Source organism: Akebia trifoliata, chromosome 8 (genome assembly GCF_017979445.1).
Source record: "Akebia trifoliata isolate Shusen 1 chromosome 8, ASM1797944v1, whole genome shotgun sequence".
Classification (NCBI taxonomy): Eukaryota; Viridiplantae; Streptophyta; class Magnoliopsida; order Ranunculales; family Lardizabalaceae; genus Akebia; species Akebia trifoliata.
Window position 1 is genome coordinate 4,176,890 of NC_141382.1, and position 60,543 is coordinate 4,237,432.

Here is a 60,543-nt window from a genome sequence, read left to right on the forward strand (position 1 = left end):
TTTATGGCAATGGTGGAAATTTTCATTAAAATGATAGAAAATGATAAAACAAACATGAAAACGCATTTCTAAATCATGAAATTACAATGAACAACCCCATGGCCAATTGAGTGTGAAAATGAAGATTTATAGCATTTCTCTACATACCCGTGCCAAAAATGAAATATTTGGATTATTGCGGCAGTTTTATTCAATTTTCATGAAAATGATGAAATATTGAGGGAATTTTCAATGAAATGGTAGGAAATGAGAAAGTAAGTATGAGAACACATTGCCTGTCTCGTAAAGGAATGTAGGGTTTAGACCCATAGCCCAGTTCTTGACACATTGCAAAGGAACTTTGAGGTTGTGGGTTCAAGTCCAGCTTACCCATGAGAAAAAAAGAAGTATGAGAACACATTTGTAAGTCTTGAAACTACAATAAATAATCATATGAAGTGTGAAAATATGATCAATATCATTCTGTTACATCCTAGTGCATGTGTACAAGAGCTTGTCAACAACAATCGTTTCGTATTAACTATAGACACCTTAATATGTAAAATACATAGTTAAATGAATGAAATAATTTATTACATATTTTTAATTTTTTAAATGTATTCAAATAACTTACCATTACATCCACAGCTAAATAGAACTTGAACGGTTATGTGCCTGCTTATATATCTGTGTTAGTGTGCCTAGAATGCCACAAAACAAAATGATGTATAGGAACTTAACCAATCATAATGTGAGCATGGAGCCCGAGACTAGTGATGTATGCATTGAAATAAATAAGAAACAATCAAGAAAGCAGGGAACCACAAAATTTATATGGTTTATCTTTGCCTACGTCCACGGCAGTTGGTGGACAGTCCCTTTTGCCACCAAGGACACAGTTTTCCCCTAGGGACGATAATTACAAAATTGGATAAAAAAGTTGACCCTAAAATTCAGGTCGGAGGCTACGCTCAGGTGGGTGGATGTACAGTCCTTTTGCCAGCAAAATACAAGTTATAAACATAACACATAATTCATTCCTATTAATGAATGTTTTATTTTAAAAAAACTAAATAATTTTTTAAAGACAATATTTCGGTTAGAATATTTTGTCACCGAAATATTTTTATCTGAATCTTGCATTTCATACCTGAAAATTTATTAATTTGTTTGGAAGGTATTTGTTCTTTCAAATGTTTCACAAAATGAACAGTGATTTCCAATGTAATATGTACAAAAGTAACTATTGGTTAAATTTCTAGTCAAGTCACATGGAATTGAGGATTTTCAACATATTTCAATATGTACCTTACATCTCCATATTTTGTAAATAACTTGATAGATTCTTAAGTGAACATGACTCAGGTGCTTTGCCTAGATCACTTGGGAAGAAAGCACCCTTCATTCTTTAACTGACAGACTTTGATTTAGGTGGGCTATCTGAATGACCACCAAAGACTAGTTCTACCTGAATGAGTCCTGAACCAAACATGTGCCGAAGCTGGAAATCTAATATCTAAATTTAAAAGGACCTTAAGCCTGTTAAAGAATGAACTTATAATGTTCAGGAGGCTAAATGTATGTTTCCCACTTTTCATTGTAGGTAAGATTTTCGAGATTGGCTCAACTGGAATCAGTAGCTTAGGAGGTCACAGTGATCGAAGATCACAATGTGTTAACAAGTTTGTTGCAGAGTTCAAGCGCATGCCTCTGGTATCAACTTCTGTGAAGGCTGTTGATAGCCGCAACATCTGGTTTTGGTGATGTTGGATTTTCTACACTTATTTATATGGTTTCTTTCACTCCCTTTCTATGATTTAACCGAGCTATTCCATTCTTATCTATCGCCAACTTGTATCATACCCGGAGTTCTATTCAATCTTTCATATTATTTGTGTTGCTTAGTTTTAGCTAGTCTAGCATTGTTGAGATCAATAACTTTATTGTACTTCAACATTGTAATCCCCACTACACCCTCAATTATAATAGGAGATGTATGGGTAGTGTGCATTTTCATCTTAGATATCTTTTAATAAGAATGCTCATTGTTTCAGAATTATACCTTACTTATTTTAGCAGATTTTTTTTTAGCACCCAGCTTCACTATCATGAGTTCTAAGTGTATGATAGAATAGTTTATTGATGATTCTTTGATTGATTGTCACATGAACCCTAATAGAGTATTTATAGATATTACATCAATCAAGATATAGAAAGTAGAATAATATGGAGATGCTAATTATCAAAGTGTAACTGTATAGAAATACTAAGTGTAACTGTAATTGTGTCGGTCTCATTTCTAGGTCTTAGAGTTCTAAATTTGGTCTCTGACAAGCATTATCAGGTTGTTCAGCTTCAGCCAAGCACGAGTAGGGGAAAGGCGAATCAATTGCCTGGCCAAAAAAATGTTATAGTCCTCGATCCAATGGGTATTGGCATTCATTGCTTATAATTAATAGAATTATTAGTTGTTTTACGAAGGCAATTGGCATTTTTACAAATGAGAGTAGACAAATATTTGGAATTAGTTGTCTTTCTCCCTGATGTCATTGTGCCTGTATCTAATGGTTTCATGTCGATTGAGATGGTTGTGCCCTTACTTATTGGGCGGCCCCCAAACATAGAGATAAGATCCAACTGGCTCAAGTTCTGTTGCCCTGAACTCATCCCAAGGATGTTCAGTGATGTTAATCCAATGGTGGGAAGTTTCTACATAGAGTACCACTCCTGTTTTGAAATACCGCTCTTGAAAAATCATAAAATTATTCAATTTCTAATTTTTGAAGAGGTTCACGATTTCTAAATTTTGGAATGAAGGTAAAACCAACACAAAGGTTCGGCTCAATAGTAAAACTAGAGACGGGTTTGCTTGCTATAGAGAAATTTGTTTGAAACTGGGTGGTATCTTGACTTGCTTAATTGTACATTAGGAAACTTTGGTGAAGTCGGGATGGACTAGTCCCATTCCCAAGATTTGTCAGGGTACACTGTGTTATATCAGGGCTGTGCAATCATAAATTGTCCATCTAATTGTTTTTCCTCTTGAAATACCCACATTAAAAAATGACCTTATTCGTGTCACGTAGCATAACATGTGGCAAGTTTTTAGATAAAATTTCCATTCTTATTCTGTGTGCGCGCTAAATGATTGGGTGTGGTATCAGAATGTTCAACATTCTGTGGTAGCTACCTATAGCAATGGTCATTTTTTTAAATCTAATTTTCTGACGTTCCCATTGTCAGCTTAATCCTAAACCCGGCTCAATGACTATACCTTGAATAATTGAGGGAATATATCAAATATGCTGCGTCGTCCAAAGTATTTCCTTATCATATTTTATCTTACAATAATATTTTCAAAATCATCTCAAATGTATAAATGGATGTGCAATCGAAAGCAAGAAACCCAGACTTGGGTCTTTTTTTTTTTTTTTTCTTCCTTTCTTTTGAGGACACTCCCTACAAATATAAATTTAAAAATCTAAACGATTGCTCATTTGATCTTCAAAAAAAAAAAAAAAGTTATACGATGGGACAGCTGTGATAGATTATAAAAATGATTAATATATCTCTTCCAAATAAACAATTCTTCTTTCCTACATGTTGCTCTCACGGTCTTGCTATGAAATTGTCTTCAAGTCCACTGGTTGACCACAACCTTGTGGGCTGTTATATTGGGCCGTGATCTCCTGTTGTAACCCATTTAATGGACAGAACACTTACGGGCTTAGCCCACAAAATGATGAAAATGTGTACTTCATAATGTTTAATGAACTTGTTTTGGTCCATTCCATCATAGTATTCTTGGATTTTGCCGCATGCATTACATTGAATACTCATGAATATTTCGCCCAACCCTCACAAATGCCAATACATAGATCTTGTTGTGCCACCAAAACAAAAAATAAAAATAAAAAAATGCTCAAATGTGTGGAAATAAATCATGAATCTAGTTATTCCTTCACATGTTGTGTTCTCATAAAACGTTTTGAATATAAACGGTTTAAAGAAAGTTTTTTTCCTTCCTTGCCGAAACCTACTCTACTGGAGCTTTTCAATAAGGTATGGTTTGTTGCATTTCAATAAAAAATGAATCGGTTGCAAATTTTGAAAGTTGACGGTCAATCTAATCTGATACCAAATCTGGTTATGTGTGGTAACTATCTTTCATGTTTTTCACCAAGAAAGAAAGCATCATACTTCTTGCAAATAGATATCTTTCTTAAGTGAGTCTTAAGGTCTGTTCTTTACAGAAGTCAGCTCCAGTTCTAGAAGTTGGCTATTGGAAGAAGTAGAAGCCCAGAGTTTGAAAAGCCACATCCAACATAAGCTTGTTCGTTACAGACGCACATAAGTCAGAAATTGATATTCGTTTGATAACTTTTTATTATTGGATTCTGGTAAAATTACCAAAATACCTTTAATGTTGATAATGCACTCATAATGCACAAAAAATGAGCAGAATACTATAATAAAATATATAATTACACTAAATATAAATACAATAAATTTATATTAAAAAATTCTAAAAATAATTATTTTTAATTTAATAAATTTATAAATTTTATAATTCTATTGAAATTTTGATAGCATATCCTCTTAAAAATGAACATATGATAAATAAAATAACTACATAATACACAATCCAACATCTACATAAATATGAAGATTGTTTTGGTAATAAAGTAGTGATGATGAATTGCTTTTGATCTTGGTAGTAAAGATGAAGGGTATTTTGGTAATTCCATTTTATATTTTAAGATTATGCTTAATTGGAAATTTGATTAAAGATGAAGGGTATTTTGTTAATTCTTTTTTATTTTTAAGGTTAAGTTTAGTTGAAAATTTGATTAAGATGAAAGGTATTTTGGTAATTCCTTTTTTTTTTAAAGGTTAAGTCTAGTTAAAATTTTGATTAAAGATGAATGATATTTTAACAAAAATGAAGGGTATTTTAGTAGTTGGCAAAGATGACGGATATTTTGGAAGATGAAATATATTTTGGTAAAGATGAAGGGTATTTTGGTAATTCCCATTTATTTTTTAAGGTTAAGATTGATTGAAAATTTGATTAAAGATGAAGGGTATTTTGGTAAAAATGAAAGGTATTTTGATAAAGATGAAGGGTATTTTAGTAATCTCATTTCATTTTTTAAAGTTAAGTTTGGTTGAAAATTTGATTAAAGATGAAATGTATTTTGGTAACTACATTTGAACCGTTTTACGTTTTTAGCTTCCTACAAAAATCATTTGAAGAAGTCCTTCTTGAGCGACTTCTTGTAGGAGCTACTTTTGGACTCAATTGAAATTCACTAGAATAAAAAAAAGCCCAAATGAACATTATTTATTTGATTTTTTTGGCTTAAAAGCAAAAAAAATCGACTCCTAAAACTAAAAAAAACAGGGCCCTAATGTCTTCATTCCGATTTAAGGTAATTTGTTAAAAGTAGATTTGAATTGTATGAGATATGAATTTTAAACCGAGATAATTTTAATTTGTCCCTTCTATTGAGCTTAAATGATTATAATATTTTTTGCCATACCTTGGGTAATCATTGATTTTCAAAAGGTATTATTTAAAGGGTCGCGTTCCTAAGACTCACATTGCGACTCACATCGCGACTCACCATTTCAGCCGTTCGATATTCGTTAAATCTACGGTCTAGATCGCGACCCATTTTTAAAACGATAAAATTTCGTTATTTACAACTACCTCCCCGATTACAAAATAAAAAATAAAAACTAAAAACGAAATTTCAGCCTCAACTGAAACTTCGTCTTCTTCGCAAATTTCAAACGAAATTTCAGCCAAAATCTGAGAGAAATCTTCTTGTGTTCATCGCGATTGAACGAAATTTCAGATCGACCGACTTGCTTGCTAAAAAAAATCGAAAGAAACGAAGACAAAAGAAAATCAAAACGAACGAAAACTCGTCTTCTTCGTTTCTGCCCTCTCTTCTCTTTCTCTTTACAGCGCTTCTTCCTCATCTCTATTCCCTCTCTCTCTCTCTCTCTCTCTCTCTCTCTCTCTAGAACAGACGATGACTCACACAAACGAAGAGCTCGACAGAAACCCTAAGGTAACAAATCACAAACCCTTGTTTTTTAATTTTTTTTGCACTTTTATTTGTTTAATATTTTTTTTTTGCTGAGTATCTCCATCTCCATCTTCGTCTTCTTCTTCTTCTTCGGTTTTTAGTGTGTTGTTGGGTGGTGACTTACATTTAAGATTTCTTGAAAAGCCCACAGATGTTAACAGTGTGTCAATTTGAAGTAGTGGTACCTAGTTTATAGTCTAGGTTAATGTTTATACTCGTTTTTCGATCTTTATTGTTTATGATTCAAGATCTAGTTCTTAAACAGAAATGGAATTTGCAAATCTAGTTTTGGATCGGTAATCCTGTGTAGTTCTGATCTAAATCAGTATTGAAACGTTTGTGCTACAACAATAATTAAGAGATTTTTAATTAGCTACAATGGCTTTTTTTTTTTTTTTAATAAGTAAAATATCATTTCAATAAGGTCGTCAAGAAGACTGGCAAAAGAAACAATACAGAGAAAATGAAATAAGGGGATTCAAGACAACAAATTTGCTCCCACCTAACTAGGAACTCCTAAAAAATTATACACCAAAAAAATAGTATACCTAACATAGTTAGAAGAATGTCTTCTTTTGCTCCTAAGCTTATTAATGATTTAATGATCAATTAATTTTTTGGTCACATTCCTTTTTTGTTTCAAATTGTAATTGGGCTTTAATCTTGTCTCAGTGAGCTTGGAAATGTTGTTTTATCTGGTCAACTGTTTCCACAACTTATTCATCTTAGAAATTTGCAGTACTTGTAAGTCCTTTTTCTGCAATGAATTTTTTTGATCTATTGGTTGTCTTTGTAGAACTGTGATTGTTATTTTGCACATGCTTTGGCCAAAATGCAGTTCTAACATCTTTACTCATGTCACAATCAAGCACCCATACCTATATCCATGCAACTTAGCACAACATGTTGTCATCCATTCTCTTTATTCTTATAGATAATATTTAATAAGAAGTTTTATGGAAAAACAGAAATAGTAGTTTTTCTGGTTTCTTAAATGAGTGGTTCTTGAGACCATGAGATTGAGGCACGTGTCAATCTCCTTCCTCCTCCATTCCGTTGTCATGGGAGTTATACACCAGTTTTGTTATCATGGGTGTGATATCCATCATATTGTTTGATGCGCCACCATATTTTTGCCGCAATGGACACCTGATTCACCTTGCCTAGAATGCCCCCCTTCCAAATCAGCTCAGAATTACAAAGGTTGGTCAGTCTGGCAGCCTTGTGAGTTCAGCAACCTATCTAACTTGCAATGGCTTTGGGTCAAAGTACCCAATCCAACTTGAAACACCTCTCCGTTTGTGTCTTGTCCATCCTATATCTTGTTGAGAGGTGTAGTCTAGCTTGGTTCATTACTTTGTCAAGTTTCAAGGCTCATCTAGCTAACCTTTTCATTGTTGTGGGATATGGAAATAGTAGCTAGTTAGAGTTATTGTGGCCGTAGAGGTGTAGTGAGGGGTAATTTTGGTTGAGTTACCAAATCATGGAGTTGACCTATATTGTGGAGCAATGCTAATAGAATCTCAATTACATTTTAAATCAGTTTATCTACCAATAATTGAACTTAATATCGAAATCGAGCAAACGACCTAAAGATGGACAAATACTTATATAATTCTATAAAGAAATGTGTGCCCACCACACCACACAAACGACTTAGAGATAATTCTATTTTATTATCTGCTTTGAGTTTTGTGGGGTCTCAATATGATAATTGAGAGAAGCTCTTTGTGCATTGTTCTTAAAATCATGTTTCCTTAATGGTTATTATCAAGGGAAACAGCCCATTCGAGGAGTTCCGACTATTATTTTGTTTGGTTCGCTTGGTTCGGGTTCTCTGAAGTTGTTTGGTTCGGGTTACTGATGTTCGTGGGGAATGGTAAGAAGCTGCATATCCATATAGTTAACCATGTTATGGAACTATGCTTTACTAAGACCTACCAGCAACGGGAAATAATTTTATGTCTCTTGAGCCCATTTGAAACATCCTTTTGCTCTGCCTGAAGGTTGATATTCTTTGTTTCGCTTTAAATAAATGTATTAAGGTTGCTTCTTTTTTTTTACCGCTAAACACTACTGAAGAGCTTCTTTGAAGAGAAATTGATTCTCTACTTTCCCTAGTTGAGTTCAGTTTTCAGGTATTATTATTGCATTCTTCTTTCTCTTTACTGCCTTTTCATTTCTGTTTAACACCATTAAGTTGATTTGTAGAGATGTGAGTCGATATGATTGTTGTCCGAACGATAGTAAACTGATTCTCTGGTTCTGTAAACTGGTAGTCACCTTATTATCTATAGTAACATGTTGAAAGAGGAAAAAAAATATTTTGTATTTAAATCCTTTCTTCACTTCAAGGATGTAGATAGTGCAGTATAATAAAGTGGCCTAGTGTTTTCATCTGTTATGTTATGGCCTTCTATATAGGTCAATAAACTCAATTTGAAACAGACATAAATCAGTGTCGTGGCTTGGCTTATATTGCACACAAGAAGAGTCAATGAAGATCTGACAAAGAGATCAGGCTAATAAACCTTCGGTGCATGAATTGCAAGTTCTTCCAACAATTTCATCAATTGTTTATCTTCATTGCCTTTCAGAATTGGCATTGTTGAAGGCCTCATGACCACTGTCCACGCCATCAATGGTTGGTTTCTTAGATTATAGCTTTATATTTCTTGAAAGTTTGTATTGGTTGTTGATGTTGGAAAATATGAATTAGTTTTGTGTTCTTCCACTATGGGTTATTATTTGGTAAGGAGGGAATGTGATTGGTTTGAAGATTGAAGATCTGATGAGGTTTTGATGAATGGATATGTAGATAGTGAGGGTTGGTTTGTTGTATTAATTACTGATTTCACTGTCAATCAGAATAGGTTTTAATATTTCCAACGTCACTTACTAGAAATAGGCCAAATCTGGGCTTGATTGGAAGTTCTTATATCGGTATGTGCAGACATTGTCCTTTTTGTTTTAGATAACACATACTTTTTACTTCTGTTTACTTTACTATTGGAGGAAGTTTTTTTTGCTTTAACTCTAAATCTGTAGCGTTTACAGCTTTTGTCTTCATCGAGTTTCTATATTTGAATTCCTGTGGGATGCTCATCCTGCAATTGAATGGCACTAATATTGAATTTCATTTCTGCAGAAAGGAGGTCCGTACTTAGCCATATATCTCTGGGCATTTATGTTTGTTCTGTCCATTGTGATGATGACACTATATCTGATTCTAATAGCTCCTCTTTTCAACAAGTTCACCACAGTGAAGAGGCATTAGCTAAGGCTGAGGAGTCCATTTCTATTCAAAGGTCATTCGAAGCTTTTTTCCTCAATCCATTAAACTCATCTTAAACACAATTAAAGGTCTATCTCACTATGTCTCTTTTTAAGTGGTGAATTTGAGATCTGTTATATTGTTTGATGGGAAATATAGGGATTGAATTCTTGGAATTTAGGCCTTCTGAGGTTTCTGCATCAGTGGCAATGTAGCTATCCATGAGCTTTGCTGCTAAGATTGCAACCAAGTTTGAGTTCGCAAGAAAGGAGAATTTTGATCTACCCATGAGCTTTGCTGCTAAGATTGCAACCAAGTCAAAGCAGAACTTGAGGAAAGCAATCATGGCACTTGAAGCATGCAAATCACACAAGTAAGAACTGCAAGAGAAGATATGTGAATTTCCAATTTTGTTTTTCCCCTTACTTGAGTTGAAATAACCAATGTAGCTATCCTTCTGTTGATGAGCAACCAATTCCGCTAGGCTGGGAAGAGGTGCTGACGGAACTTGCTGCTGAGATTCTAGCTGATCCATCACCCAAAAGGTTAGCTTCTGACTCAACGTAAAAAAATTATTATGGAGGAAAAGTTAGACACAGGTTGCATCTTGTTTCATCAAACATGTAGAAAAGGTAATAAACTTGATGAATCCAAAATAATCATCTTTTTCTCTTTAATGTCAGGTGAGGATAGGTTCTCAACTTTCCAAAGAAGGGATATAAGGAGTTCCATGGATTGGGTGGGGAACGAGTGGGTCGATATCAAAGCTTACTGTCGCCAAGGGGACTAAGTCTGGTGGCTCTGCAATATCAGACCGTGAAGTTCTCAGCAATAAAAAAATTGATGAAGTTGTAGGGGTTTTAAACTTTTGTAAATATGATAGAGAGATGATAGGCTTTTTAGGGGGTTGATGCATGTTTATTCTGACATGAGATACTTGGCATCTGTGTTGCAATTACAGATGTGTGGTAGTTCAAGCTTTTCCTATATCAGCTTAGAACCATAGTTGGAGCGTTTTCCATTAAGTCCAAACTTCCATTTGTGTTGTACTTATATTCTTTAGGCCGTGAAGTCATTGTCTAAAATGTTTCTCATTTGTGATTTATGTATCGTCATGGTTAAACTAATCAGCTTGTTTGTATTTTGTACTTTGGAATTCAGTTGATATTAATGGTCATGTTGAGTGGATCATAAATCTGAAGCAAGTCAGGTGCAAGGGTAACTAAAGGTGAACATTGGATCAAGTTCAATGTGGTCTGAGTTGTAATTCTCTCATCTTTTTTGTTTGTTGAGAAAGTGACCCATTCAATAACATACAAAACCCATGTCCTTCAATAGAAATGCCATCATTTTCTTCCCTTTTATTTTCTATATGTTCATCACCATCATCTCTTACTTCAAAGAGAAGCACAGTTAATAACGTGAACTAAGCAAGAAATTGAACATTCTCATACCAGCACATAATTAGTATTCCGAGGATTGGGATTGTTAGTTTTTGACGATTTTGTAGTTAATTTTGCTGAGGATTGGGATTGTTAGTTTTGTCTCTTTTTTTTAAATAAAATTTTGCTTATATTAAAAAATTGTTACTCCTAAAAGAAGATAAAAGTATGAAAATTCAAAGAAGAGAAGAGTATGAAAGAAGGAAAGAGAGGAACTGGGTTGAATCTAATTTGAGTTCATTAGAGCAACTCCAACTAAACTTGAAAACTCTAAATTTAGAGATGGAATTTTATTTTGAAGACTGGGGCTTTATATCACTGAGCACAACTTCATATATAGAGTCCAGAGATATTTTTAAAACCCTTGGCTCCATAAACTTATCAGATTTCTTATTGTATCTTTTTTTCCCTTTAGAGACGTGAATGGTTTGGAGTTCAAAAGTGGTTTTGAAGGCTTCAAAATGAAGATGCACCAATTTCAAGAGTTGCTCTTAGATCAATTATGTCAGACACTACATATGCGAAGTTGCATTTACTAATCATATTAAGGGCAAGTTTATTAGACAATAATAGGACCAAGCATGATTAATTAATTTGAATTTTTGACAATCAAGAAAAAAATGAATTTGACGATCCCTTAGATAAGTTAAAAAAGAGTATGGTTCATGAATTTTGCAATAGTACCAATTAGAAGATAAAACAAAAAAAGATAAATAATATCAGTGAAAAGTGCTTTAACCCATAAACATATTGAGGAACTTCAATTTTTCTTTTCTACAATAACCACCCTCCTTGAATCTCAAGTAGTGCTTGAATCTCCTATGGAGTCGGTCTTGCTCTTCTTCTTCCTCGAGGCAAAGCTGCTAGGTCCAATTTCTATGGACATGCGCTTTGTTCTGCAGATCAAAACATTCGTGAGGGGAGAACATGGGCATATGACGTAAAAAATTGGGAAAGCAAGACAGAATGGAAACACATACCGCATACTAAGCTCTGCAGACTCCTCACCATTCTCTTCATCTGCTCCATCTGATCATTAAAAACAAATCAAAGATTAAATCACTTTATCTATAACATGACCATAAAATATGACTTGCTTTCCATCTCAAAATAAAAAATATCTTGAGAACTCGGTATTCTAAAAATGGACTTGTGCACATGCGTAATGAGTCATGCTTAAGGCAAGTGAGTTGGCCCCAACAACTGCATATATCAAGTCAATAGTTCTTGTTTTGCGAGCCACCTTGGCCTCCTTTATCCTTCCTTTATCAATAAAATTTTTATATTTGTAAAAAGAAAAAAATTCAAGTTGATGGTCGTTCATTCGCCATTACATCGTAGGGAATGAGAGAAGCAAGAACCATCAAGGGGTTGGTGAGATGGCGAGGACCATGCCTCAAGAACCAAATCTCCTGAGTTCGATTACCCCACCAGTCATCATGTCCAAGACTCCTTATTTATCAATATGCATTGTGCAAAAAGACAAATATGCCCTTTAATCAAAAACTGTTGAGAGCCAGGGTATACACAAAATGAACATACAAAAATGTTGCCATCCTAATTAAATTAGGTCATGGTGACACCTGATAGGCACCCTGTATCCATGGGTTTAGCTAACAGTTAGTTTCTAAGGAAAGCCTAAATAGGCACCCCATATCCATGGAAAATTATTACATCACAACAGTTTGTAGGAAGGCTTACAGCGAGAGAGAGAGAGAGAGAGTGCCAAGAGATAGGATAAGATACCTAGTTGGGCATATTTGTGGTACCCATATGTCAAGCCATATTGTACCATCTACACAAATATGATCTCCAAAACATACAAATTTTGACATGTTATTGTAGTTTATTCAATAAAAGGTTGTTTTGTCCATTTTGTCCTTTTGATAAAAAATTTGAAGCTGGGAAAATAAAAATGGAGGAATTGGGGAATTCAAACGAAGAAAAATGTATTTAGAAAAGTCGATGTACATTACAATCATATAAACAATATTTAAGTAATAGTTATTTATCAAAATAAGCAATAGCACCAAACATTAAAGCAAACCGTGCAACCATCTTGACTTGCCTTCTCCTACAATAGGCAAGCAGACATGAAGCTAGTTTCTTTTGAAAGAAGGAGCATACACAAACAAGAAAGCAAGCAAGAAGGCGATAGGAATTCAAATCTCCTCTTCAGTCATCATACACTAGAGCGAAGACTCTCTCTTGCTCTAGAAAATAGTTGAAACAATTTTTTTTAGAAATCAAATATTCTTTTCATTAAGTGTGTTGGCATGTGTCAATATCCAACATGGAAAATTATTGTAAATGGAGTCCCCTTCTTACATAGGATATAAGCATTTTATATAATTCGTAATCGCTAATTGTATAACAATAGATAGTATATGTTATTGAGAAGCAAAAGTCTATTGTCAAAAATAAAAATGAAATAGTGATTTCTCTCCCTAATCATGTTAAGGACCAAGTTTTAAAAACTCAGAAAATTTTCATAAACAAAAAGCATTAACACCCTTACCTATTTTGTCGTCATCATCAGATTCCTGCCCTGAATCCGTACCAGAACCCCATCGATCTTGCCCATCATCGAAGTCCCAACGGCTCCCCATAGGAGGAATCCAGAAGTCAAGTTCTTCTAAATCACCACTATTATCCAGGGGCTTAGTTTTTTTCGAATCATCTTTCTCAACATGATTCTTTCGATCCTTTTTCTTACCATTACCACTCATCTTTGACAACTTGCGTGGTTTATCTTCCTCCTTTTCTAGTACAGTTCCATTTGACGTTAACTTTTCAGCTTCCTTTTGTTCTGTTAAACAAATTTCAAATTTGAATGACAAACTAACATTGATATATGTAAATGTAATGGGTATTCTCCAAATTTAAAGAAGAAAAAAATATACTTTTTTTTTACAAACCACTTCATGTATTATTGAGGATTTAGGTGCACTGTGAAGCAATGAAATTCACAATGCAGGATAAAATCATTATGAGAATAATAAAGGGCATTTCAAAATTATTGAATTTCGTCGTCGATACAAATTAAAATATGGGTAAGAATCAGATTAACAGAGTGGGTGATACTAACCTAATTTATTGAGAAATCTTTTCCCATTTATGTGCTTCCATATATGTTCCTCAGATTTGTTGACTGTATCTCCTGTTAGCATACATACTAACTTCGACCCAACAACACACTAAAAACCGAAGAAGAAGAAGAAGACGAAGATGGAGATACTCAGCAAAAAAAAAATAATTATTAAACAAATAAAAGTGCAAAAAAAATTAAAAAACAAGGGTTTGTGATTTGTTACCTTAGGGTTTCTGTCGAGCTCTTCGTTTGTGTGAGTCGTTGTCTGTTCTAGAGAGAGAGAGAGAGAGAGAGAGAGAGAGAGAGAGAGAAAGGGAATAGAGATGAGGAAGAAGCGCTGTAAAGAGAAAGAGAAGAGAGGGCAGAAACGAAGAAGACGAGTTTTCGTTCGTTTTGATTTTCTTTCGTCTTCGTTTCTTTCGATTTTGTTTAGCAAGCAAGTCGGTCGATCTGAAATTTCGTTCAATCGCGATGAACACAAGAAGATTTCTCTCAGATTTTGGCTGAAATTTCGTTTGAAATTTGCGAAGAAGACGAAGTTTCAGCTGAGGCTGAAATTTCGTTTTTAGTTTTTATTTTTTATTTTGTAATCGGGGAGGTAGTTGTAAATAACGAAATTTCATCGTTTTAAAAATGGGTCGCGATCTGGACCGTAGATTTAACGAATATCGAACGGCTGAAATGGTGAGTCGCTATGTGAGTCGCAATATGAGTCTTAGGAACGCGACCCTTATTTAAATTAATTAGTTTTCAAAGATTATCCTTCATCATTGAGACCCAGATGAGGACCCAAATCATGAATCAAATGCTGGGTCATGGGCTCCATATCAAAAAATTAAACACATATAATGGTCCAAAATTAAGCACAATTGGACCGGTCATGGCCCAATCCCAACCATCAGCCCCTTCTTAGGTCTTTGGGTCTTCTATAACTTCAATTTTTGAGCCGTGAGAATCTGACTTAGGCAAGTGGCATACTCAATCGACACCCTAATGTGATAGGTTCGGATATCGTAAATCTGCTATCTTAGGGATACAAAATTGTACTTTTTATGGGGAACCATAGTTCTGTATCCCAAGGAGAGCAGATCTACTGTTGCCGAGCTTGTCATGCCAAGTGGGTAAGTCAGATTATCACCATTCTTAATTTTTCTCTTTTTCTTTTCCTTCTTTAGTTTCATTATGATGTAGAGAACTTTCTAGAATTTTGATACCTAAAGCAAAATAGAGAAAATGTAAAAGAGAAGTTAGTGCTAACGTGAAACACAAGAAGGGTAGTTTCTTGAGTTGCTGTGATCCCACGCATGTAATCTTTTTAATACCTCTCTTCAAAATAAAATATATCTTGCTGCTTTATTCGATAATGTCCATTTTCTACCAATATTATAAGGCTCGTCTATCCTCATATGCAAGTGGGGATACTTGTGCAGCTCATTACGGGTAATCTCGTAGCTACTGTAGTCCTTGATTTTATTTTTTTCAAAAGAATTGTCCATGCATTTTAATAATAAATATTACAATAACGTGCATGAACAAGTTGATTGACTGATTGATTGATGAGGATTTTATTCTTTACTGTTCTATACTCTTTTTGTTTTTTAATTAATACTTTATTTCTCTTTTTCATTCAAGGAGATTGATCTCAATGTGGTGCTGTTTTGCTTCCATCCTCACTTTAGTTTGATAATTGTTAATTATTAATTTTTAAAATATTTATAGAATAGTGATCAACTTTTGACGAATTTATGATTCCGGCTTACTGTTCATTTTAATTATCAAAATAGGAACGATAACAAATTCTAAGTCCCATTCTTGAGGTGACTTGTGATGGTACTTTCTTCAATTCATTCTTGATGTACCCGACATTGATGATAGTTTATTCCTATGGGTCTACCCTGATGTTGATCTTGATCATTCTTATTTTTGTTCATTACACACACACGCACACACAAAAGCAATGTGTCACTCCTTAGGGGTTGCCTAAGTCAAGAAGATCATTGTTTGAGTAAAATGAAAAATCACTACTCATCTTTAGAACAGTTAAGATGACCACTGGTCAAACGTTTTGACCAAGAGTTGGTTGTTGGATCATTAGTCAAATAGGTTTGATAACAGAGAGTTAGTACATAATTTCCATAAGCATTCCAACCACTAGTTTGATGGAGAAGGCCTCAACTGTGGGTTGAGGCTAGAAAAGTCCTTTGACCAACTATGAGTTTACTATCATTTTCTCAATAAAATTTTTGAGGTCTGATTTTGTAATTCAACCTGACAGGGTAACTCAAAAACTCACTGACGTGGTAGGTGCAAGAACCATTGATTTTTTTCCATTAAAATACACAACTGCACATGTTTTATGGGATATGCAATTATGTATCTTGAGGGAAAAATCTATGGTTCTTGCAGAGTACACATCAGGGATTAGTGGTTAATAGAGATGAAGATAGGTTCAACAGGATTTGAACCTAGGTCATTGGATCAACTCTTCTCAAGCCTTTGGCACTTGGCTAAGTGGCAGCTTCATCATTTCCTCAATTTACTATCCCTAATAGTATCAAATAAGAATAGTACCAAAGGCAACCTCTGGTTTTGGATTCCAAACTAAAAAGAAAAAATAGCTTTGGAGATTTCGCATGATCAGAGATTCATATGGACCATGAGGGGATTTAAAAAAAAAAAAAAAAAAATTACTTAAAGGACCTTGGCGAAGGGATTTCTTTCTAAATTGTCCTTAAGTTTTGATTTGTAGCTTGATAGTCCATTTTGTTAACCTTGTCTTAATGGTCCTCCCTGATCTCATCTCACTTTTTAAAGTTTTTGAGACACCCAAACTATCATTTTTTCTCATCGTCTTCACATACTTAGGTCTCCAATGACGATTGCAATAATTTCAGATGATTTGTGTAGACACCCCATTTTTACATCTGCCTAATTCGACAATTCGTCACCCGGTTACCGTGAATTCCTAATGATGATCGTAAAGAACTCGAAGACTTGTGAGTACTATCTCCGATTCCCTCTATTTTCAATCTTTTCATCTCCCCTACTCGTTACGACTCGACATAGAAATTTACGCACACATAGGATCGCTACACCTTACATTCGATTTAGCAAGCACGTACGCATAGGTTCGCTACACAGTTCGATAACCTAGAGACCTCGCTACGCTAGGAAAACATAACTTTGAAACTTAGAAATAATCACGTCGAAATTGAAGAAACCTCACGCTAAAATTCGTAAAAATCCGTAAAAATCAATAAAATGACGAAAATACCCATCATAAATTTCGGACCTCCGAAAGACCTCAAAAATACCTCCATTGCACTCAGAACATGATTGCGAGTCTAACGGGACCCAAACCGACGAAAACAGAGAAATTTAAGAAAAATCATAAAAATGACCAGAATGCTCCTTAACTTTCAAATTCAACATAAAGATCCCATCATTAGGAAAATGTAATAAAAACCAAAACCCAATTAAAAATTAACAATTCAAATTAAAATCAAATGGGAATCAAACTGAAAATTTAATAAAAAGCAAGTCCAAGATTAAAAAATTAAACTCAAGTTAAAAATCAAAATTCAATGAAAATCAAAAATTAAAAATGACTCAACTGACTAAAATTTCATCGAAATTAAATTAAAAATCGAAGTCAAAATTAACCGATCAAAATCAAATTAAAAATTGAAAACCAACTAACTAATAAATCGAAACCTAATTAACAAATTCCAAATCCAACTCAATCGAGCGACGAAACGAAATCAAAAATCAAATGGCCAATTAATAATTAAAACTCAAATTAAAAATTAAAATCAAATTAAATTTTTAGCCAAACTCAAAATAAAAACTAACTAATTAATAAAACTTAAAATTAAAAAATTAATCAACAAATAAAAAATCAAAACAAAAATTAATCAAATCGATAAAATAAAAATTAAACCGACCAACCGTAACTCGACAACTCGAGACTATAATGATACGAGTAGCGGGGGATCAGCCCACTCCCATTCTCTTAAAAGAAGGAAAATACGTGTTAATGGAAAAAAAGGAGAAAGAAAATAAAAAAAAAAAATAGAAAGAAAAACGAAAATAGAAATTCGATTTCTATTAAAGGGGTTCTTCTTTCCTTCAATGGGGGGCTCCAACATCTCTTCTTCTCTTTGCATTCTCTGCTATTTCTCTCTCTTAGACGTTCGGCTGCTACTCTATAGCTTCGACTCATCGATTCAACAGCCCACTTCTCTCTCTCTCTTTTCAGCCAAGCTCTCCCTTGAGGCGTCCTACTGCTGTCCATTGTCTTCTCCCCTATTAAAACCTGCAACTCATCTCTCCTTCACCCCTTCCCCACGTCCTCTTGCTACTCTTTCCCTTTCCCTCACGTTCTCTAATTTAGAACGACTCCTTGCTGCCCCTTTTGCTCCCCCATTAAACCTGCAAAACCCCACTTCAAAACGCCCTCCTTGCTGCCCTCTTCATAATCCCTATTGCAGAACCTGCAACTTTCATCTCCCTATCATCTCTCTCACCATTCTCTCACGTTTTCCCCAGCAGCAGCGGCCCTCTCCCCATGTTTCTCTCTGTTTTGGATAGGAACCATGTCTCTAGAGAGATCACCCACGTTTGAGAGTCTCTCTCTAGCATTGGACACCAACTACAAGATGTTGAATAGTTGAAGCGGTAGATACCCGAGAATGAACAAAAAGAAAGTTTGACCGAGGCTTGTGTTGAACACAATGTCCTTAAGACAATTTTGTTCCCGCAACTTGGTGCACACGGATCAATGAACAATTGTCTCCCAGGATACAACGATCACACGTGTAGAGGCAGCACTACAATCTACACGTCTAGCGAACCGAACGCTACTGTTTATACTCTCAAATAATGCAGAAGGAAAATAGAATGCTTGCATGTTTAAACAGCAAAGAAGAAGAAGAGAAAATTTTTGAATGAATAAAACTGAGGTCGAGATGACCTATTTATAAAAATTTAAGAGACAAGGTGTCTCTTAGGAAAAGGAATGTGCAAGTGTCTCTTAGAAAAGGACAGGTGCATGGTGCATGTGTGTCTCTTAAATACGAAATTAGCAAAAGGGCCCGTCGCGCGCACCCACGTGAAGCCAAATTGACGGGATTTGCACCCCCCCTGCGCGCGCATCGTGTGCCCGCATACACATTAAGGATATTTTGGACCAATGGATTAAATCCTTCTTGAGCCCATGGGCCCCTTGTGCGCGTGCGTGGGCTTATCCAAGTCTCTCTCTCATATACACTTAAGTGATATAAGAAGTTCTATATAAGAACTAGACAATTTTCTTATTCCTATCCGATGTGGGATTAAAGAGTTTCTCTTATAAACTCAATAATCTTATAAACCACATACAACAAACCATGGCTAATAGGGGTTCTTTGGAGCTGATTTGTCATTCACCCATAATGAATTTTTGACAACTTAAAACATGAAACTATTCTCTTCAATGAGATGAATAAGTTTCCAAGTGGTCCAACTAAAAAAAAATAATGGGACCCACTTGAATCGTAGCTCAAATATCCCTACTCGATCACAAAAATCTGGATAGAAATGCAGATTTTTTCCAACACAAGATCCTCTCTCCACTTCTTCTTCTCCACAGAACTCGCAATACAGCACGCTCAGCCAGCCTTATCACATTTTTCTCTGCCCACATTCACTTGTTCTCTCTACAAAGACGTCCTTCAGCCCCTTCTAGAAATCTTCTCCTCTAACAGCCCTTTGCTGCCCAGCACGACAGCCATTTCTCTCAACCCGAATTTTTATGATTCGCTATTACCACGCCTTCGTTTCGGCTCCTTGCTACAGTATCGATAAGAGTACCTCTTTCTCTCTCTGCCCTAGTCTCTCGAGCATCCATAGCAACGATACTCGTAGGTCTTCGAGTCCGACCTGAAGGAATCAATCCATTATTCGCGATTCAATAGGTAAATTTAGTTTTATTTTATTTTTTATTTATTCTTGCATATCGCATAGGATCCGATAGTTTTTTATGTATTCTTATATTTTTATAGAGGTAGGACTAGGAAGGCATTTATTTATTTATTTTTATTTTATTTTATTTTATGTAGTTTTTTTTTATATTTTTCATATTGATAAGGTTAGGATAGTTTTTTTATATTATATATTCTTCTCTATGTTTTATTCATTTTATTTTATTAGGAGAATTTGCTTTTTTGTATTATTTTTCACTATTCATTCGTCTTTGTATATCAATAGGGTTCGCCAAATATTTATCGTGTATATTTTCTTAGTTTTTATTTTATTTTATTTGTATTGTTTTTGTATAATAATAGGTTAGGAGAACATTTTTAGGCCTCATCTTGCTCATTTTTGTCAATGTTAATCTTTATTTTTTTATTTGATTTTCGCATGTTGGTAGGATTAGAGGATTTTTTTTTTTTTTTTATCATGATTATTCAGCTCAAGGTGAATTTATATGGTTTGTGATGATATTCAAATTCCTTGTGTAATTTTGAGATTTTTTCCATGTGATTAACGTACCCCTTGACTTGATAAACATGCATGTCACTGAATAATAGTTGCTTTGGAAAGATCAAAAATCATGAATGCATGTCCGTTTGATTATTTTGAGAATTGGTTGAATGTGGGATTCTTTATTATTATTTTGTTAATTTCCAATTTGAGGATTCATCATAACTTCATAATTCCCTGATTTGGAAACTCCTATTTGTAATCCCATTGGAAAATTCATATTCGAAATTTTTCTGATATGGAAATTGCATAATTGTCTATTTAAGAAAGGAATATATTTATAAATTCCTATTTTAGGAATTTCACATCTTATCAATTTCTAATTTAGATGATTTTGCAATTTCGTATTTAGAAAGTTCATGGATTTAGAAGTTTCTAACTCAAAATTGTGATCTTTGGAAAATTTCTTAAAAAATGGAACATATATTTCTGAATTCTAATTTGGGAAACTTCAGATTCCAATTTGGAGATCCTAAGTTCTAATTTGATAGTTTCTATTTTAGACAGTTTGAAAAATATTGCAGGTAGAATTTTTTTAATTGATTTTAGATCATGGAGCTAATCAGGGATTTTTCAAACATTTCCATATTTTATGAAATTCAAAGAATGATCATGTAATAATTGGGACAATTTTAGCCATAGGATTTGTTTGGCGAAACCAACATAAGTTGATGATGATGATCGGACTGTGACCTTGACCGTAGTCTCTGTGTGTTGACCATAGGATGATCTTGGATTGTAGTAGAGACCGATCATTTTGATCGGACGGGTTCGGTGCCTAACACCTTTCGAAACCCGTAATCTGACTCCTTACATATTTCTTTGATCCGTGGATCGACCCATATCCATTTGGAGTTATTTATGGTTCCTAGACCTAAACTAGGTGGCGACTCCCATTTTTCAAAAGTCCCCCATTTAATAAATCGGACTCCTATCCACTATTTAGTGAAGAATGGTCGAGGCGATTTCAATTTGTTATCGTGAATGACGAATTAAAATGATTTACTTCTAATTTTGAACGTTTAGAAGTATTTTTGATTTATTTTGAGGATTTATTTAAAAAAAAAAAGAATAAAGTAGAGATTCCAAAATTTTTATATAGTGTCCAACTCACCACTTTTTCTTTATTGTAGAGTTCAACATTTTTATGGTCATGCTTACCACTTTTTATTTATTGTCGAGCTCACTATTTTTTATTATTGAGTTTGACATTTTTTATTGTTGAGTTCAACAATAAAAAGTGGTGAGCTCGACACTCTAAGTGCGATCTAGATTTTTTAATTTTTCATTTTTTCTACTATGATTCTCATGGTTTTTAATCTCATCCGAAACTAAAATGACTCACCTGAGTCATCTCAGTCTCATTAAGCAATGATATGGATATACTTGGTGTCTCAACCTTCACATCGTCACGCAAGATAGATGAGATATCTCAAACGATATTTTGAAAATCTTGGCCAAGTCAGTAAAACTCGGCCGAGTCAACCGGGATTTTGTAGATTTTAATTAAAATAAATAATTTTCTTAGAATTTAAATATTTATTATTTGAATAAAACATAATTCTATCCCTAAACACATTCTATTTTATCCTATTTTATAAAAAAAATCATAATTAGATTTAATTTAAATATATGTAAATCAATCAATATAAACCGAGTAAATGGATTGTCTCGTCCAAGACGAGTTGACTAGCTCGAGACGATTCGGTCTCGTTCATGGGATGGGACGTCAAACCGAGTTTTGAAACCATGATAATATTGAATAGATCTTCTCGAAATACACAAAATGCATATATTATAGTTGTGAAATGAACAATTGACTAAAAAATTATGATGAAATCTTCAAAAAATTTAGAATCTTAACATCATTATTTATTTTTATTATAAATTGTTGAAATAAATAAAAAAATACATTTAAATGTTAAAATAGAACTATATCATTCTCCATTTGTCATTCATGGCCAAAAATCGTCGGAATTGATCTCAATGTCCATTGAAAAATCTAAGTATGTGAAGAAGATGAGGAAATTGTGATTTGGATATATCAAAAACATTATAAGGTGAGATGAGGTTGAGGGACCATTAAAAAAAGAGAGAAAAGTTTACTAAATGAACTATTAGTTACTGTCCAAAACTTAGGGGCTATTTGGAGTTTGATTTCTCATTCAAGTGTCCCCATTATCAAGTAGTCATTTTGAACTTCTCTTCTGAGACCATAAGGGTTATGGAGCTTCTTCCTTTCTATTTTGAAAATTACAGGTTTTATACGTCCAATGACAACCACAAGGAAAATGTTGCAGATTTGAAGCAGCAGCTCATTTCACAAAGATAGTTTGTCACTTGAGAAGAATGGCCATGATCAATTGGGTCGTTAAGAATCTCCCCTGCCTCTTGGGGATCCCTCTACAACCCTGCAAGCCTGCTCTTTTCATAATAGGTAATCTGATTGAAGACTCGCATTTTTTATCTACTATTTTTTTTGTTGCTAAATGGTATGAATATATTAGAATGAAAGTTTAAACCCCTTGATCCCCTTAGCTAAGTGGTAAGACCTTGTGGAGGTTGTTCCCAAGGTCTGAGGTTCAAACCCCTTCTTATAATAATCTTAACGTAAACAACTAACCCCACCAAGCAAAAATATATATTAGAATGAAAGTACTGTACCAGAGAGTGAGAGAAGCCACTCATTTTACTATGGTAAATCACTTTTGATGGGGCTTAGAAGTCTTAGAATGAGCTAATTTTGTGTGAGGATGATCTATACTTGGTAGAGATCACTCAGAAGAAAAATCAGCCTATTCCGTATAAGGAAGGTATAGTTGGATGCCTTGTGTTAGATCCTCCCTCCATTCCACAAAACTTTTGAAATTCAAAAATATTCTTTATATATTCTATTAATGTGTTGGAGGATTTAGGAGTTATCTTGTGGAATAAACTATGTAAGTAATGTCATCAAAGAAAAAGAGATTTTCAGAGAATAAAAATTTGGAATTTTTTTATTAAAAGTCTCTATACTTTTATGTTAAGAAGAAGAGAAGATAGAGAGAGATGGAAGACATTGAGAGCTTTGAAAACTTCATTAGTGCTAGGTTTTCCTCTTATTCATCTTTTTATTTTATTTTAATTATTTTCTTATTTTTTTATTTACAACCTAATATTTTCTTCTTCTTTGGGATTAAAGGGGAGGTAAGAGAAGGATTAGATTGAAGAGGAAATTCACGTGAAAATCCAAAAAATTTCCTTTATAATGTAGGTGTTCTTTAGTATTAAATTTCTTTTCAAAGAACACATGTTTGCATATGAGAAAAATGTTAGTGGAATATTGGTATGCTTTCTTTTCATGTGAGGATATGATCTAGAACTAAATTATTATATGAATACTTTGAGTGGTATGAACTTGAATACATGAAACTTGAAATATTGAGAATTTGTATCTAGCATAGTACATAATGCATATGTTGTATAATGAAGGACCATGAACTTTTGGCATGAGCCTATTGATAAGCAAGTTAGGACCATGGGTCTTTGGGTAGGAAGGTCCTTTGTGTGGGACGTGGTTGGTGTGCCTGAGTTGGCATGAGACATGATTAGAGTTTCCCACGAGTTGGCATGAGACATAGTGGGTGTTACCCAAGTTGGCATGAGATGTTTTGGTTTGCATGATGCATGACAAAGTGATTACATGAATGATATTTTAATGATTAATACATCTGAAGAAATGCGTGATAGTCTATGAATATTTTTATATACTTTATATGTTTTCCTTGAAAAATAGTATAGTGCTTGAGAACAAACCTATGAAGCTCGAGTAGCTTGCCCTATCTTTTTTTTTTAGGTTGACTAGTTGACGATGGTAAAGATGAAAAACTTGATGGAGCTATTGATGTTTTTTTTGTATTGAAATGTTCATATTTATTTTGTATTGATTTTGTGAGTGTAAAGGGTATTGGGTGCTATTTTATATCTCTGAAAACGTCAAATATTAGTTTAATTTCAATACTTTGGATGTTATTGATTCCTACGTTTATGATATTTTTCTAGGTAGTTTATGATTAAAAATTCATAACAGAAGCACTCTTTATCAAAAGGCTATAAGACCAATGGGGTTGACTCATTAACTAATGTATTGAACACGCAAAATTCGGAGAGAGTCAGAGTCTTACATTTTGTTGGTTAATATGATATTTCTTTGTCATTTTATTTGAGTATTGTACGTTCTATCTGATTTTTATTTGGTTTGTATTTAAACATTACACATTTCTAAACCACTTTGTCCGAAGAGTGTATGTAGGTTCATCTTAAATCATCCCTAAGTCATGGATCTTGGGTTGGAAGTCGAGTCATGGATCCTGAAAATTGGGGCGTGACACTAAAACTTCTAACCCATATAATACATGTTGCCTACATTATTGGGTCGTGTTCGGCAGCCAATGCCTTTATCCTATATGGGTTAGAAGTTTTGAATTGGGCTAATTTTTTGTGAGGATGATCTCTATGATGATGAAATCATTCTCACAAAAAGTCAGCTCAATTTGAAATTTCTAACCCCATCAAAAGTGGTTTGGAAATGTGTATTGTTGACTTCTAATGTTTAACTTCATATACCACTTTTGAGGGGTTTAGAAGTTTTAGATTGGACTGATTTTTTATGAGGATGATCTCCTCACCATAGAGATCATCCTCAAAAATAAAAAATAAAAATTAAAAAATAAAAAAAATAATAAAATAAAATAAATCCCAATTCAAAACTTTTAGCCATATAAGACAAATTTTGACTATCAATGTTGGTTGTCCAACATGACCGTTTCTCTCCCTCTCTATACATCTCGATTGCCATACCTTAGGAAGTCAAAGTTTTGTCTTATATGGTTAAAAGTTTCAGAATGGACTGATTTTTTGTGAGGATTATCTCTATGGTAGGGATATCATCATCTCAAAAAACCAGCCCATTCTAAAACTTATAGTCCCATCAAAATCGATTTACAAATATACACACACACACACACACACACACACACACACACACACACACACACACACACACACACACATATATATATATATATATGGGTCCCGTTCAGCAACAAACATTTTGACAAACATTTTGGCAAAACATTTTTCAAAACATGGGTTAGAGGTCTTGGAATGGGCTGATTTTTGGTGAGGATGATCTCTACGGTGAGGAGATCATCCTCCCCAAAAATCAGCCAATTCCAAAACTTCTAGCCCCAGTTTACAAGTTGAAAAATCGTGGACCGTCCATATTTTGTAAACCAGTTTTGATGGGGTTAGAAGTTTTGGAATGGGCTGATTTTTGGTGGTGATGATATCCTCGCCGTAGAGATCATCCTCACCAAAAATCAGCCCATTCCAAAACCTCTAACCCATGTTTTGAAAAATGTTTTGCCAAAATGTTTGTCAAAATGTTTGTTGCTGAACATTTCCCTATATATATAGCTAGGATCATGTTCAAGGGCCAACTTTTTGGCAAAACATGAGTTAGAAGTTTTGGAATGGGCTGATTTTTGGTGAGGATAATCTCTACGATGAGGAGATCATCATTATCAAAAATCAGCCCATTCCAAAACTTCTAACCCCATCAAAAATAGTTTACAAAAAATGGACCGTCCATGATTTTTCAACTTGTAAACATGGGTTAGAAGTTTTGGAATGGGCTGATTTTTGGTGAGGATCATCTCCTCACTGTAGAGATCATCCTCACCAAAAATCAGCCCATTCCAAAACTTCTAACTCATGTTTTGAAAAATGTTTTGCCAAAAAGTTGGCCGTTGAACGTGACCCTATATATATATATATAGAACAGCGTTATTACGACCCCTATTACGACTCACATTGCGACACACCGTTTTGTCTTATATGGGCAAAAATATTTGGAATGGGCTAATTTTTTGTGAGGATGATCTTTGTGATGAGGGGATCATCCTAGCAAAAAATCATCCTATTCCAAAACTTCTAACCCCATCAAAATTGATTTACAAAAATTGGACGGTCTATAATTTTTCAACAAAAATTGGACGGTCTAGAAGTTTCATAATGAGCTGATTTTTGGCAAGGATGATCTCCTCACCATAGAGATCATCCTCACAAAAAATCAGCCCATTCCAAACATTTTTCCCATATAAGACAAAACGGTGTGTCGCAGTGTGAGTCGTAATAGGGGTCGTAAGAACCCAACCCATATATATATATATATATATATATATATATATATATATATATATATATATATATAGAGAGAGAGAGAGAGAGAGAGAGAGAGAGAGAACTCACCTGGAAATTGAAATGCTTTGATTGATTTTTCACTCTTCAGAGAGGGAGAGAGGGGAGTGAGAAGGATAGACGTGAAGAGGTCTAAGCTATGGCAAAGGCGAGGTGAATATGGGAAAGAGTGGGCAGGGTTTTTTTTCCGCAGAAACTTGTATAAAGGAAAGAGTGAAGAGGGGGCCCACACTGTGTAACAATAGATAATGAGAGATAGTGATGCATGTTATTACAAGTTGACACACAAAATAACTTTGTCCCCCACACAATTATTCCAACTTAGTTGTGTTTTATGATATAGAGATGTCTCTCATAACACTGTAGTCAATTGGACGTTAGTGTCACACACAACTGTTCCATTTCAATTGTGTTTTATTATATATAATGGCCAAAGCATCTGCTGTGCTATTGCCTTGTCTAAACACATGCCTGATATCCCATTCGATTTAGCCAAGAATAAAGCAACATTTAGCAACCATATGCTCCAAGTTCCATGGGAAATTGTCACCTTTCAAAGCCTTGACCACCAATAAAGAATCCGATTCGATCTGAAGCTTAATCCCTGAAAGATTAATCAATAGCAAACGTTGAGTAAGGCTGTTAAATTCAGCACAAGAGTTGGTACCATGGCCCAAATAACAGGAGTTGAGCCATACTTCAACAGTTGGCTGGTTTGAAGAGTTGTTTAACTATTGGTATGGCATCTCTACTGCAGGTATGGTTTGCAGTTACAGCCTAGTGGAGTCTGGTTTTATGTTCATCATTATAACATACTTCATTGAGTTCTTGGATAGTACACTGCTACATTATGCACAACTTATGAACATGACAAAGGGGTTAACTACAGTGATGATGTTTCTCAATGCTCACATCGCAGATGCTTATGTAGGTCGTTTCGCCATGGTTATATTCTCTGCTGTCATGTATTGCATTGTAAGTTCTTTCACTTCCCTCAAGAATATAATTTCTTATTTTCCTTTTAAGTATACCAACACTCAAGTGAGTAAACAATTCTAAGGCATATAATGATACACAGGGATTGATCCTATTATACATGCTAGCGATGAATCAGAATAGAAAAGCAAAGAACTTTTTCCTGTTCACGGGGCTGATCTTAATAGCACAAGGCAGAGCAAATCGCAAACCCACGTTAAACACATTTTTTGCTGACCAATTCAAATGTAAGGATAATATTGTCAATGAGATGGACAATAATAGGAGTCAATATCAATTTCGACTTCTATATCGATTTCAGATGATCTGCTCAAGATGTTGGTGGGGCTGCTTTTCTTTCCTAGGCATCATGATAGGCACATTCTGCCTCTCTTCTATAAGTTTGGCGATTGAAGTCTCAATAATGACCTTGGGGATATCTCTTTTGATGTGCTCGTGTGGTTTTCCTTATTACAACTACCACAAACCAACTTGGCGTCCACTCACTGTTGTTTTTCCTGTGTTAGTGGCCGCAACATTGAAATGCCGTCTTGATTACCCACCCGACTCTTGTCAGTTCTATGAGAAAGACGACCATGGAAACACATTGAGGTTGCCACAAACCGATCGCTTCAGGTCTAGTATAAAATATCATTCTCTCTCTAGACTCCCGATGATTTGTTTCTCACTATCTCTTTCTCACTATCTCAAATGTAATTTTGATGGAATGCAGATGGCTAAACAAAGCTGCCATCATAGATACATCCTCTCATTATACAAAAGAAGAAGAAGAAAAAAAATGGAGGCTATGCACAGTTACACAAGTGGAAGAAGCTAAGATTCTATTAGGAATGTGTCCAATGTGGCCAACCTTTTTAGTTTATAGTTTGGTGAAGTCTACAGGAAACATCTTCTTTGTTGTGCAAGCTAACAATCTGAATCCTTATGTGGGATTAATAAAGTTCGGACTTAGCAGCCTCTTTCTGATTGAGTCCTTGTCAAAGTCAGCAGTCTCCTTTCTCTATAATCGACTATCAAAAAGACGATCGGAATCACTCAAAAATCGTGGGATCATAGTTAAAATGGGCCTTGGAATGCTCTCCTCAGTAATATGTTGCATGATTGCTTGGCGAGTCGAGGTGCGAAGGCTTGGTATTGTTAATACACATTTTCCAGTAGACAAGAAGGATATAGTACCCATGAGCATGTTCTGGTTAGTTCCCCAATATTTCTTCCTAGGCGCAATGGAGGTGCTTGTTGAAGATAGCATAAAGAATTTCATCAATCATATGGCACCACAATCAATGAAGAGCTATGGGCTCACATTAAACGAAGCTGTGGTAGGATTAGGAAGTCTCCTTAGCGTAGTTTGTTTGTACGCATCAGGAAGATGGTTCAAAGACACTTTAGACAAGAGCCGATTGGATAAATACTACCTGATGTTAATTATATTTACTTCTGTCAACTTGTTATTTTATCTCTATTTCTCAACAACATGCATGTCCGCTGAACCAGCAGAAGCATCCACTGAACCAGTAGTAGAGGAGGAGGAACCAACAACAGATGTGTAAAGACCCGAATATGGAGATAGTCGCCAGTGATATAATTGCATCTTGACAGAAGTTTATGTAGAATTGTGAAACATATTTGTTCTTTATTTATTTATTTATTTATTTGTAAGGTGGGGCTGTATAGGGGCCCTCCCTTTTATTTAATCAAGGATGATAATAATTACATATTTGATCATTATAAATAATTAATTCTCTGTAATAGTGTGGTTTGGCAATGCTTACATCCATTGTTGAGAAGGAACTCTCTGTTTCTTCTTCATGTACTGATTTTGTAACTCAACCTGACAGGGTGACTCGAAAACTCAACGACGTAGCAAGGGCAAAGAACCATAGATTCTTTCCCTCGGGACACACAACTGACCTGACCAACCTGCCATCTGCAGTTGTGTATCCTGAGGGTGCAGTTGTGTATTCCAAGCGAAAGAATCTACGGTTCTTTGCGCACGACACGTCCGTGAGTTTTTGAGTCATGCTGTCAGGTTGAGTTACAAAATCATTAGACTTCTCTTTCCTTTATTTTTTATTTTTCTATGTCTACAAAGATTAATCAGCCACACTTAAATTATGAAAGAAAGGATCAGTTTAGATCTAGAATAGAAGAGTGGTGATAATATGACTCCCCCACATGGCATACTCAATCGATTCCCCTAATTAATGTGGGGTGTGCTAGAACCATAGACTTTATCCCTTGGGATACACAACTGCATATCCCCATAAATCTATAAAGTTGTGTATCCCTATGAAAGGAAATCCATGGTTCTGGCTCACCCCACGTTAGGGGAGTCGATTGAGTATGTCACGTGAAGGAGTCAGTGTTGTGGTTTGTGGAGCCTGATAGTACTGGTCAACAAGGATGTACTGTAAATCAAGCAACACCTTATAAATAATTAATTCTATGAAACTGCGAGTTTGCTCTTCATAGTGGAATCGGTGTGATCCATAGACGTACCTCAATCTTGAGGGAACCACATAAAATCTATGTTTTCTTTGTGTGATTGCATTTTGTGATTGTTTTTCAATTCGTTTTCTTGATTTGATTGCACCTATTTTTCTTAATAGTCAAATTATCACGACTCAAAATAAAAAGAGATTATTTAGGAGATCACAGCTTCCACGATCTCCTCTACCTACAATATCACCATACTCCCCCTCAAGTTGGAGCAAGGATGAAATTGTTCTTGACCATGAGACTTTGTGAAAACGTCTATCAAAGTGGTCTATATAATATTAAATGGATCTACCATCGAGATGTAGACCTTTAGTTGAATTTCTTTTGCATCAAGTAGTTATTTTTTGGACTGCCAACCGTATTTGTCATCAGGTGATTGAATTGAGTATGAAGATCGTTTGATAAAGAAGTTGAAAAACCATAAGATAAACCTAATAAAGTTATGTTTTAGGTGGGGAAGATCGAAATAATTGACACTTGACAGGGGCTAAGAGAGAGAAAGAATTCAACTCCCCAAGTAAAAGAAAAAAAAGGAGAGTCGTGATCATCTGACGCTCTTTGTACTCTCTCATCCTAAAAGCTAGGGGTGTCAATGGATAGCCGAAATCCGAATCCGAATTCGAATTTGAAAAATCGGATATTATCCAAAATTTTCAGATATCAGATTCAGATGTTATTTTAACATTCGAATGAGTTTCGGATACGAATTCGGATGTTACAAAATCCGATTCGATAATATCCGCTCCGATTATAAAGACATGTGTTACGTATTCATGTTACATAGCAAAACTTTTATATATATATATGGGTGAGGTTCAAACGACACACATTGTGACAACGTGCACTACGTCATATTGCGTATTTCGCGACAGCACATTTGCGCTAAAAACGATTATTAAAGGCTGTCATTAATTGCGACAGTTTTTAACAGTCGTTTAACCGTCGTTTCTACTTACATAAAAATTATTAGCTATATATCGAGTATACTATATCAAATCTATCTCTCTCTCTTACTCTCTCACTCTCTCTTTCTCACACACACAGCTCGATCTGTATCTATGTCTCTTGCACTCTCGCACTCTCGCACTCATCTCTGTCTCTCCCTCTCTCTCTCTCAAATCGCTCGATCATATTCTCTCACTCTCCCACAGTCATTTATGTCTCTCTCTCACTTATCTCTGTCTCTTTTTCTCAAATCTCTCGATCATACTCTGTCTCTCGCTCTCGCTGTCGATCTCTCACTCTCTTGCACTCTTTCGATCTCTTTGTCTTTGTATTTGTCTCTTGCACTCTTTAGATCTCTTTGTCTTTGTATTGGTCTCTCGCATGTACTCTCTCTCCGCAGCATCCAAGATCTAGGGTTTGTGAACTCGCTTCCAGATGCATCTCAAATCTACGAATCTTAAGTTGAAATCAGATCTAGGGCTTGCGTACTCGGATTGATTTTAAGGTCTGATTTGATTATTTTTCTATTGGTGGAGCTTTATATCTGGTTTGATTGTTTTCAATTAGTGAAAATAGACATAATCGTACTTTAGTATTTGGGGCTTTGTTCTGGTTTTCACATTTTTTTTCTTTCCTTTCTTAGATTACTGTTTAGATAGCTAAAGTATTGATATAAAATCGCACTTTAGTATTTGAGGCTTTGTTCTGGTTTTCATGTTTTTTTTTTTCCCTTTCTTGGATTACTGTTTAGATAGCTGAAGTGTTGATATAATGACCTGATGCTTCTTGTTCTTTTATTTTTCTTTCTAAATTTATTTTTTCCTTTTTTTTAATCTATTTTATTTAGAGGTTGCATATTTTGTACGGTTCTTTTTGAATTGAGAAACATCTGTAACTTGCATCCATTGCATAATGGGGGTTTCTCCAATCACCAGAGACTTAGTTTATTACTGCTCAAAATGTAAATATGTTGAGCATGTTTTAATATTTTATATAGAGGTGACATGTGAGTGCACAAGCCATATTCTGAGTTGGTTAAAAGGCCACTTTTTTATGAGTATTGTGGGATCAAACCTAGTACATTATTGTTCATAGTTATGGCCATAAGATAACATCCTGGTTCTTGGTTTTTTTATTCAAGAGGTTCTATTCTTTCTGTTTCTAGTATAGAAGAAAATTTATAATAATGCAGGCTAGTTGATGATTTAAATTGTCCTTTTGAACCCAAAAAAAAGACATGGAGTCCAACATCAGGTATCTGATAAGTGCTTTTGAGAACTCTACAATGCCAACACATCTATAATTCAATTTTATTAAACTATGAAGGTGATTTTTTTTCCTTGTAATTTTATTAATAATAAAAAGCAATATAAGAAAAGTAAAGCTTGATTGTGATTAACGATGTAATAAATTAGCGTATTAAGGATGTTTTATGCTAATCTATGTATGAAGTTGTTTTTCCCTGGAAAATCATCAAAATAAAATGTTGACACTACCTTTCTGGTTAGAATGTGTTTGTTGTTGATATGTAACAGACAACAAGAATCTTAAAAAGTACCATTTACTTGTTAAGAAGGTTGTGTCTTGTTTCTTGTTGTGGGTTTCGCAAGAATGAGCTGCTATGAGTGCTTGAGGGTTCATGTGCTCTAGGTAGAAGCCTTAGCAATGCAGTGCGCTGCATAATTATTCAGCTTGAGTTTCTTTCTTATTAGTTTCATTGTGCCTCAGGTTCTCCTCACAATTCATTGACGGTGTTGTTAACATATGTTCTTATTTAGAGGTGATTCCCTCTTTGGTGCTAATGTTATTGGTTATTTTTTTCCTCTCTTTTTTATTTTATCAGATACCATTTGGTTAGGTAATTTGAAGGTTAATGCAACTGTTACAAGTTTACCCTTGGCTATACTTGTACATTGCATGTCTATAATTTGATGAATAGGAAGGCTTTGTGCCATTTATTTTTTATTTATGATGCCTGTTTTCTTCCTTTTTTCATAATGAAGATCTCAAGGATTCAGGCAGATGTTTTGGAGAATTAAAAAGTACTTTACCAATATAGATATGCCTACTGATATTTTAATATTTAAGCAGAAATAGTGTATTTCAAATTTTATTGTTTCCATCAATAATTCTTCACTTATATGAAAACTTAGTTGTAGCAATCCTAGCAGAACATTTGGAACATAGAAATACAATACACATCTAATAAATTAGAAGCAATCGCGTTTGTACGAAACCATAAATTGAAATGGTAAAAAAATGGTTGAGGTGGAAAATTACCAACTTGAACATTCGACGCATATTTAGTCCTCTAAATTGGAAAATTCCAATTTTATTATAATACCTTCTTTACTTCTAGTAGTATTGGCAGTTCAGAGTGAAAATGCTAAGAAAGTGTTAATTGTTGATTGGGTATCACCAATAACTCATCTTAACTATCATTGTTCTGTTCTGCTCTATGTATAATGTACTTGTTGTCTGTCACTAATGTTTATTTACATGTATGATTGAATTAGCTGAAATATGATGGGCAACCTTGATCCTGTAAGTAATACTGAAAACTAAATATATAGTTTGAGTTGCTTTATTAATTTCTATTTGGTTTATAGGTAGCATTGAGTGTGGGCATAATGTATTTTCCTCCCTATAGAACAGCATATCAGGTTTGGATGAATTTAGTTTTTCTCCCTGTTATTGTTATTTGTGTGTTTAGAGTCATCTGTGCAATCTGTTAGTGTTATTTGTGTGTTTAAAGTTTTAAATTTCATCTTTAGATTGTCCTGGAAGCTCGCTTTTATGCTCTTTCTGTCTCAGATCCCCTAGTGGCCATACCACTTTTTTTCTTTGTTGGATGAAAATACTACAATTATCTTTTTGTCTCAATCTTCAACTCATATTACTCCTCACTCGTTGCATGCATCTAAAGTTGATGCCCTGGCCCCTGGCTGCCCTATGGCACATCTCTCATTTTTATTTTAAATCTTCTGGTGATGCAATTGTCACTCTGATCATCTCCTTCAGAACCCATTCAGGCTCTCAAATTCACCATGAAAGCCACATTCATAGTGGCGGAGCAACGAGTTATTTTTTGTTCTGATTAAAATAATATAAAATCCTAGTGAAAGTTTTTCTATTTAGAAAACCTGTTTGTTCGTAAATTAGTAAAATTTCATTTCTTCTGATTATCAGCAAATGCTTGGAATAGTTCTTCCCAGTGTTACCTTGGCACATGGCATGGGTGCTAAGATTCAAGGCATGTGTTGGAAGGGTGACTCCTTGTCCATGGGAATAGTCAGACCAAGTCTGGATACCTGTGTATAAAAAAAAAGATGTTCCTTTGAAAAGAATGGAAAAAGTGGTTTTACCCTATGTATGGAAAGTGTTTAAGCATTAAGTGTCAGTCCATGAAATGTTGTGTCATTTCGGCCCAGAAAAAATTTGGACGTTAGAAGTGCCAAGGCAACACTGGTTTCTTCTGGTGCTTGGACCCATAGCTCAGTTGGTTGACATATCGCACTGTGACTGTATGGTTGTGGCTTCAAGCCCAACTTACCCACCAAGTAAAAGATAACAAGTTTATTGTTTTATTCCCCCATTTTTCTCGCATTGATTGCTCCCTTCTTATTCCTTTTCCTAGAACATATTGTTTATTTATTTTTCCTTGCTGGTTCTTGTTATTGTACTTTTGTACACGACTGTTTTTCTTCAGGTTTTCCTTTCGAGTTATTGCTTATGTGATGTTATTTAACTCTAAATTCAGATCACTCATCCAGTTTCTTAGCAATGAAATCTTGAGTTCTTGCCTATCTAAAAGAAAAAAAAAAAAACCTAAGAGTTCTTGATCCTTTTAGCTATATCCTTTTATGTAAAGCATGCTCTTTTAGTTCTAGATGTCCTGCAAAGTCTTTTGGTGGTTTTCTTATTTGCTTTCTGTTTTATTTGAATATTGTAAATTAGTATAGGGGTTAAGTGTGGAGGCTTCTGGGTTTTAATGCATTTGTGAATTTCCTTTGGTGCCTAAGTTGTATATGTCTCCCGCGTTATACAGATTGTTGCGAATCTGCACCCATTGTGATTGGCAAACGATCTTTCCTATCTTACTTCAACAAATGATATTAGTTCAAGAAGATTCGAATTCAGCTAAACAAGACCCGTTCTTCCATTAAATTTTGTACAGAGCCCACGTCTTCTATTATTGAATGTGTGTTCAGATCCGTTTCACTTTCTCAATACACGTTCTTCTGAGCATTCTTCTTGCTTATTTAGAACCTTCAACTTGCATACTCCTAATTTGGGCTGTAATCGGCCTTCATTGAACATGGACAAACCATCTCATTTGGCTTTCTAGTTATAGTCTTGCCCCAGCTTTCCCCTTTTCCCTAACAAGCATGTAATCTGTAATTTTTAAAATTTAGTAATTCATAAAAATTCTCTTGCAATTTGTCATTTTAAAAAAAATGTCATTTGCGCTTCTCTTATCCTTCTGCCTATTGATTTGTGTTGTGAGCTGGAAAAAATATGATGCAACTTTCCAGACGTGAGTGAAAGGATCATTATTTGATAATGCTGAACCAACTTTGATCTATATGTATCACCTTTTTGCTAATTTGGATGGTTACTAAACTCTATGAAATAATATGTTCAAAACATGTTTATTTTGAGAATGTGGTGGGTGATTCAGAGCAAAATTTAACAATATGGTAATTGATGTATGTATGCAGGGAAAGAAGGAGTGTTTCGCATCATGTCTCTTTGTTTGTTACGACTTAATTCGGCCTGATGTTGCCCTTAAACTTACTTGGATGAACAATATGATCGACTTTACCTTCCCATATCTCTTGCAGGTGATCTTAATTTCTGTCCTCAGTATTTCCCATTGTGGTTGAGTCAGAACTACAAGATTAAATTGGGCATCCTTGGATATCTACATCATTTCATGATTTCAGTTTCAATTTTATTGCTTTTTGAACTACCAAATCTTTCAATTTATACTATAAATAGATAAATTAAGATTCCTATTATATTTCATTGTAGCACTATGGATCAATTTAGTGGAGAAAACACACTTGCGGTACTTTCTTTGGATGATAATCATGTCGGTTCTGTCATGAACACCATTACAATCTCATGTTTTTATCCATTCCTCCCGTATTTTGTCATGAACACCAATTATCTTTCCCATGCTTGGCTTAGATATTTATTTCTTTGAGGATCAAGTTTGTAAGCAACCTTTTGGACTCAAGCTATTCAAGGTATAACTTATTTTGATTATTCTTGTCTTCTTGCTTGTGAAGGTGGTTATGACATGTTGGGTAGAACAAAGGATCAGATAAAAACGAGTGAGCAAGTGAAAGCTACATTGGATGCATGCCAAGCATTAAATTTAGATGGGCTTGTGATTATAGGAGGTGAATATAATTCAGATTGGATAAATTTTTGACAGACTTTAAATAATTTCCACTTTCAGATTCATGTTTCTCACATTTAATTTTGTTTGATTTTGTGTAGGGGTCACATCTAATACAGATGCAGCTCAGCTTGCCGAGACATTTGCAGATGCAAAATGCAAAACAAAGGTGCTTAACAAATCATGTTCCTCCATTCTGTTCTGTCTAAATTCAAGTCTTCTGTTATCGTGAGACATCTGTATATAAATTAATTACTTAAGATAAATTTTCTGAGGTTCATTGAAAATGTCACCAAAATAGTAGCATTAGGTTGAACATCAGCATCGATTGTCTTCAAGTTTACAATGAATCTCTAGAGGAGTATAACTGTTTAATTAACAAATAATTGGCTTGTGATATGATCCTAGACGAGTAATACCCCTAGGATAAGGATATGTGCAACAAGAATAAGCATCCTTACTGCTAACCATGATTTAAAGTTTCGTACCATTTCAAAATGGTTTCTGCCAAGGAAGTAATATGGCAGCCACAAATGAAATAGCTTCTGAATATTGTAAAAAGGGTCAGTCATTTTTGGTAGTTGCTTTCTTTATACAACCGAAACTTAGACAACAAAGGAACTGTGTATCTTCTATTAGAAGCTTTGGTTTTAATTCTTCGTACTTGTAATTATATCCTGTTGAGAAACTGGAAATTCTATTTTTAGCGATTAGGTGTTGAGATCTTTCTTCTCTCTTTTTTAGCGATTTATGTCTGTAGCTTACAATTTATTTATTTCTTTTTTTGTTTTTTTTTGTTTTACCACTTAAATGGGTTGTTAAAGTTGTTACTTTTATGAATTCCTGGGCTATCTAATTAATTCATGATTCTCTTATTGCAATTGCCTGCTTGAAATTTATTTACACTTTTATGCCCTTCAATAATTGGAGAAAATATGGTTCATATTTTCTTATGTGTTTCTTTAGGTGAACTCTCAACTTGTCAGCAATTTATGTACTGATGCGCTCTCTACGTAAAAGGTATAACTTCACATTTCATTCATGTGCTTACAGTTAGATTTTGTTTCTACAGATTTTACTCTCTCTATCTCTCTCTTTCGTGGTCTTCTGTTCTTTGTTTTATTTTCCCGTGTGCCATGATTTTGAAAATCTACATACAAGGGGAAGACCCCAGTAAGGACTCTAAAATGCAATGATGCCTTTCTTTGTAGTATTTTCATTCTTTCGTCTCCTTTTTTGGAGATCATACTATTTTGGATTTGTTTCTTGAGTTGCGATTTAGTAGTACTATTGTGAATTTTGACTTTTTATAGTTCTGATGTTGATTTAGATCTCATAAACTTTGTGATTAAGACATTTGTCATGTAGGAAAAATCTATAAACGAAGCACCAACTTTGTATCTACGATTTTCTGTTTCTTTTACCTTCTTATCTTGTTTTTTTTGTTGAAATTTTACTATTTCTTTGTTTTTGAAGTCATCTGTCATATCTTGTTAATGTGGTTTGTTGTGTTGTAGATGATCAATCTGGCTGCTATTTGTACTCTAGCCGATTACAATATGCGTCCTCTTGATACAATTTACAACTATTTCATTGATGCACTCATTTTGGTAAGCTTTTAGATCATCTGCTTTAGTGGATTCATGTGTATGTTTGTGGAAATTGATGAAGGTGTGTGATGTTGAATTCTTTAGGTTAAGTATTGTTCTGAGTGATGGTTCAGCATTATTTCTACATTAATCTCTGAGGTAGTGTTGAATTGAACTCCATATGCTTATTAGTATCAAGGGAAAACTTTGAACTGATTTTCTTTGAGGTTAATAATCTAGTTAAATATAGATTTTTTGCTTTTACTTTTTTTCTTCCTTTTTCTAGATTTGGAAGAAAAAAAGAAATAAAAATAAAATTATGGATTTTTGCGCAATTTATATTTGTGTTCTGACTTCAATCTTCAATGGCTCTTTTGGGCTGGCTGGGCCTGTCACTAAATAACTCCCCTAGAAAAAAAAAGTTAGAATTCATTATCACTATTGAAACGAACCTTCATTTTCCTATCTTGTCAAGTTACATTCGAATAGTAACTAATGAAGATATTAGTTATACATGTTTCACCGTTACCGCTAACTTCAGTTCCTTTATACATGTTTTATTGTTCATGTTACTTATAAAATTGTTGTTGGTGTTGGCAGGGTCCCTTGTGTGAAGAAAGGAGGAATAAGGTTTACCATCAATGGCCACTCTTACTTCAACTTGGTCTTGATCACCAATGTGGGAAATGCAGGCAATGTCGTAAAAGTGTCAATCAAGGGATTTAAAACAGGATAGCAAGCCATGTCAAGGAACCGGGGCCAAAATTGGCAGTAACTCATACCTCAATGGGCAGAGTCTCTCCTTCCAAGTCACCACTAGCGATGGCAGGACCGTCACTAGCTACGATGTGGCACCTTCTGGTTGGCAGTTTGGACAGAGTTTCAAGGGGGCCAATTCTAGAATTCCAACTACAAGAGATATAGTACTAGGTCGATATGGAAACTAGTGGCTGTATGCTGTGGTAGCACCCGCTAGGACTTTATATACAAAAGGTTGTGGTTGTTAATTGTTTGACAACGTTAAATTTGCATAATTGTTTGATTTTACTTTCTAAAAATAAATAATTTATACTAAGTGGTTCCGAAAATAGTTAGATTTATGAAAGTTGAAGATGAGGGGCATTTGGGTCTTTTCATGTTATTAGTTGGGGTGTAGGTCATCAATGTCAAAACATAGGGGTATCTCAAACATTTAGCAACATGTGAGGGGTTAGGTGTAAAATAATTTTTTTTTAAAAATAAAATACCCTATAGCGACGGTCGGCGACCGTCGCTATATCTATATTTTACTGTCGTTTTTTCTGACTGTCTTGGACAATCATTTTTTTTCGACTGTCTTGGACAGTCATTTTTAAAAAATCACTCCTTTTAAAACGACTCGTTTTCCGATTGTAGGGGCAGTCGTTTTTGGCGCATTATGATGTAGTGGTGTTTTGTCTTATATGGGCAAAAATGTTTGGAATGGGCTGATTTTTTGTGAGGAGATCATCCTTGCCAAAAATCAGCTCATTATGAAACTTCTAGCCCCATGTTTACAGGTTGAAAATTTTTAAACCGTCCAATTTTTGTAAATCAATTTTGATGGGGTTAGAAGTTTTGGATTGGGATGATTTTTTGTAAGGATGATCCCCTCATCACAGAGATCATCCTCACAAAAAATCAGCCCATTCCAAACATTTTTGCCCATATAAGACAAACATGTTGTCGCAATGTGTGTCGTTTGAACCCCATCCTATATATATATATATAGGGTCAGGTTCAAGGGCCATGTGAGAAAACATGTAAGAAAACTTTCGGCGGTAAATAAAATTTTAAAATATGGGTTAGAAATTTTAGATTGAGCTGATTTTTTGTGAGGATGATCTCTATGATGGGAAGATCATCCAAAAAAAATATCAGCCCAATCTGAAACTTCTAACCCCATTAAAAGTGATTTAGAATGTGGACCGTCGATTTTTTTTCAATTTTTATCACTAATTTGTAAATCACTTTTGATGGATTTAGAGGTTTCTGATTGAGCTGATTTTTTGTGAGGATGATCTTCTCATCATAGTGACCATCCTTGCAAAAAATCAGCTCAATCCAAAACCTCTAACCCTTATTTTGAAAAACGAAAGTTTTCTTACATGTTTTCTCACATGGCCCTTGAACCTGACCCATATATATATATATATATATATATATATATATATATATATATATGTATGTATTCTCGTGTATTCAAGTTTCACAACGAAATTAAAGTTCAAATGTTTATCTTCTCAACCATAATGCAGAACTAGCAAAACACAGAACCAGAAAATGGGTTTCGGCTGTGCAAGCTGCCACCAGCCACACTCTTCTCCCACTGGCGAACATCAAGGTAGGTATTTCCTCCCTCCCTCTCTCTCTCTCTCTCAAAATAAAACTAAAACCCTCTTTTTATTTATTTATTATGCGAGGTCTATAATGACATAACCATCATCTTCTCCAGCCGGCGAGCATCAGGTAGATGGATAGGTTGAATCGGTGTCGGAATCTCTTTCTCTTTCTCTCAAAAGCTCAATGACATTGTCAGGTTAGGGTTTTTTTTTCGGATAAATTTCGAATATTTCGAATAGTAAATAATTTCAGATTCGAATTGGATAATATTGAATATCCGATAATTTATTTGGATACGAATTCGAATATTCGTTAGTGGTATTTGAAATCGCCTCGACCCATCTTCACTAAATAGTGGATATGGGTTCGATTTATTAAATGGGGGACTTTAAAAGAAGGGAGTCGCCACCTAGTTTAGGTCTAGGAACCATAAATAACTCCAAACGGATATGGATCAGTCCACGGATCAAAGATAGGTAAAGGGTCAGATTACGGGTTTCGGAAGGTGTTAGGCACCGAACCCGCCCGATCAACATGATCGATCTCTACTACGATTCAAAATCATCCTACGATCAACATACAGAGATTATAGTCAAGGTCACAGTCCAATCATCATCATCAATTTATGTTGGGCTTTCCAACCAAATCCTATGGCTAAAAATTATCCCAATTATCACATGGTCCTTCTTTGAATTCCACCAAATATGGAAGGGTTTGAAAAAGTCCTAATTAGCTCCATGACCTGAGATCAATTAAGAAACTCCACCTGCAAGTATTCCTTAAATTGTCCAAAATAGAAAATCATGAGAATATTCTGAATAGGAAGATTACAAATAGAAACCTGTCAAATTGGGACTTATAATATTTTCAAATTAGGAACATAAAATTTCCTAAATCAGAATTCAAGAGATATATGTTGAATTCTCAAATTAAAAATTTAAAAAGATACATTTTCTAAAGTAGAACGTTCCAAAAAATGTAACTTTTTAAATCTGAACCTTCTAAATATGAGAATGCAAAATCTTTTAAATTGAAATTTTTTTGAAATATGAAACTTCTAAATTAGAAATCTGTGAATGTACATTCTCCCAAAATAAAAAAAATCACGCAATCTCATGTTAGAAAATTTTTGAATACGAGTTTTCCAATGATCCACGAATAACCTCTAAAAAAGAGAATTATATAAACAACAAAGTCCCAAATTAGAAGATTATGAACTTGCCAAAAATCACCAAATTGAAATTTTATCAAAAACAAAGAATCCGAGTTATCATACTTACCAAATTGGAGGTCCATAACTACCAACGCACACACAATCTCAAAATTTGAAGAAAAATCACACTCGGCCAATTTTTAAAATAATCAAACGGGCTTGCATTCATGATTTTCGATCTTTTCAAAGGAATTATTATTCAATGACATGCATGTTTATCAAGCCAAGGGGTACATTAATCACATAAAAAAATCTCAAAATTACACAAGGAGTTTCAGTATCATCACAAAACATGTAAATCGGAATCGAGCGTAATGATCATGATGATAAAAAAAATTCCTTTAACCCTTCTAACATGCAAAAATAATAACAATAACAAATAAAGACGAAAAAAGATGGAAACATGAAAATATTCTCCTAACCTATTAACATGCAAAAAGAACAAAATATAAAAACGAAGCCTACGTAAAAATAAAAATTATTCTTGACCTATAGATCCAAAAAAAAAATATATAGAAACTACATGAACTAAAATCATCTACCTATCTTATCAAAAAGAAAAAAAAAACTTTAAAGCATATATAAATAAAGGAGAAAAATAGAAAATATATATACATGAAAGATTTTCCTAATTTTACTAATTACAAAACAAAAATAAAAAGTACACAAAACAAAATAAAAAAATCTCTTAATCCTAACGATATGCGGAGATAGATTAAAAAAAAAAAATTAAAAAAATACAAATACAAAGGGAGCATATTTTCCCTCTATCAATATGCAATAAAAACACAAAAAAAAAACTAAGAAAATGTATAAAAAGTGTAATAAAACCCTCCTATGGCATAAAAAACAATAAAATATGTCTCATACCAAACTTCATGGTGATCACGACACCAAGAACCTACGGAGAACTTTAATGTGGAGGCAAGTTTTAGCACACAAACAGAGAGAGGAAAGGAGGAAAACAGAAAATAAAAAAAAAAACAAAAAATTACCTGTAGGATGAACACAGTAGAGTTGGCTCCTTCAGATATAACCCAAGACTTGTATGTACCGTGGCTGTAGAGATGTGATCTGGCAGAGAGAGGGGCTTTCTTTTGCAGAGAGAAGTCGAATAAGATGGCTGCAGCAAGGTTGGATGGGTCACGTTGGCCACAATGAACACAGAGAAACGATGGCTGCTGTGAGGGAGATAAAGAGAGTGTTGGGGCGTTGGGTTTCAGAGCAGCAAGTTGTGTTGCTGTTGTGGCTGCTATGGAGAGGAAGAGAGGTGTTGTAGAGGGCTGTGCTATTGTGGCTGAGAGGAAGACGAAGTGCAGAGGGAAAAGATGAAGTGCAGCTACTGTTTCTATGAAACGTGAGTGCAGTTGTTGTGCTGTAGTGGAGCCATTGGAGGAGAAGATGTGGAAGAAGAACTCCAGTCATTTAGCCTAAAAAGCACACAGAGAGAGCCAAGAGAGAGAGAGCATCCAAGGAAGAGGAGACATGCTGCCCCCAAAAGACGTTCAGCCTAAGGACGTTGAGGAAGAAGATGAAGCCCCAAGAGAGAAAACGTTCTCTCTTTTTAATAGAAAGCAACTTTCTATTTTTTATTTTTTATTTCTTTCTAAATTTTTTTTCTTCTTTCTTTTTTTCTCTTTACGCGTCCTTTCCTATGGAAGAATGGTGGTGGGGTGATCCCCCGCTATTTGTAGCACGATAACCTTGAGTTGTGATTGGTCAATTCTAGCCTTGATTAAAAATTTTGTTTTAAATTTTATTGATTTGAATTTAATTTTAATTTTATTGGTTTAATTGTTTAACTTTTGATTTTATTTTAATTGTTTAATTTTGAATTTTTTTTTTTTAATTTTAAGTTTTAGCTTCAAATTAAATGTTAATTGTTTAATTTTAAGTTTTAATTGTTTGATTTTGAATTAGATGTTAAATTTTAATTGTTTAGCTTTGAATTGAATTTTAATTGTTTAATTGTGAATTAGATTTTAAAATTTTTTATTTTGAATTAAATTTTATTTGTTTAATTTTAAGTTTTAATTGTTTAATTTTGAATTAGATGTTAATTGTTTTTTACTTTTAAGTTTTAATTGTTTAATTTTAAATTAGATGTTAATTGTTTTTACTTTTAAGTTTTAATTGTTTAATTTTGAATTAGATGTTAATTTTTTAATTTTGATTTGATTTTTAATTTTAAGTTTTAATTGTTTAATTTTTTATTTGATTTTAATTTTTATTATATTTTCCTAAGGATTGAAATCTCTAAGTTGAGTTTGGAGGTCGAGGGGTATTTCGGTCATTTTTATGATTTTTCTTAAATTTCTTTGTTTTCGTCGGTTTGGGTCCCAGTAGACTCGAAATCATGTTATGAGTACAATGAAGGTACTTTTGAGGTCTTTTGGAGGTCCAAAATTTATGAGGGGTATTTTCATCATTTTGTCGATTTTTACGAATTTTTACGAATTCTAGTGTGAGGTTTCTTTTAGTCTCAACGTGATTATTTCTATGTTCTAAAGTCATATTTTCCTAACGTGACGAGGTCTCTAGGTTATTGAACTATGTGGCGAGCCTAAGCGTACGTGCTTGCTAAATCGGGTGTGAAATGTGGCGATCCTAAGCGTGCGTAAATTTTTATGTCGAGTTGTAACGAGTAGGGGAGATGAAAAGAGTGGAAACAAAGGGAATCAGGGACAGTACTCACAAGCCTTCGGGTTCTTTGTGATCATCATTAGGAATTCACGGTAATCGGGTGACGAATTGTCAAATTAAGCAGATGCAAAAATGGGGTGTCTATAGATGCTCATCTTTAACAGAGGGTGGAAGCAAATTAGATGGCCAATCTATTGTGATAGATAGTGCGACATCCGAATACCAAAGCTAGTGACAGCTCATTTTACAACCTGATTCGGCAATTTGTCAATGCGTCCGATCCTTAAGGGTAACCTCTCCTTAGACTAAAAAATGTCACATCCTTGAATTTTGAATATTCTCCTTGACTGATGCAAGTGCATGTGTGTGCAATAGTATAGTGATGATTTTGAAGAGGCGCACCTCCATTCTGAGCATTCATGTTGGGAGGATAACAAGTTTAACAATAGAAAACATGTGTAAACGTAAAATCTGAGCAAACCCTGGGCATAATCCGAGAAAATCCTCATTGGCATCTGAGCAAAATTTGAGCATATCTGAGCATAATCTGAGAAAACCCTCTGCGGCATCTAAGCAAAATCCGAGAAAACCCTCGGCGGCATCTGAGCATATCTGAGCATAATCCTAGAAAATCCTCGACGGCATCGGAGCAAAATCTGAGCATAATCCAAGAAAACCCTCCACGGCATCTGAGTAAAATCTGAGCATGATCCGAGAAAACCCTCGGCGGCATCTAAGCAAAATCTGAGCATAATTCGAGAAAACCCTCGGCGACATCTGAGCATAATCCGAGAAAAACCCTCGGTGGCATCTGATTAAAATCTGAGTATAATCCGAGAAAACCCTCGGTGGCATCTGAGCAAAATCTGAGCATAATCCGAGAAGACCCTCGGTGGCGTCTGAGCAAAATCTGAGCATAATTAGAGAAAAACCCTCGGCGGCATCTGAGTAAAATCTGAATGTCTTACTCTACTTACTTGGGGTAGAAGCGTAATGAATTATTTTAGGCAAAACAACACTTTCAAAAAGTTGAATTTTATGAAGGTCCGATCAACGTAAAACTTTCTTTGAACCTCGGGGGTTTAAAAAAAAACTGCTATCAAGAGGGTAACATTTAATTTAGAATGAACCTTATCCTTTGGGGTCGAAATTGACTTAACGTAAAAAAAAATGCCCCTAGTTTGATGGGGGACGTTGTATTGAGGATAATTGAACATGTTTGAAAAAGAAATGTCCCTAATGTAGGGGGAAATATACTTCTAAAGAAAAAGGAATACCCCTCAATGTGAAAATTAGAAGTCTTAGACTACCACAAGTGCAATAAGGGTTTACTCTTAATTTCAACTTTTTTGGAGATCATGAGTCGGGCTCAACTGTTGGAACCAAGTCTCCACTCTTGAGATTCATCTTGGAGATCACATTCTTCTCCTTTTGGTTCGCTTAGGAAAATAAAATTGTTCAAATCAATCGTAGACAAGATACATGTGGTTTCTGAGTTATTGCTTGGTTTGAGCTGAGAATAGAGGCTTGGTCGTTCGGACTTCTGATGCTTTAATTCGTCTTACTTTTCAATTCAACGAAGATTTTCTTTTATTTTTTTGATTACTCTAATTTTTGCCTAGATCGTCTTTTCAGGTTTTCGATCTAGCGAGCTTATAATTTTTTCTTTACTCTAATTGTTGCTAAGACCGTCCTTTCAGATTTTCAACCCTGCGAGCTTGCTTTGATTTTTGCCTAAGTCGCCCTCTAGGATTTTCAACTTAGCAGGCTTTATTTTCCCTTTTCTTCCTTTTTGAACTTCTGGAGTTACTGTTTGATTACGCTTTGTTTCCTTCCTTGACCTTTTCGCACGGTACTTAGGAGGGCTTTCATAAGTAAGCTTAGGACTAGGCATAAAAGAAAGGACTTTTAAGGCTCAAAAACCCAAATGTCCCTTGTGTGGCATTTCTTTTAATTTTTTCTTCTTTTTCTTAAAATTTTTCTTCCCCATTTTGATAATATCCTTTTTTGATTTTTTTTTTGTTTTTTTTATTTTTTAGTTTTTGGATTTTTTCTTTGTGGGGGAATCTATTTTTTTATTTTGATGCAGTTGGGCCTGAAGTAACTTCTCAGGTTGCCTACGTACCCCAAAATTTTGGGATCAGACCAAAATGTAGTTTGAATTACATTCCCTCCCCTAGGTTAGATGATCGGGCTAAGAAAGAAAAAAGGTAAAATTTTTATTTATCTTTTTTCGAAAAGGACTGCAAGGGGCTGAGAAGTGAGATATTTAACTAGGTAACAGGGGAGTTGGTTCGGCCAAAGATGGCCTCCTTAAATGTAGTACCGTTTGATCTGGTCAAGGTTCGTTGGTTCTGGCAATTTGACACCATCGTGATCTTGAAGTCTGACAACTTTCCCAGGCAGTACCTCTTTAATGATGAAGGGACCCCCCCAATTGGACTTGAATTTGCCTCTAGGATCGAAAATGGGTGTTCGATTCTCTTTAAGTACTAGATCCCCAATTTGCAAGTCACGAACTTTAACTCTTTTATCAAATGCCCGAGCGACTCTTTCTTTGATATGCCGTCACGTGGTACAGGCTCTAAGTCATTTTTCATCAATTAAATGTAGCTCTTCGTACCGATGACGGACCCAATCTGCTTCTGATAATTGACTTTTCATTAGGATCCTGAGGGAAGGGATTTCCATTTCAACCAGTAAGACAGCTTCCATTCCGTACACAAGTCAATATGGGGTGGCTCCAGTGGAGGATCGTATCAAGGTACGGTACGCCCAGAGCGCAAATGATAATTTTTCAGACCAATCCCTGTGCGATTGACACATTTTCCTAATGATCGTCTTGATATTCTTGTTGGCTGCTTTCACTGCTCCATTAGTTTGAGGACGATAGGGAGATGATTTGTGATGTCGGATCTTGAATTTTGAACACAGTATAATCACTTCAGCTTTGAAATGTGACCCATTATCAGAAATCAATTCGGAAGGTACCCCATATCGACTGATAATATGTGCTTGGATGAACTTGGCAACTTTAGATGCGGTGAGAACGGCGTACAAAGCGGCTTCTACCCATTTTGTGAAGTAATCAATGGCCACTAGGATGTACTCATGTCCATTCGATGTTTTAGGTGTGATTTTGCTAATTATATCAATTCCCCAAACAGAGAACGGCTATGAGGAAAGTCAAGCCAACTAGTTAAGATGGTGGAACATGTATGAGGTTAGCGTGTATTTGACACTTATGGCAGGTCTTCACCAAATAATGACAATCTGTTTCCATTGTCGGCCAATAATACCCTTGCCTCATGATTCATTTGGCTAGCATTTTCCCACTCATGTGCGGTCCACAATCCCCCGAATGCAGTTCTGACATTATCCATTCAGCTTGATTTTCGTCAACACATGACAAATGGATTTCGTCATATGATCTCTTATATAAATTCCCTGCACATAGTATGAATTGGGATACGAATCTCTGCAGAGTTTGTCGTTCTTTCCTAGATGCTTCAATCGGGAACTCTTGTTTTTCTAGGACTTTCTTGATGTCAGTATACCATGGCTTTCCGTTAGGGAGTCGAGTAGCTATGTCGACCTGGTAGCAATATGCAGGTTTATTTTTTATTTCGATTGTGATGGGCCTTAGTTCCATGCCTGATGGTAAATGGATCATTGAAGAGAGAGTAGCTAGGGCGTCTGTGAATCTGTTATCTTCCCTTGCTAGATGTTGAAACAAGATGGTTTTGAATTTCCTCACCAGATTTAACAGATATTCATGATAAGGTTTCAGTTTCGCATCTTTGGTTTTCCACTCTTCCAACGATTGATGTATGACCAAGGCCGAATCTCCAAATACTTCAATTTCTGTGATGCCCAAATTCAATGCAGCCTCAAGCCCGACGATACAAGCTTCATATTCAACTGTATTATTCGTATTAGAGAAAGCCAGCTTAACAGCGATGGGAATGTGGCATCTTTCGGGAGATAACAAAATTGCCCCTATTCCATATCCATTTTGATTTGCAGCTCCATCGAAGTATAGTTGCCATACTTGGTCTCATGGTTCTTCTTCGAGGTTTAGGATATTTTCATTTGGGAATTGATCGACAGGTATTATTCCCTCTATTACAGGATGATCTGCCAAGTACTCTGTTATTGCTCTTCCCTTAATAGACTTTTGTGTAACATGCGTGATATCGAATTATGATAACAGAAGTAAACATCGTGCAGTCCTTTCTGTCAATGTCGGCTTTTCAAAGAGATATTTCAACGGATCCATCCGGGATAACAGAATGACTGAGTGGGAGAGCATGTAGTGTCGAAGCCTTTACTAATGCTAGGCAGGTATTTTCAAGAGTTGAGTATTTTCGTTCGTTCTCTAACATCTTCTTGCTGATGTAATAGATGGCTTTCTCTTTATGATTGTTTTTGTCGTACTGTGCCAACATACATCCCATAGCTTCTTCTGTGACTGATAGGTAAAGGAGAAGAGGTTCACCCGGGGTAGACGGAACCAGAATAGGCAGATTCGCGAGATACTCCTTGACTTGACCGAAGGCTTTTTGGCATTGCTCATTCCATATTTTCGATTCGTTCTTTTTTAGAAGTTTGAATATCGGCTCACATACATTGGTGAGCTGAGCGATGAATCTACTGACATACTGAATTCTGCCTAAAAACCCTCGAATCTGCTTTTCGTCTTAGGCGGTACCATTTTCTGTATAGCTTTGATTTTTTCGAGGTTTACTTCGATCCCTCTTTAACTGACCACGAATCCTAGAAATTTTCCTGAAGTCACTTCGAATACGCATTTCTGTGGATTGAGACGTAGCTGGTATTTCTGAATCCTTGTGAGAAATTTTTCTAGTGCAGCGGCGTGTCCCGATCGTTCCTTAGATTTGACTATTATATCATCCACATAAACCTCAACTTCCTTGTGTATCATGTCGTGCAATAAGGTCGTAGCTGCTCTCTGATATGTGGTCCCAGCATTTTTTAGACCGAAAGGTATGACCTTATAACAAAAGGTTCCCCATTGGGTGATGAACGAGATTTTTTACATGTCGTGCGGATTCATCTTTATCTGGTTGTATCCTGAAAAATCATCCATAAATGAGAGCATGGCATGTCATGTAGTGTATCGACCAGTATGTCTATGTGAGGCAATGGAAAGCTATCTTTTGGACTTGCCTTGTTTAGATATCTGAAATCCACGCACATTTGGACTTTTTCGTCTTTTTTAGGAACTGGGACTATGTTAGCGATCCATTCTGGGTACTCTACCACTTCCCAAAATTCGGCATTGATCTGCTTGGTGACTTCTTCTTTAATTTTCAAAGTCCATTCTGGCTTCATACATCGGAGTTTCTATTTTACTGGTCGAGCGTCGGGATACAATGGAATTAGATGCTGAACAATGTCCGTGCTCACCCCTGGCATGTCCCCATACGACCACGCGAACACGTCTTTGAATTTTCTGAGCAAGTTTACTATTCTCTCGTGTTCCTCAAAAGATAAGGTGACACCAATTCGAATCTCTTGAGGGTTTTCTTTAGTCCCGAGATTGACTAGTTTTATTTCCTCTATAACAGGTTGAGCCCGATGTTCATTCTCTTGCTCAAGTAATTTGATTAGTTCGATAGGGATTTCTTCATCAGAAGATTCCTCATTCGAAGCGAGATTATTAGTTAAATCATTATTGCACTCAGGGTAATCAGAAACTTCTTCTATTTCATTAAAAATAGATGGGGTGACTGGACTAACTGCGGAAACAACAGACTCAGCAAGACTAACTTGATTAGACTCAACATAAAGCAAATGACTCATTACATGGTAATTAGAAAGTGACCAAACTGCAGGTTTGATTACAAACTGTGGGCTTTGAGCACCACCTTCGACTGATAGGACTGACACATTGACTTCTTCGAGAAACATTTGGGCGATATTAAGTGAATGGACGGTTATTTGCCAATCGTCAGCTTCTTTCAGTTCTTTAGATGCCTTGTTTTCCTCTTTGTCAGACCAACTCATCTCGAAGAAGATCTCAAATCCTGGTTGGCGGGTACCCGTGAGGTGATTAATGTAAGATTCTGGGAAACCACAGTAAGGAAAATCTTCTCTTGCTTTCACGAAATGCCCATTAAGGATTTTTCAATAGGGCTTCATATTAATCAAATCGATGATATGTCCCTGTCTTTTCGCATTTGCCTTGTTTCTCTTTGTCTTCCAATATGGGGCCCAATCTTCTTTGGTAGGTTCATACCCTAATCCGAAAATCCCAACTACTTCTTGAATGACCGGTGCAGTTCTGATCCCTTGTTGTCTACAACCTAAGCCTATGCCCGGGAAGAATCTCATGTCTTTGAACATATTGGCCACACAACAACTGAATGTGTTATCGATAGGAACAAACTCTTTTGTAAGATTATCCCATTGAACGGCATGAATATTTTCAAATTCGAACCTACTGAGTTGTATTTCTCATTGTTCGGGTTGGATTTCGGGTAGCGACTTTTCCTTAGTTTCGATGTCGTTGATGATCCCCATGATTTCAGCGTCTCCATGAAGTGTGATTACTAAACCATCCTTGATGAACTTAATCTTCTGATGTAGAGTAGACGGTACGGCTTTAATCTGATACAACCATGGTCTCCCTAGTAATAAATTAAATGATGACTGGATATCCAAGACTTGGAATTCCACAGGGAAGTCTGCTATACCTGTGGATATTCGTAGGTGAAAGGTTTCAGTACATCTCTTTTCGTATTGTCGTAAGCTCTGACACCTTGACTAGTTGGTTTTAAGTTTTCTGCCTTGAATCCGAGACAAGTAACGGTCTTTAAAGGGCAAACATTTAGTGCGCTTCCATTGTCTACCAAGACTAGAGGAACTCTCATCCCATTGCAGTCAACTATGATATGCAACGGCTTCGTATGGCTTGGTCCTTCTTTTGGGAGGTTTGAGTCTGAAAAAGATAAATTATTCTCAACATGTGTTGCTCCTACTAGGTTGGCCGATTGATCTGGGGAAGTGTCGAGTGAAACTTGGGCTACGCTTAATGCTTTGAGAACAGCTTTCCTATGAGCTGTGGAAGCCATAAGTAGACCCCAAACTAAAATGTTGGCACCTGCCCTTTTTAACTGTTTTATTACGGCGTTGTCTTCTTCAATAGTTTCCTTAACATACTCCACTTTTTCCTTTCTTGCCAAGGCTGCAGGGTTGTCAACACTGAGTTCTGGTGGTTTAAAGACTCTTCCTTCTTGGGTTACATGTCTGACTTCATCACAAGAGAGTAAAAATGGCTCATCCTCTTCGGCCAATAAATAAAGGTCTTAACCTATTAAAGATGATGCACTTTCTGGGACCATTTGTGCTAAGAGATAACTGGTGTATGATGGACTATCGTAACGGGGTGGGGATAAGCAGTACGTCTCGTCCTCAGTTAGGTCAAATGACTCATGGTTTGTGGCATAGACCTTGTCAATGAAAGTTATTCCGACGAGGGGATAACTGAGTGGCTTGATGTAGACTGGATGGATGAGGGAGACTGGGTCAAATGGTAATTGGGTTTTGGATATCATATTCAAGGTAGGAGGAGGTTGATATATGGGTAGTGGATTGGTGGTGACGTTTGGTGGTGTTCGGGTAGGGACGGTGATCTTTTTGGCATCAATGAGGTTTTGGATGGCGTGACGAAGGGTAATACACCGATCAATATGATGACCAAGGTTTTGATGGAATTCACAGAAGAGGTCAGGGTTGTGCGACGTTGGTAGGGGGTTTGGCAGAGGCCGAGGTTGAAGAGGGGTGAGAAGCCCTTTCTTCAATAGTTTTTGGAAGGCTACGGTGAGGGTCATTCCTAGATTCGTGAATTGTCGAAAGGGGGCTCTACCCGAATTCGCCTGATTATTGGTTCGCACTAGGGGTTGAACAGTGGTAGTGGAAGTGTTGGCTATATAGGCATGATTGATGTTAAGCTTAGGATTGGTGAAGGGTTTTTTGGGTTTATTGTCAGAAGGGTTAGATAAAATCCCAGACGCAAAGGCATCTTCGAGTTGGCTTCCAGCTTGTAACAGAGATTCAAACGTGGGGAGGTATTGGGTGACCAAATGCTGAGCATACCTTTGTGTGAGGTTTTTCAGTATGATTGCCACCTGTTCCTTTTCTAATGGTCTATCCCACATTTGTGCAGCCTTAGCCCTCCAGCGACCAATGAAGTCAGTAAACGTTTCCCCATTCTTTTATTTAGTCGATTCCAAGTCTCTCCGAGAAGTTTCAATCTCGGTGCTATATTTGTATTGATGCCAGAACGACTTTGACATATTTTCCCATGTCCCTATTGCAGTTGGATCGTGAGACATTAACCATCGTAGCGCCGATCCCAATAGAGTACGTTGGAACAACAATGTCATATGTTCATCACTGAGGCCCATGGTGCGCATATTGGTGACATATACCTTGAGATGAGGTTTTACACAACTCACTCCGCTGAATTTCTCCATTTCTGGCATTACGAACTTCTCGGCAAACGGATCTTAAGGATCTGATTTAGGGCCTCGATGCCTGCTGTGATTTCATCAATTCCTTTAATATTTTTTAAGGCTGTTTCCAACTGAGTCATCCTGTTAGCCAGTATTGGACTTTCATGGAAGTATTCCTCATTTCCATCAAGCTCGTAAACATCTTCCAGATTTCTAGTCGTGCTTCCTTCCGGTCCTTTTCCCCTTTGATCATCAAGGGGATTTCTTGTCGATTCAGAGATCTGTTCTAGCATTTCTACCTTGCTCTTGATGCTGTTTATGTCTATTGCAAACACTGCTAAGATCTTACGGATTTCTGCGAGTTTGGATTCGGAGGTCATTTCTGATGGTTCACTTGGTGCTGACGTTCGCCCCAAGCGAACTGACTCTCGACCCCAACTGGGTAGTGGACGCTTAAGTTTGGGCACAATATTATCTTGTAACCCCATCAAAGGTGAATTAATAATTGGTAAACATTCCCTCTTGATAGCATTTTCTTTAATTATTACCTCATTTTGTAATTGATGAGATGCGTTGGTCAAGCTTATGTCTGACGAGGTGATTTATTATCAATTAGGACCTTATTTATGCATTAAAGTTCGTACCAATTTCTGAATTTGTTTACGTAAAAGAAAATTTGGCATGAAACAAATCAAATTTAACACAAAAGACATGAGGAGACTCTCTTCTTATTACAAAGAATAAAAATGACTCGATCTAGGACCCTACTTTTTTAGACACGTTCTTCAACTCCTCTTTTCTGCTTCTTGAATGCTTGCTGGTCCTCCAATTCCACAAATGATCGTTGTTCCCAAGCTGTAACTATATGTCCCATTAGTTGCATGTTCAGTCCTTTAATGGGATGACGATTTCTTGGGTGCATTGGGATCCATAAAGGAAGTCCCATTTGTCTTGGTATCATCATTGGACAATAAAAAGATGTGTTTAGCAGTCCGGCAAGCCTTACATGATCATATCCTTTTGAAGCTAGCACGGTACTCTCTCCTATCCTTGACTCCAATCTGTCCCAACTAATGTCCTAGGGAGTCAAATTTGAAAGCCAATCTTTCCAATCTTCTACAGATATAAAATCAACCAATGTCTCTTTTTCTGTGAATTTATCCCATTTGTTTTTTTTTTATTCGTGGGAATTCTACGATACGGAGTCGAACACACAACAATATATAAAGCAAGTGTGGGCTTCCTCGGAATCTTGCCTCCCCTTGTACATTCATGTCGAATAATCCCTCAAAAGTTTTAGCGAGTATTGTAGGGACCGGGTTGGCCTTATTTTTGAGTTGTCCGGCAATGTTTGCAAAGAAACTTGGTAACTGATAACCTATCCTGAAAGAAACCAGAAAATACGCTGACAATACTCCCAAACATAAGGTAAAATCTCTGGCCTTCCTGCGAGGTTCCGGAGCGAAATCCCCAGGATGTTCAGGTTTAGGAGTTCGGTGTGCTTCTAAGAGTCTTTGCATATTTAGTGAACCTTGATTAATGAATCTTCTTGTTTTCTTGAGTTTGACTCCTAATCCTTTTGCGAGTTCTTCTGTACATTGAGATGATAATGATTGGTGGGCGATTGGACCTAGAGTGCTTATCCCCATAATACGACAAAAATCCTCGTGAGTTGGACAAAGTGTAACCGAACCAAAACGAAAGACATGATAGTTACGATCCCAAAAACTGGCCGTGGCACGTAAAAGGTTCCAATTGATATCCACAGATTTGAGGGAAAATACATTATGAAGCCCGTATGCACCGAAGTTATATTTTTCCACAGTGGTGAATGCTTCTAAGGCTTGATCCATTAATCGTTGAACTTCATTGTGAGCCATCTATACAAATAACTACCATCAATTATTGACATATTAACAACAAGCCAATTTTTTTTGTACGATCTTTAATATAGTTCATCCATTTTCATTTAAATGAAGGTTTGATCCATTGAATAGAGCTGGTAGGGCTAGAGAAATTTGATTGTCAGATTTGGATCGGCTCTACCCAATGGATTCAAAAGAATAATATACCACCTCATTGACATTTTATTAAACCAATTAACTCGATTGGCTAGTGTATCGATTTAAAGACTGATCTACTAATCGCGTCAATGGTTCAGAAATTTGGTCTACACATCTTGTCAATTATCCCTTGGGTTGAACTGATGTTGCGGGTTTAATTTGAACGGTGTGGATCGGTCCACCCTCTTACCTTTTGGTTAAATTAAGTAGAGCAACCCAGGAGCACCCTTGGTCGATTCGAGTCGTGGCCTAATAAGACCGCACTTAAGTTCAAGGTTCTAAGTTCACTATATGATTGAAGCTAAGGTAGGGCAAATCTTAGGTTACTTTAGCCCAGAACACCGATATACTATCCCAGTTTCACTTGGTCAAGCAGTACGTGATGCTCCAGTTTAATATACCCGAAGGTACTGTACTGAAGTTATAGCGTTCATTGCCATCCCCCGTGTCCCGAAGGACAGGGTTAGCTTGGATTTAACTATGTGATTTAGAGGGACATGTCATGATGCAAACATGTATATGCATGCTTGTGAGTGTGTGCAAAGGGACAAGGTGCACACGAGGTGTTTTCACGAATATCCAATCATAGAAGTCACATTCATCCCATCATCAAACCAATCAAAACGAGTACAATAATTGATTACATCCAATCACAACCCAATGAAAAAAAGGACAAAATCTAATCTAATCTAAGAGTCTCATTGAGTCAACTGGGTTGACTCGAGCAAAATGTCAACCTAAGGATAGTCTTGGATCGGGTCAAGTTTGACCCTAAAATCCTCAGTGGAGTCGCCACTAAAATCGCCTCGACCCGTTTTCACTAAATAGTGGATATGGGTCCGATTTATTAAATGGGGGACTTTAAAATAAGGGAGTCGCCACCTAGTTTAAGTCTAGGAATCATAAATAACTCCAAACAAATATGGATTAGTCCACAAATTAAAGATGGGTAAGGGGTCAGATTACAGGTTTCAGAAAGTGTTAGGCACCAAACCTACCTGATCAACATGATCAGTCTCTACTACGATCTAAAATCATCCCACGATCAACATACAGAGATTACAATCAAGGTCACAGTCCAATCATCATCATCAATTTATGTTGGGCTTTCCAACCAAATCCTATGGTTAAAAATTATCCCAATTATCACGTGGTCTTTCTTTGAATTCCACCAAATATGGAAGGGTTTGAAAAAGTCCTAATTAGCTCCATGACCTGAGATCAATTAAGAAACTCCACCTGCAAATATTCCTTAAACTGTCCAAAATAGAAAATCATGAGAATATTCTGAATAGGAAGATTACAAATAGAAACCTGTCAAATTGGGACTTATAATATTTTCAAATTATGAACATAAAATTTCCTAAATCAGAATTCAAGAGATATATGTTGAATTCTCAAATTAAAAATTTAAAAAGATACATTTTCTAAAGTAGAACGTTCCAAAAAATGTAACTTTTTAAATCTGAACCTTCTAAATATGATAATGCAAAATCTTTTAAATTGAGAAATTTTTGAAATATGAAACTTCTAAATTAGAAATCTGTGAATGTATATTCTCCCAAAATAAAAAAAATCACGCAATCTCATGTTAGAAAGTTTTCGAATACGAGTTTTCCAATGATCCACGAATAACCTCTAAAAAAGAGAATTATATAAACAACGAAGTCCCAAATTAGAAGATTATGAACTTGCCAAAAATCACCAAATTGGAATTTTATCAAAAACAAAGAATCCGAGTTATCATACTTACCAAATTGGAGGTCCATAATTACCAATGCACACACAATCTCAAAATTTGAAGAAAAATCACACTCGGTCAATTTTCAAAATAATCAAACGGGCATGCATTCATGATTTTCGATCTTTCCAAAGGAATTATTATTCAATGACATGCATGCTTATCAAGCCAAGAGGTAAATTAATCACATAAAAAAATCCCAAAATTACATAAGGAGTTTGAATATCATCACAAAGCATGTAAATCAGAATCGAGCATAATGATCATGATGATAAAAAAAATTCCTTTGACCCTTCTAACATGCAAAAATAATTACAATAACAAATAAAGATGAAAAAGATGGAAACATGAAAATATTCTCCTAACCTATCAACATGCCAAAAGAACAAAATATAAAAACGAAGCCTACGTAAAAACAAAAATTATTATTGACCTATAGATCCAAAAAAAAATATAAAAACTACATGAATTAAAATCATCTACCTATCTTATCAAAAAGAAAAAAAACCTTTAAAGCATATATAAATAAAGGAGAAAAACAGAAAATATATATACATGAAAGATTTTCCTAATCTTACTAATTACAAAACAAAAATAAAAACTACACAAAACAAAATAAAAAATCTCGTAATCCTAACGATATGCGGAGATAGATAAAAAAATAAAAAAATAAAAAAAAATAAAAAAACAAAGGGAGCAGATTTCCCCTCTATCAATATGCAATAAAACACAAAAAAAAAAAAAAAAAAAAAAAAAAAAAAAAAAAAAACTAAGAAAATGTATAACAAGTGTAATAAAACCCTCCCATGGCATAAAAAAAAATAAAATATGTCTCATACCAAACTTCATGGTGACCACGACACCAAGAACCTACGGAGAACTTTAATGCGGAGGCAAGTTTTAGCACACAAACAGAGAGAGGAAAGGAGGAAAACAGAAAATTAAAAATAAAAAATAAAAAATTACCTGTAGGATGAACACAGTAGAGTCAGCTCCTTCAGATATAACCCCAAGACTTGTATGTACCGTGGCTATGGAGATGTGATCCGGTAGAGAGAGGGGCTTTCTTTTGCAGAGAGATGTCGAATAAGATGGTTGCAGTAAGGTTGGATGGGTCACGTTGGCCACAATGAACACAGAGAAAGGATGGCTGCTGTGAGGGAGATAAAAAGAGTGTTGGGGCGTTGGGTTTCAGAGCAGCAGGTTGTGTTGCTGTCGTGGCTGCTATGGAGAGGAAGAGAGGTGTTGTAGAGGGCTTTGTTGTTGTGGCTGAGAGGAAGACGAAGTGCAGAGGGAAAAGATGAAGTGCAGCTGCTGTTTCTATGAAACGTGAGTGCAGTTACTGTGCTGTAGTGGAGCCATTAGAGGAGAAGACGTGGAAGAAGAACTCCAGCCGTTCAGCCCAAAAAGCACAGAGAGAGAGCATCCAAGGAAGAGGAGACGTACTGCCCCCAAAAGACGTTTAGCTTAAGGACGTTGAGGAAGAAGATGAAGCCCCAAGAGAGAAAACGTTCTCTCTTTTAAATAGAAAGCAACTTTCTATTTTTGATTTTCTATTTCTTTCTAAATTTTTTTTCTTCTTTCTTTTTTTCTCTTTACGCGTCATTTCCTTTGGGAGAATGGTGGTGGGGTGATCCCCCGCTACTCGTAGCACGATAACCTCAATTTGTGATTGGTTAATTCTAGCCTTGATTAAAAATTTTGTTTTAAATTTTATTGATTTGAATTTAATTTTAATTTTATTGGTTTAATTGTTTAACTTTTGATTTGATTTTAATTATTTAATTTTGAAATTTTTTTAAATTTTAAGTTTTAGTTTCAAATTAGATGTTAATTGTTTAATTTTAAGTTTTAATTGTTTGATTTTGAATTAGATGTTAAATTTTAATTGTTTAGCTTTGAATTGGATTTTAATTGTTTAATTGTGAATTAGATTTTAAAATTTTTTTATTTTGAATTAAATTTTATTTGTTTAATTTTAAGTTTTAATTGTTTAATTTTGAATTAGATGTTAATTATTTTTACTTTTAAGTTTTAATTGTTTAATTTTGAATTAGATGTTATTTGTTTAATTTTTTATTTGATTTTAATTTTTAATTTTAAGTTTTAATTGTTTAATTTTTTATTTGATTTTAATTTTTATTATATTTTCCTAAGGATCTAGATCTCTAAGTTGAGTTTGGAGGTCGAGGGGTATTTCGGTCATTTTTATGATTTTTCTTAAATTTCTCTATTTTCGTCGGTTTGGGTCCCGTTAGACTCGAAATCATGTTATGAGTGCAATGAAGGTACTTTTGAGGTCTTTCAGAGGTCCAAAATTTATGAGGGGTATTTTCGTCATTTTATCTATTTTTGTTGATTTTTACGAATTCTGGTGTGAGGTTTATTTTAGTCTCAACGTGATTATTTCTTTGTTCCAAAGTCGTATTTTCCGAGCGTGGCGATGTCTCTAGGTTATCGAACTGTGTGGCGAGCCTAAGCGTACGTGCTTGTTAAATCGGGTGTGACATGTGGTGATCCTAAGCGTGCGTAAATTTCTATGTCGAGTCGTAACGAGTAAGAGAGATGAAAAGAGTGGAAACAAAGGGAATCAGGGACAGTACTCACAAGCCTTCGGGTTCTTTGTGATCATCATTAGGAATTCACGGTAATCGGGTGACGAATTGTCAAATTAAGCAGATGCAAAAATGGGGTGTCTATAGATGCTCATCTTTAACAGAGGGTGGAAGCAAATTAGATGGCCAATCTATTGTGATAGATAGTGCGACATCCGAATGCCAAAGCTAGTGACAGCTCATTTTACAACCTGATTCGGCAATTTGTCAATGCGTCCGATCCTTAAGGGTAACCTCTCCTTAGACTAAAAAATGTCACATCCTTGAATTTTGAATATTCTCCTTGACTGATGCAAGTGCATGAGTGTGCAATAGTATAGTGATGATTTTGAATAGGCGCACCTCCATTCTGAGCATTCATGTTGGGAGGATAACAAGTTTAACAATAGAAAACATGTGTAAACGTAAAATCTGAGCAAACCCTGGGCATAATCTGAGAAAATCCTCATTGGCATCTGAGCAAAATTTGAGCATATCTGAGCATAATCCGAGAAAACCCTCAGCGGCATCTGAGCAAAATCCGAGAAAACCCTCGGCGGCATCTGAGCATATCTGAGCATAATCCTAGAAAATCCTTGATGGCATCGGAGCAAAATCTGAGCATAATCCAAGAAAACCCTCCACGGCATCTGAGTAAAATCTGAGCATGATCCGAGAAAACCCTCGGCAGCATCTGAGCAAAATCTGAGCATAATTCGAGCGTGGCGATGTCTCTAGGTTATCGAACTGTGTGGCGAGCCTAAGCGTACGTGCTTGTTAAATCGGGTGTGACATGTGGTGATCCTAAGCGTGCGTAAATTTCTATGTCGAGTCGTAACGAGTAGGAGAGATGAAAAGAGTGGAAACAAAGGGAATCAGGGACAGTACTCACAAGCCTTCGGGTTCTTTGTGATCATCATTAGGAATTCACAGTAACCGGGTGACGAATTGTTGAATTAGGCAGATGTAAAAGTGGGGCGTCTACAGTATCCGATCGGATTTGAATTTGAATTCGAATTTGGATATCACTAAAAAAATTCAGATTCGAATTCGAATATAGTACTATCCGATCGGATATCTATCCGTTGACAGGCCTACTAGAAGCATCAGTCATTTGCTTCAAGATAAACAATGCAAAGATTTATGATTCCGTGAAATGCCAGGTTAGATAGTGTACAAAAAAAGAGTGCTGGATTATCACAATTAAAAATGTATATATTATATTTCAAGATATTTCGATCTTTTCGCATGTCAAAGTGGTAAAACCAGATAAATTTGGGGGTTCAACTTAAAACCAATTGGCAATGAGTGGAGAGGCCCAAGAGCTTATAAAGAGAGAGACAAGGCAATGAGTGTCCAGTTTGAG

The 60,543-nt window shown here is 35.5% G+C and overlaps 4 protein-coding genes and 1 long non-coding RNA gene across 8 annotated transcripts in view; 4 read left to right on the plus strand and 1 right to left on the minus strand.

The window, feature by feature from the left end:
- Nucleotides 1-2,035, plus strand: part of LOC147395575 (glycosylinositol phosphorylceramide mannosyl transferase 1-like) — a 7,399-nt gene extending 5,364 nt beyond the window's left edge. Inside the window, exon 5 of the mRNA XM_086450991.1 lies at nucleotides 1,583-2,035. Within this exon, the coding sequence (XP_086307117.1) occupies nucleotides 1,583-1,743 (161 nt within the window). The 3' untranslated portion in view covers nucleotides 1,744-2,035. The remainder of the gene's footprint in view (nucleotides 1-1,582) is intronic.
- Nucleotides 2,036-5,735: 3,700 nt separating this feature from the next.
- On the plus strand, nucleotides 5,736-10,556 carry LOC147395576 (replication factor C subunit 3-like). Of its 3 annotated transcripts, none has more exons than XR_015180761.1 (5): nucleotides 5,736-6,059; nucleotides 6,750-6,821; nucleotides 9,226-9,385; nucleotides 9,511-9,896; nucleotides 10,035-10,556. XR_015180761.1 is itself a non-coding variant. In XM_086451307.1 (5 exons), the coding sequence occupies exons 3-5, from the start codon at nucleotides 9,573-9,575 to the stop codon at nucleotides 10,036-10,038; spliced, it is 252 nt and encodes an 83-aa protein (XP_086307433.1). In that variant the 5' UTR covers nucleotides 5,737-6,059; nucleotides 9,226-9,385; nucleotides 9,511-9,572; the 3' UTR covers nucleotides 10,039-10,556. The 3 variants fall into 3 exon arrangements, 1 of the variants encoding a protein (XP_086307433.1); XM_086451307.1 differs by lacking the exon at nucleotides 6,750-6,821 and having other exon boundaries at nucleotides 5,737-6,059; nucleotides 9,511-9,724; nucleotides 9,801-9,896; XR_015180762.1 differs by lacking the exons at nucleotides 5,736-6,059; nucleotides 6,750-6,821 and adding an exon at nucleotides 6,837-7,956.
- A 924-nt stretch (nucleotides 10,557-11,480) lies between these two features.
- On the minus strand, nucleotides 11,481-14,244 carry LOC147395577 (uncharacterized). The gene is made up of 5 exons (XM_086451306.1): nucleotides 14,108-14,244; nucleotides 13,882-13,990; nucleotides 13,312-13,602; nucleotides 11,774-11,822; nucleotides 11,481-11,689 (listed from the first exon to the last, which is right to left on the minus strand). The coding sequence occupies exons 2-5, from the start codon at nucleotides 13,961-13,963 to the stop codon at nucleotides 11,593-11,595; spliced, it is 519 nt and encodes a 172-aa protein (XP_086307432.1). The 5' UTR covers nucleotides 13,964-13,990; nucleotides 14,108-14,244; the 3' UTR covers nucleotides 11,481-11,592.
- An 8,343-nt stretch (nucleotides 14,245-22,587) lies between these two features.
- LOC147395578 (protein NRT1/ PTR FAMILY 5.6-like) lies at nucleotides 22,588-29,303 on the plus strand. The gene is made up of 4 exons (XM_086451650.1): nucleotides 22,588-22,843; nucleotides 27,404-27,621; nucleotides 27,725-28,257; nucleotides 28,355-29,303. Exons 1-4 carry the CDS (start codon nucleotides 22,756-22,758, stop codon nucleotides 29,190-29,192), a joined length of 1,677 nt encoding a protein of 558 aa, XP_086307776.1. The 5' UTR covers nucleotides 22,588-22,755; the 3' UTR covers nucleotides 29,193-29,303.
- Nucleotides 29,304-31,234: 1,931 nt separating this feature from the next.
- LOC147395579 (uncharacterized) lies at nucleotides 31,235-39,256 on the plus strand. Of its 2 annotated transcripts, none has more exons than XR_015180259.1 (6): nucleotides 31,235-31,591; nucleotides 35,808-35,930; nucleotides 36,381-36,494; nucleotides 36,595-36,662; nucleotides 37,460-38,103; nucleotides 38,683-39,256. It is a non-coding gene; the product is annotated as an uncharacterized LOC147395579 (long non-coding RNA). The 2 variants fall into 2 exon arrangements; XR_015180258.1 differs by having other exon boundaries at nucleotides 31,236-31,591; nucleotides 36,595-36,721.
- The last annotated feature ends 21,287 nt before the right edge of the window (nucleotides 39,257-60,543 follow it).

What these genes read in the sequence shown, in the direction of transcription:
- LOC147395576 (XM_086451307.1), top strand. Translation starts at nt 9,573, where the DNA reads ATGAGCTTTGCTGCTAAGATTGCAACCAAGTTTGAGTTCGCAAGAAAG. An exon ending in GAAGCATGCAAATCACACAA is followed by an intron (nt 9,725 to 9,800) that starts GTAAGAACTGCA and finishes TAACCAATGTAG; the next exon opens with CTATCCTTCTGTTGATGAGC.
- LOC147395577 (XM_086451306.1), bottom strand. Translation starts at nt 13,963, where the DNA reads ATGCTAACAGGAGATACAGTCAACAAATCTGAGGAACATATATGGAAG. An exon ending in AAGATTTCTCAATAAATTAG is followed by an intron (nt 13,603 to 13,881) that starts GTTAGTATCACC and finishes TTTGTTTAACAG; the next exon opens with AACAAAAGGAAGCTGAAAAG. An exon ending in TGATGATGACGACAAAATAG is followed by an intron (nt 11,823 to 13,311) that starts GTAAGGGTGTTA and finishes TTTAATGATCAG; the next exon opens with ATGGAGCAGATGAAGAGAAT.
- LOC147395578 (XM_086451650.1), top strand. Translation starts at nt 22,756, where the DNA reads ATGGCCATGATCAATTGGGTCGTTAAGAATCTCCCCTGCCTCTTGGGG. An exon ending in GCCTGCTCTTTTCATAATAG is followed by an intron (nt 22,844 to 27,403) that starts GTAATCTGATTG and finishes TCTCTACTGCAG; the next exon opens with GTATGGTTTGCAGTTACAGC. An exon ending in CCACAAACCGATCGCTTCAG is followed by an intron (nt 28,258 to 28,354) that starts GTCTAGTATAAA and finishes GATGGAATGCAG; the next exon opens with ATGGCTAAACAAAGCTGCCA.